Source organism: Eschscholzia californica, unplaced genomic scaffold (assembly GCF_041429995.1).
Source record: "Eschscholzia californica isolate CP2 unplaced genomic scaffold, dmEscCali1.0.p SCAF_2, whole genome shotgun sequence".
In the NCBI taxonomy this organism is placed as follows: domain Eukaryota; kingdom Viridiplantae; phylum Streptophyta; class Magnoliopsida; order Ranunculales; family Papaveraceae; genus Eschscholzia; species Eschscholzia californica.
In genome coordinates, this window is record NW_028238309.1 from 10,376,040 (window position 1) to 10,448,128 (window position 72,089).

Consider the following 72,089-nt stretch of genomic DNA (forward strand, 5'->3'; position numbering starts at 1 on the left):
ATTAACATCAGAGGTATATGAGTATTATAACATAATACTATAACATGATATTGTAATAGAGAATTACAATCGAAATCGAAAATAACTTAACAGAAAGTTATATAATGAATAAAGGACATAGGGCGATTAGTCGTTCTCCTTAAATCAATAGTCGCACTGTATTTTGAACCAACAATAATACAAATTGCCCCCTAATGTACAACTGTCTCATCGTTCTGATATGAAAGTTCTTCATGATAAAAAATCAAACAAACTCTTATAAGCAATATGAATTTCGTATTGACTCTTTTTCTCTAATACTAGTTACTTCGAAAAATTAGTAAAAGAGTCTGGGTTATGAATCAATTTACAGACGGGGAAGAACCACGGGTTAGACTTGTGAGACCCCAAAAAACATTCACCAAATACCAAGGTCGGCCCAAACATTTGGGAGACTCCAAACAACGTTAAAAATTGGGGACTATATAACGCTTAGAAAAAATAAAATTCTAAAAAGTGTTTAATTATGGATAGAATTGAACCCTTCATTTCTTACACATAACCTAAAGCCTTATCCATTAAGCTACAACTCAAGTTGTGTCATAAAACAGTTTAAAATATTATTATTGTTTTGACAATTGACATAGAAATCCAAAATATTAGGCCCTCCGTCATGTTGGGGTCCAAAATGGCCGCTTTGGTTGCTTTGGGTCCAGACCGCCCCTGCCAAACATACCTTCAAATCACTGACAGAAAGTCGTCGACCGACGACTTCTCCCTCCCATTCTCTCTCCCCCCCCCCATTCTCTCTCTCTCTCTCTTCTTTCCCTCTCCCTTTCTCCATCATTCTCTCTATAATTTTCGACGAACGGAATGGTCCCGCCGGAACCCTTTGTCTGATTTTCCAGACGAAGCAGTCTAGGTTTACCAAACGAGGGTTCGGCCCCTTCGCCGGAGCATAGAAGAGAGTATAAAGAAACAGAGAGAGACAGAGAGAAGAGAAAATATAGAGGGATGAAGAGAGATACGACGACCGGAGTTGTGTTGGAGGTGTCGTCGGAGTCGATGGTAGCGGAAAGGGAAGATGGATGAGAAGAATATAAAAAAACACATTAAAAATAAGTTGTGTTCGAAAAAAAAAACAAAAGTTTTAGGGGGGGTAGTGGAGCGGGACTTTCACAGACTTTCATAGACAAAATGTCCCGTAGACATTTCAAGACATTTCGGATGAGTTATTATAGACAACATGTGTTCATAGACATTTTCAAGACATTGAGAGTTTGTAGACAAAATGTCTTTATAGACATTTTAAGACATTTGATCCATAGACAAAATGTCCTGGGGACATTTTAAGATCTTGAGTCCATTGACAAAATGTGTAATGCATATTATATTTGTGCTAATCAAAAATATATTTTTCGACTTTTGTAGACATCTGTGAATATTTGTGGACATTGATGGACATTTGGTAGACATTTATTATTTTAATATTATTATTATTATTTAATCACATGAAATAATATATTAATACTAACATTTCAAAAATATATTTTTCGACTTTCGTAAACATCTGTGAATATTTGTGGACATTGATGGACATTTGGTAGATATTTATTATTTTAATATTATTATTATTTTTTAATTACATGAAATAATATATTTATACTAACATTTCAAAAATATATTTTTCGACTTTCGTAGACATCTGTAAATATTGTGGTAAATATTGTGGACATTGATGGACATTTGGTAGACATTTACTATTTTAATATTATTATTATTGTTTAATCACATGAAATAATATGTTTATACTAACATTTCAAAAATATATTTTTCGACTTTCGTAAACATCTGTGCATATTTGTGGACATTGATGGACATTTGGTAGACATTTATTATTTTAATATTATTATTGTTTAATCACATTTGGTAGACATTTATTATTTTAATATTATTATTGTTTTTTGATCACATGATGGACTTCAAATGTCTCTTGTTTTTTGAAAGACATTTTGGCTTCCAAATTTGTCCCAAATCCTTCACAAATTCATCAAACTATGAAGTCCACCAAAGTCTGGGACATATTTTGTCTACAATCGAATGCCTCGGACTTTCATAGACTCTCAAATGTCTGGATTTGAATGCCTCAGACTTTCGTGGACTCTCAAATGTCTGGATTTGAATGCCTCAGACTTTCGTGGACTCTCAAATGTCTGGATTTGAATGCCTCAGACTTTCGCGGACTCTCAATAGTCCGCGAAAGTCTTGCTCCACTACCCCCCCCCCCCCCCCCCCCTTATTTCCACCCAAAATATGGTATCCCAAAAAAATATACTTATTTCCAAATGGAGGTAGGTAGAGTGTACATCAAACATTTTCTATGTCAGTGTGGTAGGGTAATGAGTACCTTCCGGGTCATAGATGAAACTGAAGTTTGGAGTAAAAGTCAATGCACGTGAATAGTGAGAGAGAGAAAAGCAAGAGGAAAAGCTGAACCGACAACACGGGGAGATTTTGGGTGCAGTTACATTGTTGTTTGAACAGCTCAAATTAATTTAGGCATGTTCATGGCTGTATTTATGTGTCCTCTTTGAAATTTTGAAAAAGGAAACAAGAGGTCAATTTTATTTCATCTCTTTGTATCATTTCATTACGAAGACTAGGACCACAAAATTTTAAGTATTATGATCAAAATAGGAAACCAAGAGAGTTAACTAACATTCCGGAGATATTTTCGAAAAAAAAATGATACTTGGCCAGAAAAAAAACTTGACTACCCCGAAGTTGATGGATGACGTGATTGATTGATCGAGTGGGAGCAAGTATTAGAGAGAAAAGATACCCGGTCAATTCCATCCGACTGTGTCAGCCATCAAGTTGGGTCAACTAGCTTTTTCGAGTCAAGCACAACGATAGGTTATCATGACGAATGGGATATCTCCCTCATCGCCGATTGCACTCATTAGTGGTGGGATAAGTAAAGGGAATTTTAGGCTACTCCTCACCACTAATGTCCAATTAAAGATACTCTTTCACTTACAAAGATCTCTGGTTCAACTACTAGAAATCGTTATATTTCTGTTAGTTCTCACACGAGTTGAAAACAATGAGAATGCATGCCCCTCGAAACCCTCTTATCCATCCTCTTCTCTTTGATTTTTTTTTTCTCATTTTCATCTTCATCACGTCTCTCCTCTTCGTCTTGATCTTTACCATCGCCATTGTCACCAACCACCACCACCGTAGGGTCAAACTAGTGAGTTATTCCAGGGGTTAGAAAATCATTTTGTATTCTTAAGGGGCCAAAATAGCGAATTAGTCATATCGAGGGGGCCAACCAAGAAATTGACCAAAGAATAAACTTTGAATTCAAATCTTTTTTGAGATATTATTTGGACCATGTAAGGTCTTTTGATCCCTTTCCCCTTAAATTTTGCCACCATTAGAAATTTTGTATGAAAACTCAAATATTTGGCATTTTTTGAGCCTAACACGTGTATTTTTTTTTTCTTTCGGGTGACGTGGAGCACGTGTGGTTTTTTTTCAAGTCTATCAGTGGGTACTAGCTCTCGTCATCCAACTCAAAACCAATTGACAATGAGTGGAGATGACCTAGACCTTATATTCTTGGTTGGCTAGATACCCACTCTCCAATGTTGGGCTAAACTATACAATAGTACTTGTAGTTTTGTTGGTTTACAGCATATATAAAAATTTTAAAAACAAAAAAGAGGTTTTACCACAAAAACACTTGTCCATAAAAGTAGATTAACTACAATATCCTTCTACAATAAGAAAGTATTTAGTAGAAGTTTGTAGTTTAATTTCCAAATACCAAAGAATGATAGCACTAAAAAGTTACTAGAGATGTCCAAAAGATGAAAGATATTTTATAAGAAACACACAAACAACACATCACTCTAATTAGCAGCAATTATCTTGGTTGGATTTGTTATAATCAAAGAAAGACAGAAGGAAACCATTAACTAAGAAAATCTTAGAGAGACAGAGAGAGAGTGAAGAAAAGGAGTCTAGGCCTCAAATCATTTGCTCTAAGTAGTATTAATTTGCTCACTCATAATTATCGAGCGTCTCTCTCAGTATACCGTTTCAAAAAAAAAAATTTAAAAATTAAAATCGAAAAAGTTAACGTACCTCAAAAGTAACAGACTGAATCGAATCTTTCTTGACTAGAGTAGCCTTTACATTAGGAACTGAAGCATGAATCAAACAAGTTAAAGATTGCCATTGATTCATACTCAATGAGTCCCCCACAAACATTATTTTCTTCCCTCTCCATCTTTTCAAGAAATCCACCCCATTAAACCTAATTCAAAACCCAAACTATCATTTAGCATACAAATTTAGTTTTAGAGAAACAGAGAGAGTAGAGAGAGTAGTACCTTGGCAAATCACAAGAGTTAGGTTTCCACTTGTATTTGAGGTACAGTTTATCAGGCCTGCCATATTTTTGACAGTCAAATCCTGGATCTATGAAAGGACATTGTGATGAATCATAGAGTGGGTATGAAGAATCATAAACCCAACTTCCTCTAAAAAAATCACATCTACTCCTTACTACCCTTTTTTCATCAGTACCAGTACTACTATTACTACTACCCAAACTACTCAAATTTTGAAGTAACTGTTCACTTCTTACATGTTTTATTACAATTGAAAGTAGAGAGAGAAAGATTATTAGTACTTGGGATTGAAAACCCATCTTGGATTCTGATCCAAATTTTTTGAAAAAAGAATCTCTCAACTTTATATAAAAGCAAAACAGAGTTGAGTTGTTAAGAAAAGTATTCCTCCTCTGAATGTCTTTATATAGACATAGAGAGAGAGGAGAAGAATGGACAACCTCTAATTAGAGCCTCTAAAAAGAGCCCAGTGAAAAGCTTTTAGGCCAACCCATTTACCTAGTGTTGTTGTAGTCTTATAAGAGAGGTTGTTAATGGATTTTTAGGATTTTCCATTTCTAAGGTTTTTGTGAAGAGGTATAAACTTCTTTAGATATTGATCTAGGATGAAGCCGAGAAAGAGAGAGATGAGGTCGGTGGAGCCGAGAGAGAGAGAGAGGTTCGGTTAGTAACCGAGAAGGAGAGAGGGAGATCGAGTGATAGTGAGATAAAGATGGAGGTGATCAAGTACAAAGAAGTAGTTCAATTCAAATACACCAGAAGAGAACTTAACTCGCAGGCGGACAAGCTAGCAAAATGGGCAAGAAAGAAGAATAGAAGCAAAACGTGGAATAATATCCCTTGTATTTTAGTTGATAAATATTATAATAACGTTTATTCCAATTAATGTATGGAAAGTTCTACAAAAAAAAAAAAAGTACAAAGAAGTAGTTGGTTACAGTTAACAGTTCTTCTCTTTGTATTGATAACAATTGAAGTATACACGAGTGGTTTATATATATAGGAATACAATGAATATAGGGTTTCCTAATCTAGAGATATTGTTTCTATCCTTAAGATATACAACATAGAAATTTCCAATATGTACACAAGGCAGCCCACTCGGTTGGCCGAGTGGACTCCGGGCGGTATCCCCTAATACTCCCCCACAAGTTGGAGCACTAATCGAAGTAATGCCCAACTTGCCAATAATATTCTTGAACGAGTCAGCTCCTAAAGGTTTCGTGAAGATGTCGGCAAGCTGATTGTCAGAAGACGTGAAGCGGGTGGCAATGACATTATCTTTAATCTTCTCACGAACGATGTAGTAGTCTATTTTGATGTGTTTGGTGTGTTCATGGAAGACTGGATTGTCGGCGATGTAAAGAGACGCCCGATTGTCATAGTAAACTGTCATCGGGCTAGAATGGTCGATACCAAAGTCGAGTAAGAGATACTTGAGCCATTGTAGCTCACAAGCGAGAATAGCGAGAGCGCGATACTCTGCTTTGGCGGATTATTTGACAACCGTATGTTGCTTCTTGGATTTCCATGATAATGGACTAGAACCAAGAATTGTAAAATAGCCGGTGGTCGAACGACGAGTAGACGGGCATCCAGCCCAGTCAGAATCACAGTAACCCGTGATGTGGAGAGAGCTGTCAGCGGAGAGAAAAATTCTGTTGTTAAGGGAACCTTTAATATAAAAAACCACGCGATGAGCAGCATCTAAGTGAATTTGACTTGGAGTCTGCATGAATTGACTCAAATTATTGACTGCATAGGTGATATCGGGACGCGTAACAGTGAGGTAGATGAGTCGACCGATCAGTCGACGGTAGACGGAAGGATCTTTCAAAGGAACTCCATGAGTGGGACTAAGATGTAATTTCTGTTCCATAAGAAAGTATGAAGGACGAGAGGCGGTGAGTCTGGAATCTTTGATAATGTCAAGGGCATATTTGCGTTGACCAAGAAATATGCCTTTGGAGGATCTGGAAACCTCGATACCGAGGAAATATTGTAAGCGCCCAAAATCTTTTAGGGAGAAAGTATGGTCAAGGAAAGCCTTGAGTTGAGAGATGGCAACGTTGTTGTTACTTGTTATGATGATGTCGTCGACGTGTACGAGGACGAATATTTGAGTGGAAGTCGAAGAATACGTGAAAAAAGAATAATCACTCTTGGATCGAGAGAAGCCTTTATCTAAGAGGACTGAAGAAAACTTGGAGAACCACTGTCAGGATGCCTGTTTAAGGCCATAGAGTGGTTTTTTGAGACGACAAAATTTAGACTCCCCCTGAGTGGAGAAACCGGGAGGAAGTTTCATATAGAGTTATTCATTTAAATCACCTTGAAGGAAGGCGTTATTGACATCAAGTTGGTGGAGTGACCAACCTTTGATTGCCGCGATTGAGAGAAACACACGAACAGTTGCTAGCTTAGCTACCTGAGCAAATGTATCGGTATAGTCTAAGCCTTCAACTTGAGTATAGCCTTTAGCGACAAGGCGAGCTTTGAAATGCTCGATAGAGCCATCGGACTTGAATTTTACTTTGTAAACCCATTTGCATCCAATGGGGTGTTTTCCCGGGGGAAGGGGAACGTTAGACCATGTATTGTTAGCCTCCAAAGCCGAAATTTCTTTGGACATAACTTCCCGTCAATGAGGAGATTTCATAGCTTGAGTGAATGAAGTAGGTTCGACCGTGGAGATGACGGAAGAGAGAAAGATTTGATGAGATGTGGAGAATTGATTGATCGAAAAATAATTCTCGATCGGATATTTGATGTTGACGGAGGGAGCGGAACAAAAAAAGTCTTATTTTATAATGATCAATCAGATATTTGGTTTTATTGATCCATCCATTGTTGAATCACATCAATAAACGTTTATTGAACGACTCTATGACACTGGCGCATCCACTCATATGGCCTCTGATGCTTCTCTTCTCTCTAATATTGAAGATTTTCATGAATCTAAAAATGTGATGGTTGGAGATGGACACAAAATCTCAGCAACTCAAAAAGGTACATCTACTATCCCTCTTATTCAATTTACAGTAAAATTGAATGATGTTCTATGTGTTCCTCATTTAGCTAAGAATCTTATTTCTATGGCCAAAATTACTAAGGATAATGATTCTTCTGTTGAATTCTTCCCATGTGGTTATGAAATTAAGGGCCTAAACTCAAAGAACCTGCTCCTTAAAGGTAAAATTGAAGGCAACCTCTATCCTCTAAGACTCCTGGGTACTTCTGCATTTTCTTTTAACACAATAAAAGCTCCATCCTCTGATCATTGGCATTCAAGGCTAGGACATCCAAGTAATAAGATCAGCTCCTACTTGCAAGCCCAAGGCATCTATCCTTCTCAACATCACCAGCTTCAAACACTTGTACTTCCTGCATTCTTGCTAAAAGCAAAAAGCTGTTTTTTTTTCTAACTCAAGCAGAATCACAATTCATCAAGTTGAAATGGTGCACAGTGACATTTGGGGACCAGCACCTGTTGCTTCCAAGTTGGGCTATAGATACTCTATTTTGTTTGTAGATGACTACTCTAGGTTCAATTGGATCTATCCATTATCATCAAAGGATATGGCTATTAAATGTTTTAAGCATTTCAAAAACTTGAATGTAAAATTGTTCTCTACTTCGATTAAAATGTTTCAATTTGATGGTGCAAGGGAATTAACTATGGGTTCATTTAAAACCTTCCTTGATCAAAATGGCACAACTCTCCATATCTCTTGTCCCCCACACTCAAGAACAAAATGGCCTGGCAGAAATGAAACATAGGCACATCACTGAGATGGGTCTAGCTTTACTTTTTGAGGCTAACTTAACAAAGATATTCTGGTTTGAAGCATTTCTAACTGCCTCATATCTCATTAACAGACTACGAAGCAAACTAATAGGTATGTCTTCTCCTTTTGGATTACTATTTCACAAAGCTCCTGACTATTCTTTACTTAGAACATTTGGTTGTCTATGTTTTCCACACTATAGAGAGGATAAACTCTCACCCAAATCAAAACAATGTGTCTTCTTAGGTTATAATCAACTTCACAAGGGCTATAGGTGCTTAGAACATAGCTGTGGAAGAGTAAATATTTCTAGACATGTAATATTTGAAGAAAATGTGTTCCCATTCAAAGACCCATCACCTATTGAATCCATAGATGCCTCTCATCCTGCATCTTCTACTGTCTTTTTACCCATATCTGTTCCACTCTCTTCAAATACACCTATTCATCCATCTTCTCCTCCAACAAACTCTTCACCTATTGTGTCAAATTCATATGCACCTACCAGTGAACCATCTTCTACCTCTAACAGACCTTCTTCATCAAATAGACACACTTCAAGCTCTTCTAGTTTGCCTCTTCCTCCTCCCAGTCATCAAATGACTACTAGACTCAAGGCTGACATTACCAAACCAAAGTTATTTGATGACTTCATTGCAAATTTGGTAACTCAAGTACCAGAACAAAAAACAATCAAACATGTCATTGTTTCAGGCCATGCATGAAAGAAGAATTTTGTGCTCTTCAGAAAAACAATACTTGGACACTTGTTCCTTATGAAAATCACATGAATGTTCTTGGATGCAAGTGAGTTTTCAAAGTTAAGCAAAAACCAGATGATACTCTTGATAGATACAAGGCCAGGCTTGTAGTAAAAGGATCACTAAAAAGAGGGAGTGGATTTCAAAAACATTCAGTCCAGTAGTGAAAATTGCTACTGTAAGAACTGTACTCACTATAACTGCGACTTGTAAGTAGCATATCAGATAACTTGATGTATCAAATGCTTTCTTACATGGTGATCTGAATGAACAAATGTGCATGACCCAACCTCATGGATTTATTGATCAAACCCAACCTTCAGTTGTTTGTCTCCTACAAAAATCACTCTATGATCTCAAACAAGCTCCTAGGGCTTGGTTAGAGAAGTTCAACTCATACTTATTAAAAATTGTGTTTCAGAAAAGCATGGCAGAGATAACTCTATGTTTGTCTTACATAAACTCTACAGGTTCTTTTTTTCTTATTCTATATGTGGATGATATCATCCTTGCTGGTTCTACATCAGATTTAGTTATATCTCTTATTGATGATCTTAACCTACATTTTGCTATGAAGGATTTAGGATCTCTCAGTTATATTTTGGGAATTGAGGCTAAGTCTTTGGGTAAAGATAACTCTGTGTTTCTTACTCAATCTAAATATACAATTGATCTTCTTCAAAGAACAAATATGTTACAAAGCAAACCCATTTCAACTCCTGTGTCTTCAGAACCAAGGCTCTCTCAGCTTGATGGAACTCTCTTATCTGATCCTCAAGAGTATAGAAACACTGTTGGGGCTCTTCAGTATCTCACAAACACTAGACCATACATCACATATGCTGTGAATTATGTGTGTTAGTTTATGCAACATCCCATTGATCTTCATTGGAAGGCTGTTAAGAGAATACTTATATACTTAGGAGGTTCTTTGGGATCTGGAATCACCATAAAACCTGCTACATTACCACAACTTTCGAGCCTTGTTGCCTTCTAGGATGTTGATTGGGGTGGATGTCCTGACACAAGGAGGTCTATTACTGGGTTTTGTACTTTTCTTGGTTCAAATACAGTTTCATGACAATCGAGAAAACAATCCACTATTGCTAGAAGTTCAGCTGAAGCTGAGTACAGGGTTGTGACAGTGGTTGTGTCTGAGTTATTGTGGCTTTCTTATCTTATGAAAGAATTGGGCATTTCTGTTACTCAATTGCACTTGATCTCAGACAACCTTAGTGCTCATTCTTTGGCTCATAATCCTATGTTTCACTCTCGAACTAAGCACATTGCTCTTGATTATCATTTTATGAAAGAACTAGTTGCTAATAATTACATCTCTTCTTTGTCCCTTCCAAACATCAGCTGGCTGGCATTTTCACTAAAGGACTTGGCACTTCAGTTTCTTACTCTTAAGAGCAAGCTCATGCTTTAAGAAGAATCATCAACTTGAAGGGGGAATAATAGAGTATAAATATCAATTATGAATTATACAATTCTGCTATGAGAGTTAGTTAATTCTGTTTTGAGAGTTAGTTATGAAGTTGTTACTAAATTAGTTATAGTTAGTTGTAATTCTGTTAGACTCTCTCTCACTTTCTCTCTCTAAATGTATATATAAACTCATATGTAAAGAGATAAAATCAATACAATCTGTTATCTTATATCATCTATTTTCTTTCTTCTCTTTCGTTCTTTTTCCACTCATCCTTACTACCTTTGAGAACAAAATCAACGTGAATTTACTTAGGGGTAAGAATTTCATCCAACTGCCTGCTACCTGCTATGGGGGTCTGGGGTTCGAAATAACCTGTGGACGACCATGCCCGAAGGGGCATATTCCACCTGATCATATAGTAAATGGTGAGCGGGTTCAACTGAAAAGCTTATCTCTGCCCCGCCCAAGCCCGAGCCCAGGTTCTCATTAAAATACATGAAAGTTAGAAGCTTACCAATTGACGCAACACCTCTTATGGGATCGAGAATTGGAGTTCTTTGCTTTATAACCACAAGCCCTAGGAAGTTCTACTTTTTTTTTCCTAATGTGAGATTATTTTCTCGAACTTAAAAATAGGTTAAACCATATTGTCCAACATTACTCTTTCAGAACCGAGGAAGATGTTGCAAGTTCTTATAAAATGGTAGGAGGTTGGGACTTAGAAGGAAAGTGAAAATTACCAGCTGGATTATCTCGAGTGCCCAAATAACCAAACATGAAACACCTAATCTACTTGAACCACCCGAATCGAACCAAAACAAAAACTACCTGTGGGAGCCCATACCTGTCTGATTCCCACCCCTAGATTTACTAGACCAGGTGAAGCCAAAGATATGCCATCTATATACAATAACAAATTAAACACCACTAATGTACTGGGTGTAAAGAATATGGCCAAATGTATAACTTCCATCGACCAAAGGAATGTAATTTGACATCTACAAGGTCTTCGACTGGATAAACAATGGTAGTATCTTGAAATTAGGAGCAGGCACTATAAGAATCGAACAAATATGACTGAAACTTAATTATTTGCGCATAGTACCAGAAAACTTCAAGATTGAAGGGGAGAGAGAGAGAGACAGAGTCAAAACAGAAGAGTGAAAACTAAATTTAAGAAAGTATTTCGATCAACATGTGTTTCCAAGGGTTAAAGCATGCATTAGAGAAGATTAAATCACAACCATTCGATAAAAAAATGTATGGTGAGACGCTATTTGCCTTAAAATGCATGCGTTGGGAACAAATGTTGCCGAACGTAATAGAGTTGATGTTCATGACAGTGACCTGACACAAGGAAGGGTAACCGGGGAAAAAACTAATCAGTAATTGGTTTTTGACAGAAAAATAGAAAGAGGCGATCTCCCCTACAATAGGGGGTCGTGAAAAGAAGATCTTATTTTAGTGGCCAGTCAAAAACTACCATTTTTTGTGAAATAAGTCTCCCCTCAAAGCAAAGAAAAGGAACCGCCAACAACTTATAGCTCAGTTGGTAGTGTGTATGTACTCCAAAATCCTAGAGGTCCCACTGTCTGAGGTTTGATTCCCAGTTAAGAAGAATTCATGGTTTATTAAACTAGAGTTATTAAAAATAGAAATAATGATCAATGAGTCTAGAGACCAAAGATAATCTGAAATAGAAAATAAATCCACTCAAAGTAAATTACATGTCTATCCTCTCATTCTCTTTTACTGCCTAACCTATCCTAAGTTAAAAAAAAATAACCTAAAATAATATATACCATAATATTTAGAGATTCATTAAATGATTTCTTCAAAAATAAACTTTCCTTCCGGAAAAATAGTTGCCTTTACCGTTTAGCAGAATACTTTCTTTTATATTTCTATTAGAATTGGGCAAAAGCAAACAGAAGAGAGAGAGAGAGAGAGAGAGAGCATCGTCACTTTCTAATATATGAACTAGGTTTTGATTTCATTCATCATCGACGCCCAAATTAAACCGAGTGAAAAAGGTGAAAGCATCGAGTGGGAGAGAGAGAGAATCGATTGATGGTTTCATTCATCATCTACAATAGTGAATAGTAAGAAAAAACAAACGTTAAAATAAAATGTTAAAAATGTTGTTAGACTCGATAAGATTCTACCAGCATAAAATTATATTAGAATCAACCTATTGTAACAAATTCATATCAGATGGTAACAGAATCAAGAAAATGCTAGTAAAATACTAAAAATGTAAAAAAAACAATTTCACATAATATATTTTAATTACTAAAAAGTATTTGTTAACCTATTGTAACAAATTCATAAGATGCTAGCAAAATATTCTTGCTTTAAACTACTGTATTCAAATTTATTCAAACGATGCTAATAGAATGTAAAAGTTGCTATTAGAATCAATAAGATGCTAGCTAAATAGTATTTGCTTTTTAAACTACTTTATCAAATTCATTCATCAGATGCTAGTAGAATGTAAAATATGCTAGTAGAATCAGTAAGATGCTAGCAAAATAGTTTGCTTTTTAACCTCACAAAAGAATTTGTAGATGTTTAATTGGATCGAGGTAGAGATAAAAAGCAAATCACAAATTCATACTTTCTTGAAGTTCAAAGAACATAGAGTTACAAAGAGAGAAAATCATTTTTGGGAGAGAGCATCTCGTTTTAGGTAAATATTGGTTGAATTGGTGGGTTAATTTAGACAAATATCAGTTTTGGAAATAATATATTTTCTTGAATTCAAAGAACATATAGTTTCAGAAAGAGAAACTCGTGTTTGGGAGGGAGAGAACTAGTTTTAGGTAAATATCCATTGATTTGGTAGGTTACTTTCGAAAAATATAAGTTTTGGAAATAAAGATTAACATTAATTATCCACCATAAATATTTTTTCATAAAATTACTAAAAAGTATTTGTTAACCTATTGTAACAAATTCATAAGATGCTAACAAAATATTTTTGCTTTTTAAACTACTGTATTCAAATTTATTCAACCGATGCTAATAGAATGTAAAAATTGCTATTAGAATCAATAAGATGCTAGCTAAATAGTATTTGCTTTTTAAACTACTTTGTCCAATGCATTCATCAGATGCTAGTAGAATGTAAAATATGCTAGTAGAATCAGGTAAGATGCTAGCAAAATAGTTTGCTTTTTAACCTCACAAAAGAATTTGTAGATGTTTAATTGGATCGAGGTAGAGATAAAAAACAAATCACAAATTCATACTTTCTTGAAGTTCAAAGAACATAGAGTTACAGAGAGAGAAAATCATTTTTGAGAGAGAGCATCTCATCTTAGGTAAATATTCATTGAATTGGTAGGCTAATTTAGACAAATATCAGTTTTGGAAATAATATATTTTCTTGAATTCAAAGAACATATAGTTACAGAAAGAGAAACTCGTGTTTGGGGGAGAGAAACTAGTTTTAGGTAAATTTACATTGATTTGGTAGGTTACTTTAGAAAAATATAAGTTTTGGAAATAAGGATTAACATTAAATATCCACCATAAATATTCTTTCATAAAATTTATGGAAAGAATAATTGTATTAACTCAACCATTATAAACCTTTGGTTTACCAATGGTTAAAAAATATTTATGAAAGGGCAAAATTGAGAGAAAATTAAAGGATTGATGCATGGGGCCCACCAAATAGTGAATTTTTGGACTTATTTTACATTTTCGGTTTATTTTGGTTTTATTTTATTTATTGATTTAGGAGTGGATATATGACTAATTACCCCCCCTATTTTTGGATCTTAAACTCAAAAATCCATATCATAATGACAGTTACGAGTATATTCCATTATTTGATGTATCAAAGCCACCAATTAACCTTAGTCATGTTATTTCAAAAAAAAAGAAAGAAAAAAGAAACCAATCATCCAAAACATAAGGCCGCCAGTCTAAGAATGTCAGTTAGTCATATCTCAGTTCAGTTGCAAGAAAAATTCGTCAAGAAAGGGCTGTACATGTGTGCAATATTCTCCCAAAGAAATGTGCTCAGCCCCACAATTGCGAGTTATTAGGTTGATATTCCATCATGGCTGCCCAACACTACAGTAGTACAGTGTTATTTTCTACTTGGCCGCCTTATGGGACCAAATAATTGTTAGGTTTTTCAAGAATTATTTGCACCATCATTGATGGCGACTTGTACAGTATAGTGCATGTATGGAGATAAATAGTAGCATATGTATACATATCATAAGTATCTAATTATGCTGACAAATTTTATCTAATTGTGAATTTTGAGTGGTTTATCGACTTTCATATAAGCATTGTTAAGTTTGTGGTCATCCAACTCAAAATTAATTGGCAATGAGTGGAGATAACTTAGACTTTATATTCTTGGTTGCTAGATACTCATTCTCTCATGTGGGACTATTCTCACACGTCCCCTCACGTGTGACGTTCTTTGAGCCTAACACATGTATTTTTTTTTCTTTCGGGTGACGTGGATCACATGTGACTTTTAAGCCTATCACGTGTGGATCTAGATCTGATACCATGTTAAGTTTGTGGTCATGCAATTCAAAACCAATTGACGATGAGTGGAGAGGACCTGGACCTTATAAATGATCAAGTGACTCTATACGATCAAATAATTTATTTTAAAATTGTGTCCATCTGGGTTGTTGTAGTACTGGCCTAAATAAGTAAACCATCTTCCATTACTATGTGAGTTACTTTTTTTTTTGTTAACCTCTATGTGAGTTACTTTAGTATTACGAAAACAATGTCATTATTGGTCAATTTTTTCTCCTGAATTGGTCGACTGTCACTTGAAAGAAGCTAAAGTGATCAGTGTATTCTTGTTATTAGTGGGACCAAATTGGTAGTGTCCAATTCTAAGAGAGATACATGGTCTAGATAAAGATTAAACATCCTTTTTCAAAGGTTCACTATTTTCATGTCCCTTGGAAGTTTCTTAATCATGACAACCTGTAAGTGCCCTAATCATAATGAATATTGTTCAACGCTAATACGGGACTCTCTCGTACACTCTCTGGTGTATTCTTCGTTAGGACAAGAAGTATTTTAGTCTTTTTACAATATGAAAAGATGATGAAAAGATTAAAATAACTTTTGTCTTATTACCCACCTCAGCAAACGAAGAACACCAGGGAGTCAACTGAGAGGTACCTCTATCATGTTTGGTTACTATCACTTGAATGGATGTTTTGTAAATGTCTAAAATTTCAGTCTGTTGCTATTTAAGACCTCTATTGGCTCTTTACAAATCATGTAATTTTTGCCTTTTGTATTCTATCTAAAACAAATGGATCAAATTAAAAAGGAAAATTTGATCAAAACTCCCTAAATTATTTGAACTTCGGTTAAAAAGATCAGTTAATGTTTTTTAGTTTTCAACTCTCTGAGTACTTTTATGATTTGCAAACTTTGCAACAGCTTAGCAACGCTTTGCGATAGTTTTGGAGTGTCTTGCAACACCTTACAACAACTTTTCAACGCCTTGCAGCGCAACATCTTTGTAAAAAATATTGAGTTTTTAACCAAACAAAATATAAAAAATTTGCGAAAAAAAAAATATAAAATTTGATTTTTTTTTAATAAATTTTTTTTTACTAGTCTTTTTAACTAAAAAAAATTTATAAATTGGGTCTTGGGGCCAATTTTCTTAATTAAAAACATGTTTGTCCTTCATCTTTAAAGTCCACCAACACTACATTACAAGCGCCACCCAACCAAAACAATAGCCACCACAAACACTAGTAAAGCAAAATCAATATTTATTTCGTTTTTGCTATAGTTGATATTCAACTTCCTAACGGAGGAGATTGACATAAATGAGTCCGACTACCAAGAAGTCTTTGATCCAAGTAACAACATTTTGAGTGAAGACATGTTTTTAATTGTAATATGAATTTTTTGTTGTTATTTTATTTTTATCATTGACCCAGAATTTTGGCCCATAGATGCTCTTGGGATGAAGTAGAGGGTCGGATGAGATTAACCCTTTTACCTTTACGTTTAGTTAAACATACTTAGGTTTAATGCATTTAGTTTGTATAATAGTTTAAGTGAGTCCTACAAATGTTCACCAAGTGAAAAATCTTTAAGGTTTCCATTCAAATGTCTCTTGTGAATAATAATGCAACAAGAGTTGACTTTTAGAAACAATAAAGGAAGAGTTCGGTACTTGTCTAGGATTGGGTTGGAAGAGGATCAGCTCGAAAAGACTTTTCAGTATGTTATAACTTATATGATAAGTAGCTCTATGAAAAGCGGTATGGGAAAGTTAGACAGATGAACTGTGACAGTTTTAACTTACTGGCATGGACGCGTGGTTAGCTACTTGGCCAGAACAAGAACTTCCTCGTTACAAGCTTTAGGGTCAAACCGTCAAACTTACTAAGGTGTCGTTTGACAACCAAAAATATAAATACTTTTGTTTGTAGTAGAAGTACTTTTGTTTTAAAAAGTAAAAATATATCAAAAGTATATTTGATAAAAATGTTACTTATAAATAAAAAAGTCAAAAAATTAGTTTGGTAATCCAATTTACTTTTCTATTTTTCTTTTTACTCATGAAGATACTTGATTTTAATTGAATTTATTCATAATTTTCACGATTACTCTTGTTTAAGAAGTGGTGATGACACTGTTGTTGTTGTTGGTGGTGTTGATTATGGTGGTGGTAGCGGCAACGTTTCTTTAAAGGTATGGTTATGGGAGTTTGGTGGTAGTGGGTGTATGATGGAGGCGGTGGTGGAGGCACGAAGGTGGTGGTTAAGGTGTGGTGGTGGTGGAGGTGCAAGCAAGGGCGGAGCCACTAGCAGACTAACCCTGACTGCAACCAGCGGTAGTTTCGCTAATTTTTCAAAATGGTAGGGTCAGTTTAGTAAAAGAAGTCAGGTTTTTTTTTTCCTTTTTACATATCTTGGGTGAAAGAAAGAACTAGAGAGAGAAGAGTCGTGGGTGACTTTCAAGCCAAAATCGAGATCAAACCGTGAATTTGATCGAGGTCTTCATAACTTCATCAGTTTCTCATTCTCTGCTTCCCTAACATTATCATCTCTCTCTAATGGTTCTATAAATTGAACATTCAAGGTAAAATCTAGGGGTCTTCATCTTCTATTTTGTTAACAAAAACAAAAATCAAGGATTCAGACTTAGTTATCTACTATCTTGGTAAATAATATTTCTTTAAACATTATTATGTATATAATTTTGACCTAATAAATCTGTACTATTTATTGTTATACTTGTCTATTTAAATGTTTTTGTCTTATGGAACAAAATAAAATAGAAACAAATTTGATTTCCTGAATAGTAGGGAAGGAATTGGCAAAGCAAACTCCTACTAGAGGATTCCTTAATTCTTAAATTTGGGCAATTTTCATTTAGGGTTCACTCCATTAATGTGTATTGGATGCCCCCAATTTCAACCATTTTGAGTACTTGACAGTAATTCTTTTAAAAGTTCGTGATTTTGTCTATTTCTATTTTGTCACTCCTCAATGATCCTAAGTTTGCACAGCAAATCCAGTGAGTTCTTCTAAAATATCAGGTATTGTCAAGATAATAAGTTAGGTCTTCTCCAAAAATTAAATGTCCGCAGATCTTCCAAGTACCCAAGCGAAGGAAAAAACTCGACATACAATTCAACACCAAAAATTGTCTGCAAATGTTAGTTTCTACGATTATATATTTACCGTAAGAAGAAATTTGGTTTGAAAAAAATTTAGGCTAGTCCTGTATAGGTTCAAATCCTGGCTCCGCCTTTGGGTACAAGGATTGTTGTGGTGGTGGTGGAGGCGCAATGATTATTGAGGTGGTGGTGGAGGTGCAATGGTATAATGGAAGTTTAGTTTTGGTAGCGGAGCGAAATAGACAAAAGAAAAAAAAAATTCGTCACGTAAAGTTCATGCATGTGTTGAACATAAGTTAATTTAAAGTCAAATTTTAAAGTCAAGTAAAATTCTTAACTTTAAGAGCAGTCAAATTTTAACTTAAGTGAAGTCGGTAGTTTTTGCGTAACCAAAATAACTTTTTTACTTAAATACGCAAAAAAAACTAACTTATTTTAGTCTTGTCAAACAACACCTAAACTAGATTTGTTTTTAATTTATTTATGATTTTGATGATGAATGTTGGGACAGAGATGGCGGAGATAGTAGTTGGTGGTGATAAAAGTGGTAGGGGTGTTGGGCCTTGGAGGTATAGTGAAGAGGTATTGGTGGGCATTGACAGTGATAGTGATTGTGGTGATAGAGCAAAGGTAGACAATGGAATCCATAGATTAATATTCGTGTATATTTGAACTAGAGTAACTTAATTTTAAAGTAAAAAAGAAAATTTTCAACTTTAAAATAAAATCAAAATTTAAGATAAGTAAAGTCCGAAGTTTTTGCGGTACCTAGTTAACTCCGAAGTCCGAAGTCTGAAATAAGTACAAAAAATACTAAGTTTTGTGTTGTCAAAAGACACGTAACACAAATACGAATACTTACAAATTTAAAGTATCGACCTCTGCTCTTTTTTCTTCTGGAAAGAGAAAGCAATGGACACTAGATCTTTCGATAATTGTAGAATAACAATTGACAAGAGATTGATACAAAGATTCGAGTGATTATCAAGCCCCTTAGAATGGAAAACAATGGTTATTTAGGGGTTCATACATTGGTATTTATATATAAAACAATTATGGTTTTTACAACATGTAGAAGAAGAGAGTTCTCATCAAAAAAAAAATGTAGAAGAAGAGAGAGAGAGACGAATGGTTTGATAGAAGAGGTGCAATCTTGCCCCTTCATCTCTTCTTAATCCAATCTCATTCATCCATCTTGAGTAACATACTTGGTAAGCAAAACTTATCTTCTTCTAGAGTTCTAGATAGAAATCTTCAAGATATTCCCATGTGGCTAAGTTATGGCCATAGTTTTTTCTAATACATTTTCACTCCAACAAGATGAATCACAATTTTCTTGATAAAATATTAAAAATGAAATAATATAACAACCGAATTTTGTTAATTTAAGGGTGGAAATTGGGCCGGACTCAGAAACCTATGGGTACCTCAAGTTCAGACTCGAACGTTCCGCTAGAAAATTTCATAAAAAAAAAAAAAACAAAGTTTCTTTTGTTTGTGTTTCAATAATATACTATTTCCATGAAAATAAAGTCAGTGACTGCTAACTATCATAAAAGTGTTAAATGACTATGGAACAAAATAGCTTGAAAGGTGAATTGGGGAGAAGCCATAAACATGGATACAATAGTGAGAGAAGTGATAGACATTTAGGTTGCTCGGTTCCTTCACCAACAAACCACTAACAACTCCACTTTGGATCTTCTCATCATAAATTTTTATGTCATTTTCTCAAGCAATGGACCATTTCCCATTGGTAGGAAGATGGGTTTTTGTTAGTTGTCTAATTTTGAAGTCTTTCTTTCAATGATTTTTGCACACCACAACTTTCAATGAACTACCCTACTTTTTTTTTTCCTTTTTTCTTTTTCCTTTTTCTCTTTAGACTAAACACCAAACCACCTTTTTACAAACTCTTCAAAATGAATAAATGCTATAAGTAGTATGAACATATTCCAATTAATTAATTAATACTAGCTTAAATTTTTTTGTTGCAAGAGCGAAGAATATCTTAACTAACTAGTCAAACAAATATAAAGCTAGGTCACGTTTGGCGTGTATGAGAAGATTGTGATTAGTACCATGATTGCAGTCCTATAGTCGCATTTCATTTTTGCGCCAAATATGGCCCGAGTGCATTTAACAATGTTGCACAAGGGTTCATTGCCTTGTGTCTTCGCACTCTTCTAAAATTCCAATAAGGTTAAGTCAAAATTGAGGAGATTTCAAAACCAATTTGGGACTTTGGAGAAAAAAAAGGAGGCGACAAAGAAAGAAAGACTATAATTGTTGAACTAATTTGATTGTTGGAATCCCGCTCTCTTTTGGGTTTTGCTGGGACATACTTGGTTATGTAGTTATGTAATGGTACATAATTTTTAATGTTATTTTGTGTTTTAAATGTTGAATCTATTTAATATTTTAATTTACTAATTTACTCCCTTTTATAACTATCTAAGTTGATATTATTCGATTTTTCTTGCCAACAGAATTGTGAGCTTGCAAATACCCCCACAAACTAACGGATTATGTGAGCAATTCTTTAAACTTTTTCAAGCTTGCCCTTTATATGTTTTTTTCTATGGAAGAGACCCCTGCCTAAATTTATTCAAATAAAGTTAAGCTTGCAGTATGGTTCTGCTAAGAAAGTAACAGACTAACAGTGTTGGGTGGTGTTTCATGACAACCCCATTGTTCATAAATATTGAGCTCCAATGCATGGGAGGCTAGAGTACGAGAAACTTTTTTGTTTTGCGCGAGTTGTATCAAAATTCAACCCTCTTCAACTTTTCATTTTCATTCACGATCTTTGATATTATATTCCTGATTCTCCACGGTATGTGGCCATTATTATTGCAAACCCGAATAACGGTGATCGCGTCTCCCTCAATGAATCACTTCGTCAAGATTTAATTTGATTGTTAGTCTCACACCCAAAAGAACTGCACCTTATGTAATAATCAGATTTTCAGTAATATAGTATTCTGAAATCGCTGTCAAGAACTCTTCATTAGTGTTTCTGATTATAACACTCTGGAGGTGGAGGTAACCAGGTAGAGACTTGATGGTGATCTTGGTTTTGGATCCCTTATATGGTTTATTATACTTTAATAATCTTATTATATAGAATTTGCATCACATTTCCATGATTTCCTTGGATTTTTAAATTTTCGATATGGACCAAAATGTTTACACTGAACATCTCTATTTTCACACCGACGAAAATAATGAACAAAACCCGATTTTCATTCATTGATTTAAACAAAAAATACTCATGATCTCGAGATAAGAGAAGGTGATGACAATATCGCCGCAAAAGTGAAATTATTAAAGAATTTTTTGATGAAAGGCCCAAATTTTGGGTCCAAATACAAAAAAAAAAACCAACAAGGATTATTATCTCACCCAAAACCCAATAATCAAATAATAACTCATATCAAACCCAAATACACATCCCTATGCTCCATCTCTCCCCAACTTGTATCTCTAAGACCTAATGGTTTCTTCTAATCCCTCTTTTGCCCTCCTATATATATCCAACTACTCCCTCCCTTTACAAACCAAAATTTTCTCTCTCCAAAATATCTATCTTTCTCCATAATCTGGGTTTCTTTCTCTCTCTACCTCACCGTCCAACACCAAACCCTCTTTTCTCTCTTCTCTCTCCAACCTCACCGGCCATCTCTTCAATCTATTCCACCTTCATTCATCATCTTCTTCTCTGTAGACTCTATACTTTGCTCCTTCATTCATCATCTTCTTCTCTGTAGACTCTATACTTTGCTCCTTCGTTCATCATCTCCTTCTCTGTTTACTATAGAAGCTGAACCCCAAACGTGAAAAGTTCCACCTTCATTCATCATCTTCAATCTATTCCACCTTCATTCATTCATCATCTTCTTCTGGGTGAAAAAACCGAGCCCGAGAGAGATAACCTTTTTCACGTTTTCGTGGTTCAGTCATCAGCGTCAGTCATCAGCTTCTTCTCTAAAACCAGGTAACTTTTTATTATTTGTCCATCCTTCTTTTGTGATGATTAGTTTCTGGTTTGTGCCCAATGTTTATGATTTGTCCGTACAGTTTAGGATTTTTTCTCTCAACTTCTGTTTTTATACTTTCATTGTTCAGATTTTGAAAACATTTTGTTAAATGTTAACCTAACTTTATAATGTGTTAACATATTAGTTGCAATGCTATATAATGATCACTGTGATCATCATTTTATGAAATGATCAGACATTGCAGTGTGGACCATATGATTTTATCACATATTTCTTGTTTGTACGTTCATTTTTTGATGTGTCCGTACAGTTTATTGATTATTTTCTCTAAAGCTTTCCTGTTTTTGTAACAAAACTTTACAGTTTGTGTTATTGTGTACATTTGTACAACATTGTGTCAAATGTTAACAGTACTGTATTATGTGTTAATAAATTTTGTTAAATGTCACCATTTTCCCAGTTAATTTGCAATTTCACAGAAACGCAAACATTTTTTACCAAGGTAAAACATTATTCCAGTTTTTAGGACAGTGCAAGGAATGTGTGAACATTGACCCAAATGCTACAACATTTCCAATTTTATTTTAACATTTGTCAACCTGTTAAGACATTTGATGATACTTTCATAACATTTTATTCAATTTTGCAGTATGGAAACTGAAAGGTCACTTTCTACATCTCAAAATAATGACAAGAAGTTAGTATGTGACTCATGGGGCGACGTATTTACGGAGATTGGGCAAATATTTCTCGGTGGTGTCAAAGCTTTTCGACACGCTCTTGGTCGATATACCATTGCAACCAAACAACTACAAATATATCAAGAATGAACCAGGTCGTGTGACTGCCGTTTGTTCCAAACCCGGATGTAATTGGAGAGTCCACGCGGTTGCACCATTGGGATGTAAATTTGTGTTTCTGTTGAAAGAGTACGAATCGAAACACGATTGTCTCGATGTTGTTCTCAAACCTGCGGATCCCAAGTTGTCTAGTAAACTTGTTGGCAGCCTAATGGATGAAGACATCAGAAAACACCCAAATTGGAGTACGGCTGAAGTTAAAGAAAAGTTTCAAGACGATTACGGTGTTGAGTTGAGCTATTACTTTTCTTACGGTGGTAAGAAGGTAGCCATGGACAAAGTATTTGGGCAGGAGGGTGATTCCGATGCAAAGTTGAAGTGGTACGTAGATGCTTTGGCGACTACTAATCCCAATAGCATAATTGATTTGCAAATCGAACCCACTACCAACAGATTTGTCCGAGTTTTTATTGCCCTTCACGCATCTATCCTTGGGTTTCAACACTGTCGCCCTGTGATCTATATTGCGGTTACCAAGGACGGAAACGACGGTATGTTTTTATTTTCACATCTTACGTTAACATTCTAATGTTCCTGCTAACACTTGACAAAATGTTATGAGCATTATCTATAATGACGCGACAGACAGTGAGATGCTGCATCATTTGTTGATGTCATTCCTCATTCCCAAGTATGTGTGGACATTTCAGAAAATGCTTATGCAATATTGTTTTATGCATCAACAGAACTAATTTTGTATTTCTTTTTTTTTGCTAGGTCTTTTCCCCATTGCTTACGCAGTTGTGGACATTGAGAATGATCTTAATTGGGATTGGTTTCTGCAAAATTTGAAATTAGTGGTGGATCCGATAAAACGTTACACCTTTATTTCGGATAGACATGCTGGAATTCTAAAAGGCGTGAAGAATGTTTTTCCCACCGCTCATCACTCATTCTGTGCTTGGCACTTACGATGAAATCTGAACTTGAGAATACGTAACGGGGCGCGCCAATCACGTTATTTTCAGAGTCTTGTGTTTACGGCGGCACGGGCATTACCCTTGAGCGAGTATCACGCAACCATTGAACAAATGGTTGAGATGGGTGGAACCAATGTGGAGAGGTTTTTCAATCCCTTAATCCGGAATCATGGGCAGATTCTTTTTTCCCAGGGGATAGGTATTTTGTTTTTACTCTTTTTCAGTTGAAATGTTTAAACACCATTAACTTTGTTACCGACACACTTTAAGTTTACTCTGTTATTTTTTGACATTTAATCATATCTTCTGTTATGGAAGGGCATTCTGTTTAGTGTTCCGTCATTCTTCTACATGTTACCACATTTAGTGAACTGTTGTAACACGACACGATTTATTATAAGCATTCCATTAAATGTTGTGTCATTTATAATAATGTTTTCTTACAGGTATGGCGCCATCACTTCTCAACTGTCTGAGAGCTTCAACAACATGGTAAAGAAAGCCCGCGTCCTCCCTATTACAGCATTGTTGGATGCAATAAGACAGAAGATTATGAACAAGATGAGAAAGCATAGAGACGCCGCTATTGGATGGAATACATTTCTTTGCCCATCCATTAACTTGGAACAGCAAGCGAAATACAAAGTTGCGGAGACTTGGAGATACGTTGAGGCAGCCCCACTTATTTATGAAGTATATTCGACTCCACGTCATTCCGTAAATCTTGGTACTCTCACATGCTCTTGTCGGCGTCGGCAAGTAGATTCGCTTCCGTGTCAACATGCAATGTTATGCATCAACAAGACTCGTGGTGATAGTACATGTTTTTATGATCCAGTCTGGACGGTGGAGGCTTACAGAAACACATACCAACATTGTGTTTACCCCGTTCCAAATTTTGACGAACCCTATACTTTTGATCCATTAACCAAGACTCTTCCTCCACTAGTGAAAAGGGCATCCGGCAGACCACGTACAACACGGTTGCAGAGTTCCGGAGATGTTACGAGGAGAAAAAGAATATGTTGCAGGTGCAACCAACCCGCTTATCACAACAGTGCGACTTGTCGAGCCCAACTGTAGGACTTATTTTACAAAATGCTTTAATATTCAACGATATGTTTCAACATGTAAAAGACTGTCTCGTCATTGTGTTGAATGTATTAGTAAAATCTTTTGGTCTTAGTAAATCGACTTAAATGTCTTTAGTACATTTTTTTCTTTTTTTTCTAGTGAATTAATCCTAACATTCTACAAACAGGAAATTGGGCTGGAGACCCAATTTTTTGTTTTTTTTTGTCAAAAAGACAAGTTATCTTTTTTTCCTTCTAGGCACCATGAAAAGTTTGGAAATAGGTTTGAAGGACAATTCTAAAAATCCCTTAATTTTGTATACCTGAATTGACCTTTGTATAAAGGAAAATTTTAGAAACACCCTCAGATTTTCCAAAAACCCTCACATTTTATATAATCTTACTTCTTAGTTACTTATTTTGTTAGGGTTTGATTTTGCGAAGCTTTGCAAACTAGTTTGCAAACTGATTTGCAAACTGGTTTGCACTACTTTGCAAATTGGTTTGCAATCTGGTTTGCCTTGCAGAGCTTTGCAAACTGATTTGCAAACTGATTTGCAAACTGATTTGCAAACTGGTTTGCAATCTGGTTTGCCTTGCAAAGCTTTGCAAACTGGTTTCCAATCTGGTTTGCCTTGCAAAGCTTTGCAAACTGATTTGCAAACTGGTTTGCAAACTGGTTTGCACTAGTTTGCAATCTGGTTTGCCTTGCAAACTAGTTTGCACTGCTTTGCAAATTGGTTTGCAAACTGGTTTGCAAACTAGTTTGCAATAAGGTCAGTTTTGTCTTTTCCCTATATTAGATAATTTACAAAAATGCCACAGGGAGCTGTAGCCCATAAAAAATTGTCCAATCCTTTTTAACCAAAGGCCAAAGTTTTTAGGGAGTTTTGGCCAAATTTCCCTTCTACAAAATGTTCAGTCAATGAATCCTTACATGTCTAGATATTATTTACAATGTCTCAACATTATGAAGTTTTTTTAGTACATTTTCATTAATGAAGGAACATTATTACATATTTTCCAAGACATTTGTCAATATCTTCCAACATTAAAAGGAATGTTCTAACATTTCTGTGTATGTTCTTCCCTGAAACAAACTCTTTGTCGTCAATGCATGTCACATATGTTCTTGAAGAAAAATAATAATATATTCAAATTTACTTCATATTGTTTGCACATAAATATCCCATTCAAAATCATTGTAAGTTGTTAACATCCCAAAATAATTTACAAACCATATTTGTTTGTAATCTAATCAAGAATGAAGTCGTTTCGGGTTTAGTGATATAAACATAACCCGTTACCTGAACAACTACTTCATTTTTTATTAAAAGATCTTTTACAAAAAAAGTATATGTCGGGCCAACCACACTTTCAAGCTCGGGCCATCCTCCAAGATATCGTATTCTCCTTCAATATGTTGTGGGTGAGCTTAGCCCTCTTCCTTTGTGTCAGGGAAACCCAATCTGGGTTTTGTGTACGCTCTTTGGGTCCTGTTGTCATGCAGTCTTCCACCAGCTCTTCAATTTTCATAATTACAAAGAGACCGCAATCCGGGCTGTTCACGCCACAAAGGAAATGTTAAAGCATAACAAATAATGTTTCCACAGTCAACGACAACACTGAAACATAATGTGAAATGAGACTACATTACTATTAATTACGTGTCTTTTTGTCAAAAGTATGAAAACATTAATGGTTTTTGAAATAACATTCCGAGGAATGTTGGAACAATTTCAAACTAATTAAAGCATTCATCATAATGCTGGAACAAATAAAGAGTGAAAACACTTACTTTTCTCCCTGTGTAGGGAATTCTGACTCCCCAAGAACATCTGCATATTTTTGTTGGGTTCCAAACATTGTGAATCCCACCTCTTCCATTACATCCTCCACATATGCCGCGTACTCCCTGGCATTTTCGAAACACTCCTTGGCCATCTTCTTATCAAATGACATCGAATCATAATGGGTCCACCGATGGAGAAATACATTATATATCAAGAGTGTCCAGTGCCCCCCCCCCTTGCGGTGTCTCCCGTTGTTGGTTGGCAGATTGGTGCACACACAAATAACATTTCCGGTTTCCCAGCATTATTACTCAACGTACGATTGAGCATTTGTTCGATGGAAGCTTGGTTTACCTCAGACTTTATCATTGTCTGTACCACAAACTCATAGTTATCAAAATGTTCACTCATATAAAAGATGATGATAGGAAAACATCCTAATCACTTAACTTACATAGATTTCGGATGGCAAGCATAGCACACTCTTTTCTTTCAATTTCTGGTGATTAGTGACGAAGGAACTCGCCCAGTTAATTATTTGTGAATCGCATTCGAGATTCATCATTAACATATCGAGCTGCTTCCCACATATGTCGTTAATCCCGTCACTAAACCAGACCTTCGTACTGCAAAATTAGGAACAAACAGTGTCACCTTTTCTAATGTTAGGACATTTCAAGGAATTCTGGGACATTACAGTAAGCGAATAAAAATGATGCAACACAAACAGTAATGTTCAAACATTAGTGTCAGTGCAGCAACATTACAGTAACCTACTCGTACCTTTTGTCACTATTCCTGAGGAATTCTTCCAACAGACCCTTTTCTTGTTCCTTCACATTCTTCCAGACTGGGCTCTTTCTCCAGTTTCCAAGCTTCTGACCTTTCTCCTCTTCTGACCTTCCGGCTCCCAACTCTACAATGTCTTCTACATTAATTGTTTTTTTTTCTCGAGTTGCTTTGCTTTCTCGGTCATAGCTCGGGTTCGTGGCTGAGTTTTAACCCTCTTAACCAAAGAGTTTTGTTTGTTTTTCTCTTTCTTTTCAACAACTTCAGCCATTTCAACCTTTGGCTTATCTACAAAATCGTCTTCAGAAGAACTTTCATTCTCCACGATCTCATAGTTTTCATATTCTTTGGCCACCTCACAAACCTCTGAAAAGGAAGCTGAAGGCCAAGTCAGCTGAAAGTCAACTTCTTCCATCTCATTTTCACCTACATTCAAAAAACTTGGAAATTGCTTTTCACCTGTTCCCACCACCACACGTTTAACTAGTCAACATTTGATAGAAAAGCAAATCTTAACATAAATGATTCTCCAATTCTGGAGCAATATATATAAACGTTATCACAGATTTTCTACTACGTATTTATGTGGAGAAGAACACTTACTTGTTTGTTTCTTATTTATTACTTAGCCGACCAGTCTATTGTCGTTCGTGGTAAAAGACAGTCTTCAATTGTCGTGGTAAAAGACATCGTGGGAGTACGATAGAACTCTTTTACTTACCGTTTATCAAAAAACGTGTAACGATGGCGGAACAATTTATGTTCATACCAATCATCTGACAAGTAAGTAAGAATTTCAGAGAAGATAGAATGATTCCACACAAGTTAATACGTTGGTTAAAAAAATAAACTAGAAATAAAACCAAATTAAATCTAAAAAAACAATATTCATTTCTTTTATAAATGTAGACTGACTTAAAAACATTATGTTAAATGTTGAAGCATTCTGGTATTTGCTTCAACATTCCCAACTTCTTTTCAAGCAAAGACAATAATGTCAACAGAAGTAAAAAATTGCGTGAGCATTTACTCACTTGTCCCAGCTACTTGGCTCTCTGTCTGCTCCTGTTTTTGCACATCTCCTTAAGATTGACCCTTTACAAACTCATCAGAAATTGCCTTCTTACCCTTGTTGTCTATTTCCGCTTCTCCAGTTTGGGCTTCGGCATTACTTTCTTATTCGTTGCGGGCTTCTACATTTACTTGTTCGGGATTTTTTTGTGCTACTTCCTGCTCCACTACATTATCTCCACCATCTCCACTGTCTACCTCTTGGCGAACCTCCACCTCCTGTCCACCTTGTACGTCCTGCCCACCCTCCACCTTCTCTCCAACAATCACCTCCTCTCGACGAATCACCTCCTCTCGAACATCCACATCCCCTCCGACACCAAAATCAAATTCCAAAACATCATTCTTCTCTTCTCTCTCTTTCTTCATCCTCTCCAATTCCTCTCTTAATACATCTCTATCTCTTAACCAACTCATTCTCTTCTCTCAACCTCTCATTATCCTCCTTCAATTTTTCAACTTCCTCATCATTCATCTCCACCACCACCCTCTCAGTGAACTTTAACAAATCTTCCTCTTCAACAGTCTCCGGCACCAACTCCACCTTCACCTACAAGGATGGATACACATGGTTATTATCTCAATACTTGCCAAAATATGCATACATTTAATTAAATGTGTAAACATTCATGGGAATGCTCTAACATTTCAAACAATGTCACTCAGATATCAATTATGTTAGAACATTTATTCAAATCACAGAGACATTATAGTAAATGTTAAAACACATTACCTGCTCCTCTGAAATGCTATCCAGTTCTGCTTCCAGTCCTGTAAGGAAGAATGGCTCGATCATCCATCGAGCTATTCTAGGACTTACCCCTACTTCTTCTACCAGGTCCTCATGGATCCTGGTATGCATGCAGTACCAGTACTGCAAACAAATTAAACACAAATAGGTCAGAAGTGTTTTTCTGTATCATCACAAGGAATGAAAAAACATATTATAAGATTCCCAAATATTGTGCAAAATGTTTCAGCATTGTATAAGTCCCCCAAAATAATGATGAAACATATTAACGAATGTCAAATCAAACTAATTTGACTTTTATCATTATAAGAAATTATGAAATATTTAAGTGCATGATCAGGAATACTTACGGGCAGCAGAGTCAGGCAGCCTGAAGCTTTGGCCGGGTCTTCCGAGTGCTTGATGATTCTCCCATCATGTAGGAGTGAATAGCTCTCGACCATGAAACTCCATTTATCATTCTCTCCGTTTGGAGATTGTGATAAAAACTCCCGACCACCGAGGAGCTGGCCGCTGAAGCAAACAGGAAGGTTGTTGCCATGTACATGATCTAGAGTTTCAAGAACTCAATGGCAGGAGCCTTTGTTCTGGCAGCCACACTCAGTGCCCTTTCGATGCTGGGGCCCCCAAACGATGCAGACTTTCCCTCTACAATACAGTCTCTGAAATACTTGCTCAGAAACTGGTCCTTCGCCAGATCTATGGTGACATTGTTTGGGAATGTTTCATAAACCTGTCCTTCCATGGGGACTCCCAACAGCAAAGCAACATCTCCGGGAGTGAACTCAATCATCTTCCCACCGATGTTGAAGGCTTTGCTCTGTTTGTCGAAGCAGTTGACCAGATCATATATGGCTTTGTTAGGCTTCTCCATCACATTCTCTTTTCGGAAAGTCCCACTGGTCACTGCCTTAAAGAAGGCCCCGAATGGGGAAGCAAGCAACATCTTCTTTTGCTCGTCAGTAATGTCCATCATTGATTCCCGGGCCACCTTAAAAAGTGCTTTTAAATTACATTTGTAATTTAAAGCAATTTTCTTCTTTTGCTCCCTTGCCTCTGTTGGTTGAGCCTCCACCGTCGGCTCTCTCGTTTTCGATGTATAAGCTCGATGCTTCACACAAACAGTAAGCCTAACAAATATGCCAAACCATTATAAGAAATGTGAGAGCACAAACATTAATTAGAGGACATTGTCACAGATGTGTATACAATAACATACCTTAGCCTGTTTAGGACTAGCTACTTTCTTGCCTTTTTTACTAGGCCCAGCAGTTGATGGCTCTTCACTAGCCCTCTTTCTAGGGCTTGCCCTTACTAGAGTCTGTTGTCTTTTTTCAGGACAATCTCCTTTTTTGTTCCAGCTTTAACCATCTTTTTAATCTGCAAAATTTGTTATGTTTTGTATTAGACACCCACATGTTTCAAACAAACACAAAATGTATGTACACAACCAAAATGTCTAAACATATACTAATTTCTTTTACACAACCATGAATGTTAAAACAAACCATTCATTTCATCAACAAAGACAAACACCCATAAATCCAAAACAAAGTACTAAATTCCTCCACAGAAACCTAGCTTTCGTATCACACCCCTAAATGTTAAAACAAACCTAACCTAGAAACTTGATGAAGATTCATAAACACCCAAATGACCTTTCTGTGAAGATGCATGCTTCCGAAATCACAAACAACTATCAAAATGTCTAAACATAATCCTACATATCTTTAACACAACCCAGAATGTTAAAACAAATCATTCACTTCATCAACAAAGACAGACCCCCAAAAATTCGAAAACAAAGTACTAAATGTCTCCACAGAAGACTAACTTTCGGATCACAACCCTAAATGTTAAAACAAACCTAACCTAGAAGCTTGATGAAGAACAATAAACACCCAAATGCTTCCGAAATCACAAAACAACAACCAAAATGTTTTATCACAAACTGTAGAGCAACTTAACCCTAAACCTTTTTTTGAAAACAACCCAAAATGTTTTATCACAAACTCAAGATCAGAGTACTGAACTTGAAATAATAAACCCTAATTGTTTGAAAACACCCCCAAATTTTCGAACACCCCTAAAACTGTACCAACAACCCTAAAATATTACCAACAAACAAAGATCTGAAAGAAGAAACCCCAAAAATGTTCTAACAATCCAAATAATTTACCAACAACAGAGAGAGGATCAAGATTTAGAGGAAGAACAGAGACGTACCTGTGTTTGAAAGAGAGAGAAATAGAGAGAGAAGCACCAGATTTGTTGAAAGAGAGCGAAATAGAGAGAGAAATGAGTAGATCAAGTTACTTAAATAGCTTTGATAGAGAGAGAATCGCCTGTAACGTTTCGATTCTAGGGGTTAATGGCCGAAATGGTTTCGGTTGAAAAAGAGATAGAGAGAGAGACGGAGACCGAGAGAGAAAGAGAGAGGCTGGCATGTGGGCTCGGGTCAAATCAAGTCAGGGAGAGAAAGAGAGAGGCTGGTTGTTGGCGGGAAAAGAGTGAGGGACATAAGAGGTAACCATTGCTTTTGGAGGGATAGACAGGTAATATCACATTTTGGGTTTTTTTGAGATATTATTCCCTATTGAATTGGATTTCCTATTTGGGCTCATTTTTTGGGCCTTAGATTTATCCTCTCATTATTAAAGAAGACTAAAAATTTATTACACATGGAGAATGTGAAAAATTGCCCAAATATGCATGGTGAAAACTATTTTCTAGGCTGGACACTGCCCACCAGGCCCACCAAACATCATAGCAATATCATAATCCTTGTCAACATAACCAAGATATCTAAGTAAATAGCAATTAGGGTTTGGATCTTGGACCAATTTTACCCTAGAATCATCAAAGTTTTGAAGTTGTCCATCCTTATCAATAACCTTCATGTTCTTCATGTAGCATGTCTTACTATAATCTGATTCAGGAAAATTTCCATTTCCCATGGGTGGGGTTGGTTTGCCAGTACCTGCCCCTGCCACTGCTCCATATCTTACCACTGTTGCTGGTTTAGATAGATGACTGAATAGGTTACTTGGCCAATACCCTATACTTTGATCTTCTATGCTTAGCCACCAATTTCCATGTTCATTTTCCTGTAATTTAATCATTTGATCATCACCCAGGACAAAAAATGGTATCCTTTAACAAGTAAAAATAATTTACTAACAATATAACTTGAAGAGCCAAGTCATTTTGTTAAAAAAAGAAGGGGTAAATCTTATTATAAGTATGCATCACGACTACTTAGTGTAGTTGTTGGATACTCACTCCGTAGCACAAAAGGTCCAGGTGATTCTCATTGAAACTGAAATCTATAAGTTATAGATCTTGGAACAAAAATTCAATAGGGTCCGAGCCATCTCCCAGTGTACCGTAGTGAAAATCAAACATTACCACGGTAAATATAAAAAATACTCTATAACAGTATAAAAGATTGTTTTCATAAGATCTCGACTTTGGGACATCTTAAAAACTCTTTGGGGCATCTAATATCTTGGATAGAAAAATCATGGATGCGATTGTTTAAAGTGATCAAAGAATTTACCCTTGCTAATGAAAATTTGATTAGGCGTTGTTCTCCTCCATATACTGAAGTAGGCGAAATGATACTACCGAGAGTCAATGTGTCGTGAATTTGTACAAAACCTGAACAAAGCATGTTGAAGCAACCGGTGTTTCCATACCCATCTGCAGTCCAATAACCAAATACTCGGGTGTGGGTGTCCCCACCTGATATGCTAGGGTATACCTGAAGTTTTCAATTTTTTATCGAAATAAAAATTAATAATGTTCAACAAAAAAAAATAAAAAAAAAAATAAAAATTAATAATCAAAGAGCCAATGAAATTTATTTAATTTACGGTTTAAAATTTACTAAAGAATGACGACTTACTGTCCATCCAAATTCGATACTGTTTAGCTCCTTAGATGGACCATTTTGAACCCAGATTTGTGCACCAGAAAATTGATCGGACTGTAATTTTGGATTTGGTACAGACATGACTGCTTGCCCTCCGTTATATGTGTTTGCATCCAATGGTTCTATTGATACAACCTGTAATGGTGAGGAAAATAGCAGAAAATAATTTCCATGCCGATTAGTAATATCACTTGGAAAAAAAGCAACAAAGTTTTTCAAACACAAGGACATCTGTCTTGGATTTTATTCTTTATCTAACAAAAGAAAACATTTAGAAAATCCATTTATATCAAAAACCACCATCAATCTTCACTCTGTCTTCGGAAAATAACATGAAATTTTCGAAAATAAAACTCCAAAAATTAGAATTTTAAAAAAAATATAAAAGGTCAGTGTGAGAATAGTCTCACATGGGAGAATGGGTATCTAGCAACCAAGAATATAAGGTCCAGGTCCTCTCCACTCATTGCCAATTGGTTTTGAGTTGGATGACCACAAATTTAACATGTATCAGAACTAGGCCCACACGTGCTCCACGTCGTCCAAAAAATTACACATATTAGGCTCAAAGAATGCCACAACGTGAAGGGGCGTGTGAGAATAGTCCCACAAGAGAGTTGGAAAAAAAAAAAAGAATACTTACATGGAGAGCAACTGCAGGAGGATATTGGGATGATGGGTATGATTTGATTTTTCTCAAGGGATGCTGCCAATTTGTTAGGTCTTCTTTTGTAGTTCTTCGAATTGGTACTGTTCCTTGTGGGCACTTTTCATTTGGAATTTCAAATGAAACTTCATTTCTAGATGCATTATTTATTTTATTAGTCGACTCTTCTTGAGCTAGTACCGGCTTCATCTAATATTTCACGAAACAATAAGATTAAAAAAAAAGTTAAATTATATTTTCAGAAGTGCTATATGCACAAATTTTTTGACTTAATTTGTGATTTAATTACCAAACTTCAGTGTAAATAAAAGAGTTTAAAGTTTGACTACGATCTAATCATTCGTTTACCTGAATGACTCAGCATGTCACAAATAAAGTCAAGATCTTTTGTATACTTAGCAGTTTCCTTATATTTTTAGATTATCTAACGACTTTCGTGTTGCTTTTTTCTTGAAATCAACTCGCTAGATTCGGAAAGAAAAACAAATTTGAAATCTAACTCGAGTCAACTGGAATAACGAGTTAGGTTTAAAACCCGATTTGGAGAAAAAACAAACATTACCTTGAAGTTAACTCTTTCTTATTGAATTGAATAACGAACAATCAAAAATAAGAGTAAAGTTTTCCTTTTTTCCCTCGCGGGATTGCAATTCTAGCGAAAACTATGAAATAGGAAAAAAATCGATAAATAAATTGCAGAATAATTCACAGTACCTGAATCTTGTGATCTTTCAACAACGGGTGGTCAAAAGCTGGTTGTTTGTGGATGTCAATACAATCGATAATGTCGCCGCTTTCAGTCTGTAAAATTGTATATATAAAGATAAACAAAAAAGTTAATTACCTATGAAATATGTTTTCAACCATACAAAAGATGGAGAGCAATTAGCTGCCCCTAAATAATAGGGGCGGCTATAGACTTCTATTTTTCATATTCAAAATATCTATTAAAGGCCCACTAACAGAGGTATAACAATTTGTGTCTCCCCCTTCACAATTTCAAGAAACTAGGTAAATTAGAAACTTTAAAAGCCCCCATTTATGAGTTATATAAAGAAATTTTAGAGGGAAAACTTCTAAAAAGTCATAAATTCACGAAGAAAACTCAAACCACGAAGATTTTTCTTGACATCCATAGTGTATACTCTCAGATAAGACTTGAACGAGCGGATTTTTCAAAAAAAAAAATCTTTTTGTGGATGATCCATCCGATCAAGGATTTCTTTTCGAATATGACAAACTATATGATACATATATAACATTAATGTTATAAAATATTATCAAAATGTAACAAAACAAAGAATATGGTTTTAAAGGATATGTAAATACCCTAACCCCATTATGAATAACAATATCAAACCAAAACAACATACTTACATGAACAAGTAAACTAGAATTAATCTTACTTGAATGGTCTTAATGGGAGGCTTATTAAGGATCTTGAGTTGTCTCTCCACCTCCATGTCTTCTTCACTAACTATAGTCCTAGTTCCTTCAGCTATGTGGTGGTTCTGGTTGCCCAAAAGGATAACAAAAACCATGACAAACAATACAGAACCCATATTATATTTTAGATGCCAACTTCTTACAAAAGAGAATGGAATTACCTTCTCAGTAATGCCCATTTATATTTAAAAAAAATATCGTCCATGGGTCGATAATAATGGTTTCTTGGTATGTGTCTTAAAGGATAGATATTGGGACAAAATTTAGTTCCATTTTTAGCTTAGAAAAATTGAAATATAGCAGAATCTTTACTTGTTAAAAGTGAAATAATTACAAAGTGTCTTATTGATCAATAGATCAAGAGTTAATGGGATTATCTTAGAAGAAAAATATAATGGAAATTAAAGGAAAATCACACTTTTGAAAAATTAAATCACATAAAAAGATTTTGTTGATAAATTAAGTACTAAATTATTGTAAACTGAAAGAGTTTCTAACTTAGAGTATCTCCATTGCAAAACTCCAAAAAATCTCTACTCATCCTATGTGTCAAGTTCTGATTCTCACTCCTAGGTGGCTATAATAGAGATCCTCAACTTTTTTGGGCTTTTGGTATAGGAAGAGCACTATTTAGTAAAGGAAGTGCATAAGAAAGGTCAATTTACGTATTTGTTATTCCTTTACAAAATTAGTTTAAGGATGGCGTTATAAGGATCATTTAATAAATAGTGCCAAAATAGGACTTAGATAAAAATTAATAATAAATATAATGTTTTATTCACTTGTGGTTTCTCTCACATAAACAATCAAAACCCCAATATCGTCACTAGGGGTGGGAATCGGTCCAGACGAGCGGGAAACAGACACTAAGTCAACCGGTCCGGGCGGAACAGGAACAAGCCCTAAGTGTCCACTCGGTCATCCGGACAAAAAACGGGCGGACATTTCAGATTTTCTCCAACAAAGTGCCTGTCCGTGACCGTTTTGATAGTCGGGCAAACCGGGTACCGGTCAGCCCGTCACCGGTCACTAATGAACAAATAAATAAATTTTTATTCGAAATTAGAACTGTTTAGTAGCTAAATACAACTTTCTAAACTCCCACTTTACAATAACAAAAAATAAATGAATACAAAATTAAAAGATAATCATTTAGATTTTTCATAGATTAAGATCGGTTCTATTCTTCTTCTCATGGATACGATCGGTGTATTGTGAATTCTTGGATTACTGATGAGATATTGAGATTTTTGAGGAGAGAGATTGGAGAAGTAGAGAAGCGAAGACAAGATTAAGAAAAGTGAAGGGTTATATATTCTTAGTCTTGAAATCTAACAGTTGTAGCTAACTCTATAAATCTAAAGGCTTAAAATTAATTATATATGGGGCGGGTATAACGGGTAGGATAAACGGGCGAGTGTGGATGCGTCTGGTCGGGCGGACAATATAAGCGAGCGGGCTCGGTCGGTCACTGGGTAAGGACCTATGCCTGTGTCCGTCCGCTTAAGCTCTTTTGATCGGGCCAGTACGGATCGATTCGGGCATCGGACGGTCACAGACCCTTCGGACTCGGACGGTCGTGGGCGGGTTCCGAGATTCCGGGCCAAAATCTCATCCCTAATCGTCACTACTATCAACATCACCATTAGTATTAAAAAACTTGCAAAGTTTACCATCACTATAATCTTAGTTTCGAGCTATTAATGATGCCTCAAGATCTCATGGATGAGGAACCACCGTTGATGAAGGAGGCAACCTACATCAAGAAAGAAGATTCTTTTGACTTAAACGTAGATATCGACTTAAACGAAACCCTCGACTTAAACAAGGACATAAACTTAAACGAAGTTATCGACTTAAACAAAGACATTTATAATGAAGATAATATGTATCGGGTAAAGAAATATCATTTTTTTCGTCTTCCTCTATGGTTGAACAAACGTTTTAGGGTTTTAGGTCGTTTTTTTCATAAAGAATTTTCAGTTGGATCGACTGGAAAAGACAACAAATTTCGGTAGGGTCGGGTGAAAAAGACAACAAATTTCGGTCTTAACGGCTGAAAAGGATGAAAAGTTTCGATTGGGTTGATTGAAAAAAATAATAAATTTCGGCCGGTCCAACTGAAAATAGTAACAAATTTCGGCTGAGATGGCTGAAATTAGTCTGTTTTTTCAACCGCTCTTGCCGAATTTTTTTAAAATTTTCAGTTGGAATTCATGAATTTTTATTTATGCTAAGCGAAATTTCTTTTATGTAAATGTCGCTTATATATTTTTCGAGTTACATCCTTGTTTGTTATTCGTTGCAATATTGATACTTGAAATCTTCAAAAATTACTTTAATTAGTGTTAAAACCCTAAAAATCTATGGAGAAATCAAACAATAACAAGAATTACAAACTCTCTATGCAGATCAGTGTTGTGTTTGTCATTTAGGGTTTAGGTTTCTATCTCTATATCTCTTTTTTTTAAAGAATCAAACAAATTTAGGGTTTTTCTCCTTTTCAGGATGTTTATCTTTTTTCTCTCTCTTTGATTTGATCGAAGGTTTTAGGTCGAACAGAATTCCCTATTCTCTCTCGAAGGTTTTTAGTCCAACAGGAGGATACTTTCTTCCCTCTCTTTTGGTCCAAAATAGTTTGATGGGAGGGACCAAAGTATAAATTTGGGATATTTAAAAAAATGTTTATCCCTCTCTATTCTAAAAAGAGTGCTCTCCCTATCTAATATGATTCGTTTGGGGCTTCAAATTCATAAGGATTCGGTGAACACGTCTCTTCTTGCCTACTCTGATGCAGACTGGGCTGGTAGTCCAGACACTAGACGTTCTACAACAGTTTATTCTATATTCTTGGGTTCTAATTTAATTGCATGGAGTGCGAAGAAGCAACCTACGATATCTTGCTCCAACACTGAGGCTGAATATAGAGTTGTTGCTACTACGACAGCGGATCTTACTTGGGTAGGATTTGTGTTGAAGGAACTTGGTATTCATCTATCTGAACCTGCCAAGATATTTTGTGACAACAAAAGCACCATCTTTACGACTGCTAATCCTGTCTTCCATGGGCGCTCTAAGCATATTGCATTAGATTACCACTTTGTCAGGGAAAAGGTGGTCGATGGGTCACTTCTTATTAAGTTTGTTCCTTCTCAATCTCAACTTGCAGATATCTTAACGAAGAGTCTCTCCTCTTGGCGTTTCTTGGAGTTATGTCCCAAATTGAATCTACGTTCGACCACTCCGTTCAATTTGAGGGAGAGTAATAACGGTGAGCCCGATGACCCCACGGAATTGGTGGAGTCGGGTTAACTTGATCCTCCAGTCTCAAGATTATGTCAAATATTCCCTTCCTTGTTTATATTTATTCCTTCTATATTTTCACCTATTAAATATGTAAACTAAATCTCTATCTTGTAAACAAACTCAATATAAATATATGTGAAGGGTTTGACAGTAGAACCACCCCAAAGTTTTATCATTCTTATTGTTCTTTATTGGTTTCTATCACAGGCCGCATCCGCGTCAACACACCCCACGCGAATAGAAATTTCTACGGGTGCCTTTAGATACTCTCTAAATGTATTTGGATATAAAGTTTGTGAATGTTTTCAAAGATGTATGACGATTGACTACCCTATTTTTTTGAAGGAAGAGAAATTCATTAATTAAAACTTTGAGGTACAAAGGTCTGTTCACTACCTATAGTTTCCATGTTGTACCACTCGCCAGCCAGAGAATTCTTCCTAGTGATCTTGGCCAGTCTATCTGCCATTACATTCACCTTTCTATTTACATGACAAAAGGTTAAATTAACAAAGCTAGTACACTTAGTTTTTATAAGTTGTAACGCTCCTTCACTAGTCCAGTGTGCTTTGTTCTTCTTTCCGTTGAGCTTGTCTATAATATTTTTAGAATCACCTTCTACTATAAGCTGCTTATATCCTAATGCATTGACCCATAAAATAGCTTCGTGTGCAGCCAATGCTTCCCCCTCATCTACAGACCGACATCGGATTAGGATTGATTTTCCTGCAATGCAAACACCCAAAGGATTGTGAATTATCAGACCAATAGCTGCTTCTTCTACTGAACTTTTGAAGGACACATCAAAGTTACACTTCACAAAGTCTTGTGGAGGTGGTATCCATATTGCTTCTGGAGCTGGATTTGATTGCTGACTTGGAAGTTTATGTTTAGCAATAGTATTTGTTAATTGTATAATTCGATCAAGCAATTCGCTTTGCTGCGGTTGTTTTCCTTGAAACACCTTTTCACACCTTGCTTTCCAGATGTACCATAATCTAATACTTATCATAGCTGACAATGGAAAAGGTGTATTAGAAGTGGCTTCATCCAGCTTTGCAATCTCAACAAATAGTTGTTGAAAGGTATCATGAGGGAGGAGATCAAGCCGGATACTTTTGGGAAGAGAATATATTGTAAGAAATTCTCCAACCCTATTTTATTCCAATCAATCCTAAATTGTGATTACAATCTTGTATTTATACTAGTGATGAAGAAGAAGAAAGAAAAGATCTGTTATAACAGAATTAGTTATAATAACAGATTTAGTTTTAACAAACTAAAACAGTTTAGTAACTAATCTTATTGTTTACTATTTCAGCTGACTCGTGAGTGCTTTCAGACAGATGTTGATTTGCTGACTTGTGGCTGTCTTCAGACATGGACTGACTTTGACCAAGAGGACCACGACCAGGGTTTGACTATTAGTCAAGATGTATTGACTGGTCCACATATAAAAGGATGAGTTAGAAAAACCTAACTCATTTCTCTCTTTACGAAACCCTAGCCTCTCTTCTGTTCGAACCTTTCCTTCTCTTCTGTTCGAAACCCTAGCATCTTCTTCATGTAATAGCTTCTGTTAACAGCCCCCCTCAAACTCATGGTGAAGATGAAAGATGATCCATGAGTTTGCTTCGTAGTCGAGCAAAAACTTCGAGTGATAATCCTTTTGTAAAGATATCTGCGAGCTGATCTGTTGTGGAAACATGAAGAACTTGAACCGATCCATCAGCTACCAGATCTCGAACATAATGAAAGTCAACCTCAATATGTTTGGTGCGAGCATGGAAAATGGGATTCGAAGCGAGGTATTTTGCACTTATGTTGTCACAGAACAACTGAAAAGGCTTTTGTAATGAACACTTGAGTTCATTCATCAGGTATGAAATCCAAACCAATTCTGTGGCTGTGGTAGATAAAGATTTATACTCTGCTTCTGTAGATGATTTCGCGACAGTTGCCTGTTTCTTAGAACTCCATGATATTAGGTTAGACCCAAGAAAAACACAGAACCCACCTGTAGACTTTCGAGAGTCTGGACATCCAGCCCAGTCTGAGTCTGAATAAGCATTGAGTTGAGTAATATTACCAGGAGATAATCTAATACCAGACCCCACAGACCCTTTTAAGTATCTCAAAATCTTTTTGACTAGAACCAGATGAGAAGAAGTGGATTTATGCATAAACTGAGCTGTGTAGTTTACTGCATATGAAATATCTGGTCTTGTTAAGGTTAGGTACTGAAGGGCTCCAACTAAGCTCCTATACTCAGTAGGACTAGATAACTCATCACCATCTGAAATTGAGAGTCTTTGACCACTAGAAACAGGTAGCTTAGATGGTTTTGAATCTAGTAAAGATGCCTTTTGAAGAAGTTGTAAAGTATATTTTGTTGGGTTAATAATATCCCTGGTTTAGCAGACCCTTGAGAGACCTCAATTCCCAAAAAATAAGCCAGAGGTCCTAAGTCCTTCATCTTGAATGAACCACTAAGATCATTGATTAACTTGTTGATGAGAGGCAGTGAGCTGCCTGTGAGTATAATGTCATCAACATACAATAACAGTACTAGCATCTCTGAATCTTTATGAAGTATGAACATGGAATGATCTGTTTTACTCTTATTAAAGCCATAATGATAGAGAAAGGTGGCAAATCTATTGAACCATGCCCTAGGAGCCTGTTTAAGTCCATATAAGGCTTTATGAAGGTGACAAACATAAGATTCTTTATCTGGTTGTACAAAACCAGGAGGCTGAACCATAAACACTACCTCATCCAAAATTCCATGAAGGAATGCATTTGACACATCTAACTGTTTTATATGCCATGATTTTGTTACTGCCAAAGTGAGAATCAATCTTATAGTAGTAGCCTTGACAACAGGACTAAATGTCTCTGAGAAATCCACACCCTCTTGTTGATGGAATCCTTTTGCAACTAATCTTGCTTTGTATCTTTCAATAGTACCATCACTTTTCTGTTTGAGCTTGTATACCCATTTGCAGCCTAATACATTCATTGAACTTTGATATGGAACTAATGACCAAGTCTTATTTTCCTGCAATGCCAAGTATTCTTCTTGCATAGCCTGACACCATTCTTTCTGTTTTGCTGCCTCTTTATATGTGGTTGGTTCAGTAGGTAGTTTTAGAATGGAGAGATAGGCTACATTGAGGGTGTGAGATGATGAGTAGTGAGCCACAAAGTCAGTGGGTAGGTTTTTTTGCTTGATAATACCATTTCTACCTCTAGTTATTATGTGCTCAGTTTGTGGTTGAACTTGAGAGATAGCTGGTGTACTAACAGTATTGTTAGGTGTCCCTATCTCATGAGCAGACAACTCCCTTGAGTTTGAATTAACTGGTGAGCTAGTACTAGGACTAGATGTACCTAATTCAGGCTGTAAGGACTGAGTAGTGATAAGAGAGGGCAGAGGTAATGAAATGAAAGGCTCCGAACTCTGATCACAACTAGACTTGTTCTTATGGATGTTGGTGTATGGAAAACTACCTTCATCAAAAGTAACATGTCTAGAAATGTATAGTCTTTTGGTGGTAGGATCAAAGCACCTATAACCCTTGTGCTCATTGCTATACCCTAAAAAGACACATTTAACACTCTTAGGACTGAGCTTATCTTTTCTAAGCTCACCTAAATGAGGATAACAAGCACACCCAAAGATTCTCAAGTTGGAATAATCAGGAAGAACATGAAACAATACTTCAAATGGTGACATACCTTGAAGAGTTGGTGTAGGTAGTCTGTTTATGATATAGACAGCAGTGTTGAATGCATCAAACCAAAGAGATTTAGGTAAAGAGCAATGGAAGGACAGAGTATTTCCTAACTCTGTTATGTGTCTATGTTTTCTTTCTGCCTTCCCATTTTGTTGGGGAGTGTATGGGCAAGAGCTTCTAAAGATAATACCATTAGAGTCTAAGAAAGATCTGAAATCCCCTTTCTGTAATTCAGGGGCTCCATCAGATTGAAAATAAACAATCTTTACCTTGAGTAGATTCTCATTTGTGGATTTGAAGTGTTGAAAACACTTGATACTGTCAGACCTTAACTTCATAGCATAAATCCAACTATACTTGTTAAAATCATCCAAGAATAAGATATAATATCTAGCACCATTTGGAGTAGTAATAGGAGAAGGCCCCCATATATCACAATGAACTAAATGAAGAGGTGTATTAGTGCTGGTATGAGATGTATCAAAAGGTAAGCATTTACTCTTTCCTAGTTCACATGAGTTACAAAATGACTTGTCGCTATTTGTAGATAGCTGAATTTTGTTTTCTTTATGAAGTTGTTTCACAATACCATGATGAGAATGGCCTAATCTAGCATGCCAGGTATCAAAGGTTGTAGCAGTTTGAGTCATATGTGCTTCTATTGATTTATGTGAAATCACATTCTGTTTTACCTCTATAGGATATAGACTGTTTTTAACTGGCCCTTCAGCTAGGATCTTTTTGGACCAAATATCCTTAATACTATATCCCCAAGGCATAAACTCTACTGAAACAGAATTGTCTTTAGTGAATTTTGAGATGGATAATAGGTTTCTTTTGAGATTAGGTACACATAGAACTTTATTGAGATCAAAAACACAATTAGAAGTTGATAATTTTGATGTACCTGTACTTGCAATTGGTAAAAATTTACCACTTCCCACCATAACTGCTTCAGTTCCTTGATAAAGTTGAGGAGATAATATATTTTCAGAAGTATGAGTCATATGACTACTAGCTCCTGTGTCAGCTAGCCAAAACTGTTCTTTGATAACAGTAGTATTGGACAGATTACTAGTTGTATAGCATGTTTCAGTTGATATTTCCATGTCTATATCAAAATTTTCACAATCATGAAACTCATCTGCATTCTCATCAGAAACTATAGCTGTATGACACTCTTGGAACTCATCATCTTCATCACTGAAAATATGATTTTGAACTGCTGCATTGTTACATTCTAGCAATGATTCTTCCTCATATGGATAGGACTTAGAATCATGTTGCATATTTTCAGCATCTTGAGTTACTTGTTGAATATCTTCAGTATGATATCCATTTTGAGATTTATGTTGCCTATACCTAAAATAGCATACTCCAGCAGCATGACCCCATCTCTTACAGATCCCACATGGTACTGTAGAGAAATCAAAGTCTTCTGCTTTTTGATTTCTATATTGATTATTTGAAGTATTTAGAACAGTACCTTCTTTCTTAATAAGAGCTTGATTTTTATAGAAAGTAGGAGAAGGTTTTGATTTATGCCCTTGTTTATATCCTGATCTATTAACATAATAGACTTCATGAGCAGAATCTTTAGTAGATAACCATTGCTCATGCTGACCAAGCCTTGATTTAAGTTGAGCTAAAGAGAGAGATTCATTATTAGCCCTTAAGGCTATAACAAATTGGTCATATTCTGAAGATAGACCATGGATAGCAATTCTAACTAGCTCAGACTCAGTTACTCTATCATGAACAGACAAAAGTGAATCAGAAATAAGCTTGATTTCTCTAAGATATTCAGCTATAGATAGGCATCACCTTTTTTAATGTTTTGAAGTTTTCTTCTAAGTTGATCTTTCCTTGATTCCAAACCTTCATTGTTGGTGAGATCAAGGTAATTCCATATCTCTTGAGCAGATTGAAGACCATAAATGTCAAAATAGATTGACTTTGACAGTGTACTTTTGAGATAAGACTTGACAAAACTTTCCTTTGTCCTCCATTGCTGATAATCTGGATTTATCTATTCAACTCCATGAATAACTTTCAATTGAGGTGGTTCTTCAATGGAACCATTAACAAAACCTATGAGTTCATAGGTATTAAGCATTGTCTCGACTTGGTCTCTCCACATAAGATAGTTGGAATCATCCAACTTTTCAGTAATAAAGCTGGTTACTGCTAAAATTGGAGGAAGATTGCTTTGAGTTGCGGAAGCCATGAAAAGGCCTGAAAAAACAGTAAGTTTTCTGTGATAATCACTGAGATTTTGATGATTTTTGTGTTGTAGTAAAGAATTTTAACTTGAAATGTTTGATTTTACGAGATGTTTGATCTTAATGTTGAGATTGTTGTTGAGTTTGGGAGAAAACTTGATGAAGATCTAGCCTGGAAGCTGATACCATGTAAGAAATTCTCCAACCCTATTTTATTCCAAGCAATCCTAAATTGTGATTACAATCTTGTATTTATACTAGTGATGAAGAAGAAGAAAGAAAAGATCTGTTATTATAACAGAATTAGTTATAATAACAGATTTAGTTTTAACAAACTAAAACAGTTTAGTAACTAATCTTATTGTTTACTATTTCAGCTGACTCGTGAGTGCTTTCAGACAGATGTTGATTTGCTGACTTGTGGCTGCCTTCAGACATGGACTGACTTTGACCAAGAGGATCACGACCAGGGTTTGACTATTAGTCAAGATGTATTGACTGGTCCACATATAAAAGGATGAGTTAGAAAACCCTAACTCATTTCTCTCTTTACGAAACCCTAGCCTCTCTTCTGTTCGAACCTTTCCTTCTCTTCTGTTCGAAACTCTAGCATCTTCTTCATGTAATAGCTTCTGTTAACATATATAATCGATCTAGTGAAAGGACAATCACACACTAAGTATTGCCAGGTCTTTGCGGTTGTGTTACATAATGGGCAATTCATATCCTGAAGGCACAAGTATTTCTCTACCACAGGACTAAGAGGAAGGATATTCAAAGTTAATTTCTAAAGAAATATTTTGATTCTAGGAGTCACTTCTAAAGACCAAATCTTTTTCCAGTAGCTCATGTCATGCAGCTCAATCGATTGACTTCTCGTTAAATACTTATACATTGAAGAAACTGTATATTCTCCTTGTGTTAGGCTCCATCGTTGTTGATCTATTTTGCCAGGATACAACGGTATTGCTAAGATATTCATTACTGTTTCATTAGAGACAATTTAGTTGAGGGAACCAAGTGGAGGAAGCCGATTGACTTCCCTATATTACATGGGATTCTCTAGTACTCTAATAGGTATGAGTGCGTACAAGGCCAATCTCCAACAATTATCATGGTTTTATCTCTTGCAGTGCTCTTACATAATATTTGTATGGGTATCACGTGCCCTAGCAGCTCCTCATAATCTCCTCATCTCATACCACTGTGACAAACTAACAACCTTCTCCTCTTATCCAAAAGAGAATCCTTTTCTTTTAGAGTATAGAAGAGAGTGATGTATGGTGTTTCTGTTAAAAGATCAATGATTCCTTTCCCTCTGACCATTTCTTCATTTCTTTCTTATTTTTATGTTTTTGGGGGAACTCAAATTCCAGTACAAAATCAAAAGTTAAAACAAAATAGACTTTGCATGTATGTATGTATACATAATTTTTTTTTTTTTTGGAGAGAGAAAGTCAGGACAAAAGGACAGCCTAACCATGATGGAAGTTCTCTCTCTCATCATCCACTCCCATTCCCATGTGAGACCAGCTTTATCCACCAATCTAGCTAGCTAGCTAGTAGAATGGGAATACCCTCTCTCTCTCTCTCTCTCTCTATATATATCCATCTCTATTGTTTATCTCTCTAAAGATTGGCATGTGATGCACATGATCAGTCTTTTTATGTGAGCCTAGTAGTACAACTAAATATGCCCCACAATTATATGCTGTAAAGAAAAAACCAAAGACACCCACAAGATGATAGACAACAAGGAATGATCTACTACCATCTGTCATCTAAATGTATACTAACATATGATGCATATTGGAATCCAAGGTCATTTAAGATTCTAGTTTTTTGAATGATTCCAAATTCTTGAGTTCATAGTTATGTGGATCTTGTCATCAACCCCCCAAAGTATCTTAAAACTACACTCAACTGTAAACATGGGATTTGTTTTGTTTTTGCAAAACCCAACCACTTGAACAATATGGACCAAGTGTTCCACACTTAACAAATGACGGCTGCTTTTACATAGTAATAATAATAACAAGTAATAATAATAACAAATAATAATAATAATTGTGATCCAAAAAGTTTGAGTTTCCTCTAATTTACCTAGGCAGAAATGTTTAAATAAAAATTTCCTTTTTATTTGGTAAGAGAACTCCCTACAATGGTCAAAATTAGTTATTTAGTTCAATAGAATTTTTTTTTTTGGAAGACGACTACGATCTACGTACGTCGTGATATTTGGCATTTGATACACCATAGATGTGATAAACTCGATAACTACGCACTGAAACATTAACAACATCGGGCATATAGCTCAACAAAGACAATGGCCTGAAGCCCAACAACTTTATTAATACTTACATAATCCAATTCAATTAGCCAAAGATTCCAATTTATTTCCCTTCTCTTTCATCTTCTCATTACGATCAAATACTCCGTCACAAGACTTTGAAATTATATTCTTGGTTGTTAAAGTCCTCATTGTCAGTAAGAGATTATTCTCACACATCCTGTCACGCGTGACATTCTTTTAACTTAACACATATTTTGCGGGTGACGTAGAGTTGGAACGTTTAAACACGTGAGGTCTTAGTTCTCATATCGTGTTAAGTTTGTAATATTCCAACTCAAAATCAATTGACAATTAGTGGATATGACCTAAACATTATGGTATTGGTTGTTTGATTACTCATTTTTAATGTGAGACTATTATCACAATTTTGTTCTCTCTACATCATCATCTTCTTCTCTACCTCATTTCTTTATTTTTTATCATTGTGGGTCTACTTTAATGTGGTGTTTTGATTTTTCTTTTAAGACAACATAAATATTTGGGTTGTTGTTGTTAACAATCCTCTTGTCACCAATGATTTTGATGAAATTAAAGGAAGTAAATAGGACAAATGATTTAGGCAAGGAATAATCACCACCAGATGTTAGTTTCAATTTTGTAAAATATGATAGAAGAATATCTGCATCTGTTTTTGGATGAGAGAGAGGGAGAAAATAGACATGAAGAATGATTGAAGATAAAACTTTTTGTACAAGAAACTTACAAAGAATAGAAACTAGTAAAACTTATTGCACAAGAAAAAAGAATTACCAAGAAGAAGAATTTAATAATTTTCATTGACTTCTAAAATAGAAGGTTCCATTTGTTAAATTTGTGGTCATCCCACTCAAAATTAATTAGCAATGAGTAGAGAAGGCTTAAATATTACATTCTCAATTGTTTGATCGTATTTTTTTCATGTGTGACTATTCTCACGCGCCCCCTTACGTGTGTTGTTTTTTAGCCTAACATGTGTGGTTTTTTTTCTTTACGAGTGACGTGGAACACGTGTGACTTTTAAGCCTATCACGTGTGGGCCTAGCTCTGATACCATGTTAAGTTTGTGGCCATCTAACTCAAAACCAATTGGCAATGAGTGGAGAAGACCTATACTTTATATTCTTGGTTGCTAATTACCCATTCTCCCATGTGGGACTATTCTCACACTAACACATTTTTTTTCAAGTCACGAAGAGCACGTGTGCCTTTTAAACCTATCACACGCCTAGTTCCTTAACATGTAAAGTTTGTGGTCATCCAACTCAAAACCAATTGGAAAAGAGTGGAGAGGACTTAGACACTATATTCTTAATTGCTACATCATCATTTTCCCACGTGGGGTTGTTCTCACACCCTTATGCGAGATTTCCCTTACCGATGATGGCTAGGATTACGGTGTTGGCTATGCCGAACTTGGGTTTATTGGTCGAGAGAACCGAGAGGGTCAAACCGAGGTAGTCTCGGTTTGTTGATGCCGCCATTCCAAAATTTTGTTTCCAACTTTTGTTATCTTTTAATAAAAGTAATTGAAATCTCATTACATTAATCTAAAAAGAGGTACATTACTTACTTTGGATTCTAGTTATTGCAAAATCCGTTTACAGTGGTGGGTAAGCTTATGGATTGCCTCGTCACCAAATCGATTACAGTAAACAAACTAAACAATTCCGAGTTCTTATGCCCGATTGATGATGTCTTGACCAAGCAAACAGACCTCCTAGTGGGGCCGTTCAGGCTTAGTATGACCATTTGTGCATCTCCAATTATATTCATCGGCGAGAATTTGTTTGTAAGAGTCACACTTAGGGCGAGAATTTGTTTGTAAGGGTCACACTTAGAACGCTTGGGTTTCACTCTCCTCTGTTGTTGCTACGTTTACTTGTTTTCATGCTCTTTCCAGAAATTTTTCGTGCTTATCTCGTGCAATAACCCGACAAGAGCCCATCCAAGTTGTGGATGCCCATTAACATTGATCCTGATACATGGTGCAGGTGTCTCATCCAGATGAGGGAGTTAAGTACTATCTAGGATGAATGAGTTGGGCGATTTGAAACCAAGGAAAATGAGGTCACATCCCTTGAGGTACTTGAGACGATGAGTTCCAGATAGAGTGGAGTTCGTTTAAATAAATAGGTAAGGCGAGAGAGGGCACCCAAGCCGAGTACTTGACTCCCAGAAAAAATGGACGGACTTATTCAAAATAGCCGACTAACCTGTTTTTACATATAAGATACAGGTTTAAGTAGGGCAACACGACCCCGTCTATGACCAATTTCTTTTTACCTTTTGGTATTGAGCAGGCTCAGTTCTGTCGACTGTATACTTGTTCTAAGATGTCGTGGCATACCCAAACTAGGCCACAGAACTAGGAAGAGAAGGAAAAAGTGAATCAAACGACTGACTGATGAAATTATTTTTCATGAAAGCAACATAGTTTAAATAATAAAAAGAAAAAGCTAGTCGTTAGAATATTTTTGAAATTGAGATACATCATTTGTCCAATAATATATTAGTTAAAAACAAAACAAAATAGTTCTTTACCAGTAGAAACATATTATATCGGAAATATATTTATTATGAGATTAATAATGTTTAGATCACCTCCTATGTTTTTTATTCATGTAATCATGTTGATCATTTTATGTTACTAAACAACTTAATTAACTTTCCAATAACTCGTCCCGTAATGTCTCATGAAGTTAACAACTAAAACAAATGTTATATAACAAGAAAAATTAAATACATTCTGGACAGAATTTTTATGTGGTTTGTTGTTATTCATGCTTCTGATGACACTGAACCGCGAATCACGATAAACTATATAAAATCTATGTTCAGGATTTGTCTAATTTTTTTACTCTAGTTTTACTCAACAATTAAACAATTTAAATTTTCAATTGAAGTAAAGTCAATACACAAGAGACGAATTCGCCTTTTTTTTTCGTAGCAAGCGGATCGACCCATGATTCATCTTGGGCAATCACAAATGATGAAATATGATAACCTATGGAGAACTTGAAGGTGCCCTAAAAATGTTCACACTGTTCCATGTGTCTTCTATTGCCTTACATAAATGCAAGTTGCAACTCATGAACCTTGTTGTGCTCTCCCCCTCTCTCTCTCTCTCGTATTGTTTTGTTATGTGGTTGGGAAATATACTACTAGGGAATAGGAATATTATTTGTAGAGAGAGAGAGAGAGAGAGAGAGAGAGGAGTATATGATTATTGTGTCGGAATTAGCTTTCTAATGTATATTATTATCAAATTATCCGTACTCTGGACAGTCTGAGATTCCTCACTTCCAGACATTCTTAAGTTCCCCCCTCTCTCCTCTCTCTCGCTCTCTATCTTCCCCCACATGCTCTTTCTCTCTCTATCTATCCAACTTATTGGAACTTGGGCTGGTCAGTATTCTATAATATTTGATTGGTTGATTTGTTTTTAAAATCTGAGATTAATTATAGGATTCTACGTAAGTCTGGGAGGAGGAATGAGTATATTTGTTACAGAGATTAGTATAAGATTATACTCAAGTGTATTATAGGTGTATTTTGCACGTGTAAACCGTGTACCAGTGATCTTTTAGGGTGTTGCTATAGGCGCCCCTCTTTTTTTTTTTCACTCTTGCCTCTCCCTTTCTCTTCGCGCAATTGCGCCTAACGGAGAGTGCCAAGAGAGTGGTGGGCGCAAAAAGTATGATAACCCCGTCACATTATCTTATTTCTAACTGATTCAAACTATAAAGTAAGGTTTTATTAGTACTAACATTGACATTTTTGGATAGTTATTCTTAGTAATGATCCCACGACTTCATAGACTTAAGAGGGGTGTCCTACCGCTGCACTAAATAGTGACGAACTGTATTTTATTACTTGCTTCTATATTAATGGATCTTGGTAGTTGTTAGAAGGACCATCTATCTATTTTGACACTTCATCCAAGGGGATATAATTTTGTTAGCTTAGATGTAAGAATATAAGATAATATGTTTAATTGTACAAGGGAATAAGATTATAATTTCATAAACAAGTAATGAACAAGATTCTTCCTCATTAATGGAGGATTGTGTTTTATTATATGGAACACTGGAACTTTCCCAAGAAGATGATGTCCTTAAGAAGTATGAAAAAAAATTATTTCATAATTCATTGGTAATTCCATTTTTTCTCCATCCATCTAATCTGAACAATCTCAGACATTATAATTATAAATTAATATACCACTTACCTTCATGACCTTATAAAATTCTGATCAATAGGGAACATTGAGCTATCACTTTAAAAATTGGGTTATTTTATTATACATTAAAGTCATAAATGAATTACAAATCACTCGCACGTCGGTCACACAATAAATGAAGAAAAACATTTCCACATCCATAGAACTACTATTAACAACTAATAATGGAGGTCGTGGTTGGTTATGAAATTAAATTCCCATATCATGATATCAACAAATATTCCCTTATTAGTTTCTCTGTGTATCTTTATTTGTGAAATGTTGTCAAGTGATTATATTTTGCTTCTGTCGTTTTTCTTAATCTCAATCTGAGAATGATTTAAGGTTTATGTGGAACAAATTCAGAGAAAGATATGGAAGCTAACCGACGAAAGAACAATCTATTGACATTAGACGAATTACCAGGGGTGGCCCTGGGCCAAAGCGAACAAAGCGTCGCTTCGGGCCACCGGCTTTTAGGGGCCACCAAGACATTAATTTCTGTAAGAAATATATAAGAAGTCCAACTCTCTAACAAAATTATAAGGGCCCCATTTAAAAAACGTTAAGTAAAAAGGGCCACCAAATTTGATGATCTTTAAATAGATGGTGGGGCCAACAATTTGTTTGATTTATGTGAAAGTAGAGTAGAAAGTGTTGATTCAAAAACTGGTGGATACAAGTTATGATTACGAGAAGCTTATCCGATTTAAAAAATGTTAAGTAAAAAAGGCCACCAAGACATTAGGTTTCAAGCTCCACAATTAGGAGAAGCTTTAGAAGAATTGGTGGAGACAAGTGATGATTCAAAAACAGTTTATGATGCCAAAAATATATTAAAACAAGACTTTGAAAATTTTGAATTCCTTTTGAGCATAATTATTTGGCATAATATATTGTTTGCGGTAAACTCTATTAGCAAAACACTTCAAGCTGAAGATATGGATATTGATGTTGCATTAGAGAAATTGAATGGACTCATTCGTTCTCTTGAAGATTATATAGAATTGAGATTTGAAGAAGGCATGGTTGAAGCTAAAGAGATTGCCATTAAAATGGGAGTTGAAACAACATTTTGAGAAAAACGTATTATTCAAAGAAAGACACAGTTTGACGAGAATGCGTGTGAAGATCCATCAATGTCACTTGAAGAAGCATTTAGAGTTAATTATTACATATACATATTAGATCAGACTTTTTCTTCATTTAAGAGCATATTCGAGCAAACTAGAAATACAAAGAAATATTTAGTTTTCTGTTTGAGTTAAAAAAGTTAAACTCCCAAGATGATGGTAATTTGAGATATTCATGTGTTCGCTTTGAAACCTTTTTCAAGCATAATGAGTCATATATCATAGACGGACTAGACTTAGTTTCTGAACTGAAAATGTTGAAGCGTCTTTTACCAAATGAGATCAAAAGACCAACTGAAGTACTAGATTTTTTGAAAGATATGAAAGGTTGTTAACCAAACACAGGAGTTTCTTATAGAATTTTGTAAAAGATACCAGTTATTGTTGCTTCTGCAGAAAGAAGTTTTTCTACGTTGAAGTTGATTAAGTCTTATATTCGATCTACTATGTCAGAAGAAAGGTTAAACTGGTTAGCTATTATATCTATTGAGAATGATATAGCTGACAGCCTTGATTATTAGTGACTTTGCATCGAAAAATTTAAGAAGAACAAAATTTCAGTGATTGTAATTATCAAAAAAATTATTTTGTTATATAAATATGATGAAAATATTTTGCGGTACTTAACGTTTTCATGTAAATACATTTAGACGTTTTACAATTTGGTAGAAAGGGCCACATTTTTAGACCTCGCTTTGGGCCACCGAAAAGTCAAGGCCGCCCCTGCGAATTACGCCCAATAAGTATGGAAGTTCCATAGTGTTTCGCCTCCGGGATACAACGCTATAGTTTACCTTTTAAGGTAAGCCAACGGTATCTCATCGAAAAAAAAAGGTAAGCCAACGGTGAACATGGTCGAACTTCAGACAACTATATATTATGAACTGTTAGGAAAAATAACCTAATTAACTTGTTCAGGAATATGAAGATAAACGATGTGAAAGTAAAAATAGAGACACCAAGATTATTTAACGTGGCAAAAACCCCTCCAAATTAGAAGGTAAAAAACCACGGGACCGAGTCCAGAAATCTTCCACTATAATGATAATAATGGGTTACACAACTCTTCACCAAACCTATGGTGGATAAACTGAACAAAGAAACAAAGAAATAAAATCTCTTACTCCTTAGGATTTGAACAAATCCTAGATTCCTAAAGGTTGAAGAAGATAACCACAAACTAAATTGCTTCACAAGATTAATAATCTTCTTTTCTTCAAACCAATATTCTGCTCTTTCAATCTCTCTTGAAAGAACCACTTCAAAAATCTCTCTTTCTCTGACTTCTCTTTGTTCTGGAAGTTGTTGTGAATAATCTCTTCCCTTTCATTCCCTTTTATAATAATAAATAGGGAGGTTTACCAAAAAAAATAGGAATTCCTTTTTAGGCTTGAAAAAAATAGAAACTTCTATTTTTCTCCCCAAACAAGGAATAAGGGAAATCATATTCCAACTAGGAGTCCTTTAATTATAAGGAGGGACCCCAACAAACTCCCCCTCCCGACTTATGAAGAGGGACCTACCATCCCCAAACCTGCAACACTGCTACATAGCTCATGTTTGCCTTTGGGTAATGGTTTTGTCATCATATCTGAACCATTGTCGTCAGTATGGATTTTCTCGATCTTCAACACCTTTTCTTCAAGAACATCTTGGATCCACTGGTATCTCACATTTATATGCTTGGACTTAGAATGGAAACTAGAATTCTTACTGAGGTGGATGGCACTTTGACTGTCACAATGAATAACATAATTATCTTGTTTCATACCAAGTTCTTCTAACAGTCTCTTCATCCATAACATCTCCTTGCAACATTCTGTAATGACAATATATTCTGCCTCTGTAGTAGATAAAGCTACACACTTTTGTAATTTAGATTGCCATGACACTGCTCCCCCTGAAAATGTAAATAAGTAGCCTGATGTGGACCTTTTAGAGTCTACATCTCCTGCCATGTCTGCATCTGTGTAACCGACTAATACTGGCTTATCATTACCAAAACATATACGAGCTTTAGACGTACCTCTAAGATACTTTAGAATCCACTTCACTGCTAACCAATGCTCTTTGCCTGGATTAGCAAGAAATCTGCTTACTACTCCAACTGCAAATGCAATGTCCGGTCTTGTACACACCATTGCATACATCAAGCTTCCTACAGCTGAAGCATAAGGAATTTTCTCCATTTCTTCTTTCTCACTTCTAGTTGATGCACACTGATCACGAGTCAACTTGAAGTGACTGGCTAATGGACAACTCACTGGTTTTGTCTTGTCCATATTGAACCTTTCTAGAACCTTCTCAATGTATCTTTCTTGTGATAGCCAAAGTTTTCCAGCTTTCCCTATCACGAGAGATATGCATGCCAAGAATTTGTTTTGCTGGACCCAAGTCTTTCATATCGAAATACTTGTTTAGTTCCTTCTTTAACCTGCTAATTTTATTAGCATCCTGACCAACAATCAACATATCATCAACATAAAGTAGAAGTATAATCAAATCTCCATCAGGAAATTTATGAACGAAAACACAATGATCTGAAGTCGTCTTGTGATACCCTTGATCCTTCATGAATGATTCAAACTTTTTGTACCACTGTCTTGGTGCTTGTTTCAGCCCATATAAACTCTTCTCTAACTTACAAACCAAGTGTTCCTTACCTTTAACTTCAAACCCTGTTGGTTGTTCCATATACACATCTTCCTCCAAGTCACCATGAAGGAAAGCGGTCTTGACATCTAGTTGTTCAATTTCTAGGTTCATACTTGCAGCCAATCCCAATACTAACCGTATAGAGGACATCTTCACCACCGGAGAGAAAATCTCATCAAAATCAATACCCTTCTTCTGCCCAAATCCTTTCACCACTAGGCGTGCCTTATACTGTGGTTGTGAATTTCTTTCTTCGGTCTTGATTTTGAAAACCCACTTATTTTTAAGAATTTTCTTATTCTTAGGTTTTTCAACCAACTTAAAAGTGTTGTTTTTATGCAATGATTCAATTTCATCTTGCATAGCTTTCAACCACTCCTTATTGTGTTCATCATCGAGGGCTTCTTCATAACACTGTGGTTCTCCACTATCTGTAACCATCACATACTCGTGTGGAGGATACTTGGTAGATGGTGCTCTCTCTCTAGTCGATCTTCTCAATTCAACTGGTGGTTCATGGTGAACTTCCGTTTCTTGCTCAACATCATCACCCATAGGAACATCTTCATGAGCTTCATCTTCATGATTTTGTTCTTCACCTGCATTATCATGCATAACCTTAGAAGAGATATGTGGATCTAGATCAATGAGATCATTACTATGATTCTCATGCTTCTCAACTTTCCCGAAGTCCTCAATAGTTTGATTTTCAAGAAAGACCACATCTCTACTTCTAATAATCTTCTTATCGACTGGATCCCATAACCTGTATTCGAATTTCTCATCTGCATACCCTAAAAAGATGCATTGCTTGGCTTTATCATCAAGCTTTGCTCTTTGATCTTTAGGTATATGCACAAAAGCCCTGCAACCAAACACCCTTAAGTGTTCATAACTGACTTCTTTCCCAGCCCACACTCTCTCAGCTACATCTCCATCTAATGGTGCTGAAGGTGATAAATTAATCAGATAACATGCAGTACGCATTGCTTCACCCCAGAAACTTTTAGGCAACTTAGCTTCTGAGAGCATACATCTGATCCTCTCTACAATAGTGCGATTCATGCGTTCTGCTACACCATTTTGTTGTGGAGTTTTGGGAACTGTCTGTTCATGTCGAATACCATGGGTTTTGCAATACTCTTCAAACGACCCGATGTATTCTCCTCCATTGTCAGTGCGAATGCACTTCAATGATTTTCCTGTCTCCCGTTCTACCATGTTGTGGAAATTCTTGAAAACTGCAAGTACCTGATCTTTGGTCTTTATGGCATATGCCCAAACTTTCCTGGAAGCATCATCTATAAAAGTAACGAAATACAAAGCACCACCAAGTGTTTTGACCTTTAAAGGTCCACAAACGTCAGAATAAACAAGCTCTAAAACACTGGATTTTCTTTCAGATGCATTCCTTTGAAAGGAAACTCTGTGTTGCTTTCCTACTAAACAATGAGAGCAAGTGTTTAAATTTATACCTTTTACGTTCGGTAAGTCTTGTCGTTTAGCAAGGATTTGAAGTCCTTTCTCGCTCATGTGCCCGAGTGTTCTATGCCAAAGATCAGTGGAAGAATCTTTTTCAACTGCATTCAATTCTCCTTTACACAGTTTTACTTGAGTCCTGTATAAAGTACAACACTTCTTCCCCCTTGCTATCACCATTGACCCTTTTGTGAGCTTCCACTTTCCATCACCAAAGTGACTGTGGTACCCTTCATCATCTAATACTCCGGTAGAGATTAGGTTATATCGAAGATCTGGTATATGCCTCACATTCTTAAGAATCAATGTACTCCCTGTGCTCGTCTCAATTTTCACTTCTCCAATTCCTACGATTTTTGAGAAACCTATGTTTCCCATCCTGACTTTGCCAAGGTCACCAGTTCTGTAAGAATTAAAGAAATCCTTACATGGAATAGCATGATACGAAGCACCTGAGTCAACCAACCATGTTGTTTCTGGTTCTGACTCAGCCATACTTAAGCAAGTGTCTCCACAACCTGAGAGTAAGATAATGTCATCACCTGAGGCAACTGCCGCAACATTATCTTGTTTTTCATCATCCTTTTTATTTTCCTTCTTTGGTTTCCTGCAATCACTCTTGTAATGACCCATTTTTCCACAACCAAAACATCTAACTTCTTTCTTTGATTTTGATCTCCCCCTTGACTTATCACGGTTATGAGGTTTTCTACTTTTACCTCTCCCCCGTCTTTCTGTAACAAGTGCCTCTGAATGAGACTCGTCTGACAATGATTTCCTTCTTGTTTCTTCATTCAACAAACTACCTGTTACGTGATTCATACGCATTATGCCATCAGGAGCAGAATTGCTAAGAGACACCACCAATGTCTCCCAACTATCTGGTAAAGAATTTAGAAGAAGTAAGGCCTGCAACTCATCATCCAAAACTAACTTCATTGCAGAAAGCTGATTTACTAGACTTTTCATCTCATTCAAGTGTTGAGCAATTGAGGTTCCTTCTTTATATTGTAATTTTCCTAGCTTTCTGAACAAGTAAGCCTTTTTGGCAGCTGTCTTTTGATCATACAATTCTTCTAATTTCCTCCATAGACTAAAAGCGGAAGTCTCCGTCGATACATGATGAAAAACACTGGGTTCTACCCATTGTCGAATAAATCCAACAACCTTACGATCTAATACCTTCCAGTCTTCTTCATCTATCTTCATCGATTTTGTACCGTGATTTTCAATGGGTGCAGCTAGGTCTTTGCAGTATAACAAATCTTCCATTTTTGCTTTCCACATCAAGTAGTTTTCTCCATTTAAACTAATCATTCGATTAGTATTCACTTCCATATTTCTGAACAATAAATCCAACCTTAGCTCTGGTACCACTTGTTAGGAAAAATAACCTAATTAACTTGTTCAGGAATATGAAGATAAACGATGTGAAAGTAAAAATAGAGACACCAAGATTATTTAACGTGGCAAAAACCCCTCCAAACTAGAAGGTAAAAAACCACGGGACCGAGTCCAGAAATCTTCCACTATAATGAAAATAATGGGTTACACAACTCTTCACCAAACCTATGGTGGATAAACTGAACAAAGAAACAAAGAAATAAAATCTCTTACTCCTTAGGATTTGAACAAATCCTAGATTCCTAAAGGTTGAAGAAGATAACCACAAACTAAATTGCTTCACAAGATTAATAATCTTCTTTTCTTCAAACCAATATTCTGCTCTTTCAATCTCTCTTGAAAGAACCACTTCAGAAATCTCTCTTTCTCTGACTTCTCTTTGTTCTGGAAGTTGTTGTGAATAATCTCTTCCCTTTCATTCCCTTTTATAATAATAAATAGGGAGGTTTACCAAAAGAAATAGGAATTCCTTTTTAGGCTTGAAAAAATAGAAACTTCTATTTTTTCCCCAAACAAGGAATAAGGGAAATCCTATTCCAACTAGGAGTCCTTTAATTATAAGGAGGGACCCCAACATGAACTTCATAATGATTCTCTCACGACTAAACCTTGTGGACAAAATCTTTATGGAAAGTTTTCTTTAATTTTAAGGTTATGCACCGTTTGACCTCGTAGTTTGTGACCAGCTTCCCGTGTAGCCCCCTAGTAAAAATTGATGTATGTTAGAATGATTATGTGTTGTATTACAAACAAAATTGAAATTTAGATTAGGGTAATCATTGTGGCAAGTCTCGATATAAGAATGAGAAGAAAAGATACCTTAAACAGTTCTTCGTAAATTCTGTTTGAGACCAAGATTACAATGACTGTACATGTCATAAAAGAATACAATGGATATAAGATGGAATGATGTTGTTACAAATTAGTGCATCCTGTTTCTTAAATTTGACTTAGTCAGAATTTTTTTTATATTTCAAGAGTCTTTTCTATTTGCAAATATTCGTTGTGCTGGTCTATTTAGTCTGTTGGTTAATGGAGAAATAGAGGAGTCAAATCACTTAGTGGAGTAAAAATAAGAATTCATTCAACCCATTTTGAACTATAAATAAGTGTCCTGTAATACTACTCGATCAATCATTGATACAAGAGTTTTATTTGTATTCTTCTTATCTTCTGTATATAGAGTTAAGATCTATCGTATTTCAGTTCTTACTGTATTGTTACATCATGAAGAACGCAATAAAAATGGAGTATTAAGGCATCTGCAGATTTTGCAAACTCCATTTGCAGTAGGCAAACCCAGATTGCATATTTTACAAACTCCGTTTGCTAAATGCAAACTTAGTTTGCAAATTTCACAAACTCGGTTTGCAAATCAGGAACAGAAAAGAGAAAAAGTTTCTCCTTCTTCAAATGACAAAGCTTCTTCTTTATGACATAATATGAATAGAAAGTGAAAAGAAATTGAAGTCTCGTCCAAATCGAACAAACCGACTCTTCATCCATAATGAAACAAAAATAATAATAAAATCAAATTTGTTCTACTTCTTCTTCATCATCCATAACCAACTCTTCGATGAAGTTGCGGTTTTATTGTTTTCGATGAAGTTTCACAAATTGAGTTGGTCAAATCGAACTGTCGGGCACTTATGGGGGTCAAAACAGTGAGTTGGTCCTAAATTGGGGGCTAAAACAGAATTAACCCAAAGAAATAACAGGTAAACCCATTACCACCGAAAGTGAGAAAAGGGAGCAAATTCTAAAAACAATGCAGTTAGAAAGCCTGATAAAGTAAACGGTAAAACTAATACCCCTTCAAAAGCTCTTGAAGAAGTATGTTATCGTTGTGGTATGAAAGGTCTCTGGTCTTGTACTTGTCGCACTGCAAAACAATTTGTTGACCTATATCAAGCATCTCTGAAGTCTGAAGTTATAAAATGAATTTTATGAGTTTGATCCACTATTATGTATTGGAGATTATCTACTCGAAGGAGTCAATCTATCTAATCATATATTTGATTTTACTAACTAATATTTTAACTTGTCTAACGATGACTTGTTTATTTAGTTTTGGCATTGTAAATTATTTGCTTTCTTTATGCAATAGTTATCAATATTATATTATGTTCTTATATTCTTTATTTATATGAAAAGATATGAATTCCAAAAGAGTCATATCAAATAAAGATAACTGTCTGGCAGACAGTAGAACCACAAATATGATACTTTGAAAGACAAAATATTTCTCGACCTTAAAATTATTTGAGGCAAATGTGATTACTATTGCAGGGTCATCAAGCCTTATAGAAGGCTCCAGAAGAGCTATTATATTATTACCTCGTGGTACTAAACTAATTACTGACAATGCTTTGTACTCGACCATATCCTTGAAGAATCTGTTGAACTTCAAAGATATACGTCAAAATGGGTATCACGTCGAAACTGGGTCAGAAGATAATAAGAAATATCTATATCACCACAAGTATACCATGTCGAATGCGTGTTCTAAAAAGACTAGAAGCTCTTTCTTTACATCTTACACAGATTGAAACAGTTAAATCGCCAAAAACTTGATGGGCCTAAAAGGTTACCCTAAAAGGTCGCCACCCGCAAGTATACGGGCGTCAAGTAATAACCCGGTAAGACCGGGATCGATCCACGAAGATAGGAAGGTAATAAGAATATCGAGAAAGTCTAGCCCACCGGTCTAGGTGTCAACCACTAACTCAGACTAAAATGAAAAGATGATAATTGGGGTTTTGATTGGTTTATAATAAATAAACAAATAAAACGATCTAATCTAAAAGTGAGAGGTGAGAGAGATTCGGGAAAAAGGGTCGAGCAAGAATAAAGTGAGGGGGATACTTCGATCCACAAAATCGATAGTGACTAGTACTAATGATCTATAAGCATGAAAAGTTAGTTAACTTCACCCATTTACTTGGATTGGTCAACGAACTCTTGGTTTAACGCAGATTCCAGTCCATGAACGGTCTAAAAATCCGGAAGATTTTAACATTAAAAGCAATAAAACTCTTGTCACATCAAAACATGTATCGCGAGTATCCGAATACAAAAGCTAGCTAGACATGGTGAAACACATGATAAACGAGAAAAACATTAAAAATAAGACGTGAGTTAAGGTGAAAATCCCCCCTTTTTCGTTGATGACGCGAGGCTAAGATCGACGGGAATAAATCATTCACTAAGTGCTGCTGATCTCCCCTTAGCAGAATGTAGGTGTCCTCTTAACAGTGCAAAAGTTAGTTCCCCGTAACAGAGCTTGACTTCCCCTTAACAGAATGTCATCTTCTTCTTCATAAACAAAGAACCACCATGAAAGCTAGGATCAAGGTTTCTCTCTCTAAAAGTTCAGCACCAAAACACTAGGAAACAACCAAACTAATAAGACAATGAAATTTCGAGTTAAATCCTTCAATTTCCGGCAACAAAGATGGTTGAAACGACCCTAAATAACTCCGGCCAGGAGAAGAAGTTCCGGCCAAAAGGCAGCTCGAGTCCGAGCTACTGTGCTGTCCCGTGCTGTTGATGATGTCCCGTGAAGAACCCGAGCCGATTCGTGCTATGCCGAGCACCTCCAACGTTCCTGTCCCGAGCTGAAGATGATATCCCGTGAAGACCTTCTCGGTTGTAGAGCTCGAGCTTGCTGTTGGTCGCCTCTTGCTGATGTTCGTGCTTGATGTACCGAGCTGATCAAAACCCTAGAAGCTGCTGTCGTCCCTTCTCGTGCCGGCCAATATGTCGCAGTCAACCAAAAGTTGCACGATCCAAGTACTTTTGAGATTTGACATGATTGACTATGACTCCCAAGCTCTACCATGATGAGTAAAATAATACAAACCTCTCAGAGACACCCTCCACAGAACCAGAAGCTTCTGATAGATAGAGATTTTACTTGCACTGCTTGTTCACTAGAAAAGTTTATTACTCACCCATCCCTGACAAAAGTTCATATTGAATCTCCAAATTTTTTGAAAAGGATTCAAGGTGATATATGTGACCCTAAACACCCGAAGTGAGGACCATGAAAAGGATTCATATTAATAGATGCATCAACTAGATGGTCTCCTGTAAAATATACTCTCGATCGACATTTGCAGAGTTACTTGCTCAGATAATTCAGTTACAAGCTCACTTTCCTGATTACCCGATTAAGTCGTTTCGTCTATATGGAGCAGAAGAATTTACATTAAGTACTTTTGATACCTATTGTCTTTCAGTTGGAATTAATGTTGTATCATGTAGCTCATGTTCATAATCAGAATGGTATAGCAGAATCATTCATAAAACATATCCAACTGAATGCGAGACCAATGTTGATGAGGACTGAATTACTTGTTACTGTATGGAGACTTGTGGTCCTCCATGTTGGAACCTTGATTCGGTAACGTCTTACCTTAAATATTCAATACTAGGCAATATGTTCAAGGGCAACACCATTCTGCCACTTCTTTCACGGTACAATTAGATGTAAATGTTGTAGTGTTTGAGAAATGATAAGTATAAAAAGAATTATTTAATTAAAGATAGTTTTTTGTAGAGTTAATTCTTATTTGCCCCCTACACTGTGACCAGCTTTCTTTATGGCCTTTTTTTTTCCTAAATTCAAATATGACCCCCTTTTCTTAACTCTGTTAGTTAACTTTAATGTTTAACATTTTTGTTACCAAAATTACCCTTCTTATAAATGATTATATAAATTCAAAATTGACCCCCTTTTTTTTGAAAATCAAAGTTCATTTAATTGGCCCCCTTTTAGATATGGGCTCATTCCCACATAACTCTCAACTTAAAATTAATTTAGGGCCCAAAATGAAAATATATCTTAAACATTTTAAAAGCACAACTTCATCTCTTTCTCCCTCTTGCCAACTCAATACTCTCGCCACATCATCATCTTCTCCGATAAAAGTCGCCAGCCGGCAAAATTTTTCCGGCGACCATGAAATAAAAAAAACATCAATATCTTCTTCTTCCTTTTCATCTTCTTTTTCTCTCTTTTCTCTTCTCTTTTTTTCTCTCTCTCTTTTCCTTCTTTTCTCCCTCTTCTCTCTTTCTATACTCTCCCTGACTAGGTCCGGCGAAGGGTTTCCCTTCGCCGGAGCAACCAGACCATGAAGGTCTGGTTTCAAAACGAAACCAGACCGAGATCTGGTTTGACCAGACCGAGATCTAATAAAACTACCAGATCTCGGTCTGTTCAAACCAGACTGAAATCTGGTTATTTGAAACCAGATCTCGGTCTGGTTGCTCCAGCGAAGGGTTTCCCTTCGCCTGAGCTAGTTAGAGAGCGAGAGAGTATTGAAAGAGAGAAGAGAGGGAGAAAAGAAAGAAAAGAGAGACAGAGAGAAAAGAAGAGAAGAGAAGAGGAGAGAGAGAAGAAGATGAAAAAGAAAAAAAAGATGAAAAGGAAAAAAGAAGATATTGATGTTTTTTTTATGGTCGCCAGAAAATTTACCGGCCGACGACTTTACTGGAGGAGATGATGATGTGGCGAGAGTATTGAGTTGGCAAGATGGATGTAATGACATGGAAGAGAGAGATAGAGAGGGAGAAAGAGATGTGGTGGTGCTTTTAAAATGTTTAAGATGCATTTTCATTTTGGACCCTAAATTATATGCTTGTTTAGTTTATCATATATCTATTTTCTTAGCATATCTTTATACCTCCACGGCTCCACCTCTTCTTTAAATTACGTTGCATGTAAACACGTAGAAATACATAGATCAAGAGTAATTATACCAACGATTTACAATACTTTTCCTTTTAAAAGTAAAATAAATATTTATAAAATGACATTTATAATTCTATAAATTTTCTTTGTTGGTTCCAAAACCATTAATTATTTCAGAATTTTATTTACATTAAAACTATTTTTTCTCTCTCCTAATAATCATCTCACTAATAAATGCTAACTTCTATATATTTCTTCTTATGAGAGTAAAACTAATAGCCCCCCCCCCCCCCCCCCCCCTAAAATGATTTGGGAACTTCTATGAATTTTGTATGTTAGTTTCCAATTTCAGCTTTTTTTAACTGATAACATGTTTTAATTTTTTTAGTTCCATTTGTTCATGTCTGTCAATGTTTTTTTCTCCTATTGTTTGGAAAAATGATTTACTTCCTCTTTGTATTGATCGGTCCCAAACTCATTAACATTCTGTGATAAGATAAACATAATTCCCTCTGTCTAAAGGCACAGGTTATAGTTAGTGTAATATGTATATGTATGTATATATATATATATATGAAGTACGACAAATGAAATAGTACATATCAGACATTTAGAACCAAATCCATGGGAACCAAATAACCCTAGTGACCTACTACCAAGTTCTAAATTTAACGTCCTTGAATGTTTAGAGCATCTCTGATGCAACACTCAAACTCTTTGAAATCCATCTCCATGCAAAACTCAACATGAATCTCTAAAATGTTGTGTCAAGATTTATTTTAGAGATCCTTAAGAGGGCACTCTAAATTTAGATTGTCCTCTTGAGGATCTTTAAGTGCCACATAAGCAAATTAATTAATTTTATATCAAATATAGGTTTGTAGAACTTCTCTTGAGTGTTGCAATGAGAAGGTTTTCCAATAGAGTATCTCTAAGAGCATCTCCAATGCAAAACTCTAAAAAATCTTTATTCATCCTATGTGTCAAGTTTCAATTGAGATTTTCACTCCGATATGATGAAAGTAGAGATCCTCAATTTTTTTTTGTCTCCAATGCAAAACTATAAACTTATCTTAGTTACTTATGTGTCATAGTTATTTTTGTAAATGCCTTTTCCAAGCACGATCAGGCTTCAGGGTAGCTTTTAAATAATTAGTTGTTTAGAAAATATAGAAGACTCGATTTCTATTGGTTGAAAATCTAATATTGATGAGTTGGTCAATTAGAGATATCTCAAGAAGACACTCTAGAAATAGAGTGCCCTCTTGAGATATCTCTATTCCACCCTCGACACGTCATATTAGAGATCCAAATGGAGTGTTGCATTGGAGATAGTTTTTAAGAAAAAACTCTAAAAAACATACGTGGCACTTAGAGTTTCTAAGATTGAGAGCATCTCCAATGCAAAACTCACAAAAATCTTTATTCATCCTATGTGTCAAGTTCCAATTGAGATTCTCACTCCTAGGTGGCCTTAATAGAGATCCTCAATTTTTTTTGTCTCCAATGCAAAACTCTAAACTTATCTTATTTAATTATGTGGCATAGATATTTTTGTTAATAAATAATTAGTTATTTTAGAAAATATAGAAGACACGATTTCTATTGGTTGAAAATCAATTATTGATGAGTTGGACAATTAGAGATATCTCAAGAGGACACTCTAGAAATAGAGTGTCCTCTGAGTGTCCTCTTGAGATATCTCTATTCCACCCTCGACACGTCATCTTAGAGATCCAAATAGAGTGTTGCATTGGAGAGGAGTTTTAAGAAAAAACTCTAAAAATCTTAGGTGGCACTCAGAGTTTCTAAGATTGAGTGTTGCATTGGAGATACTCTAAATGGCCAAATAGTAAAGAAACCATTTAAAGATCCACTTTTCACATTTGACACACATAACTTTTAGAGTGTTTATTTAGTCCTGCATTGGAGATGCTCTTAAGGGCATCTCCAATGCAACACTCAATCTTAAAAACTCTGACTGCCACATAGGGTTTCTAAAGTTTTTATTTAAAAATTCTCTCCAATGCAAAACTCAATTAGGATCTCCAAAATGACTTGGCGGTAGTTGAATGGAGATATCTCAAAAGGACATATATCTAATATTTTTTACAAAAAATAAATAAACAAACCTAAACCTAATTACTGACTGAACATCCTTCGACGCAGGGCCGTGTTTGAGGTGAGGGAGGGCGTCCGCCCTGGGTCCCCACCAAACATGGGCCCATTCTCAAATTTCGTGTATTAAATATTATTAATACTAAAGTTACATATACTTATAACTTGTGCGGCTTAACGAGGCAAGACTGTCCTTGCGCACCAATGGTCACGGGTTCGACTTCAATGAAGATCACTATTTTTATCTTTTTTGGGTGGCTCTATATGCACCCTTACTTATTGTTGTTGGCACCCTTAAGAATTCCACAAGTTCTTGTTGTATTAATGAGGTTTCAAATATCGTAGGGTTTCATGGTTTTAGAGACAATTCAACCTTGTTTTTTTATACTAGTACAAATGAAACTAGACTCCGTAAGCATGAATATCGCTCTTATTTCTAAATTTTTTGTACCGAAATATTTAAATGATTTTGATTTATACCGAAATAATTTTCACAACATTATCAAGTTTTATGTTAGTCTATTATGACATGAAATCTTAGTTCTACATGTATCGATTATCATCTCTAACAGTTATTATATTTTCTTTGATCATCTAATTGTCTAAATACTTAGTTTGTAAACTTCTTGTATATCAAAGAAACTCTACAAGAAAATTATTTGAAGGGATCATTAGAAACTTCATACTACGAGTTTGGTCACATGAATAATTTAATGTCATCTATATTATTGAATAATTTTTGATATCTATTTATTGATATGTTAAATACATTTTCAACTTTCCGTTAACGTACTAGAGGGCCTCCCATAAAGTTTGACCCCGGACCCTTAGATTCTCAACCACGGATCTGCTTCGACGTTCCAACGAAGAAAATTCCTTCATCGTCTTCTTCACTGTTTTGATCTCACATTTTCTTTATTGTTATCTCAATAAGCAACTCAGACCCTTCATCCAATAAATCAAACCCATTATTAATTCCTCTTTCCCCTCTCATTCAAATACCTTCAAGTATTAATCCCCCATTCCCCTCTTCACTAAATCCTCCACCAAATCACTCCCATTCAGTTTACCATATCTGATGTAGAAACGCAGCGGAATTAAAGATATAAAATAACTAACTAAGAACAATGAAATTAAAGATCAAATAACTCTAAATAATAAACTTTATTAAAACTTCAATGGGGTTTTTCTCTCAAATCTGAGTCTAATAGACAAACTAGATATCCCTTTTATAGGGTTTTGGACTTTCCTAGATAGACTTGAATAAGAATTCCTAAATAATTAAATACTGCAACTTGCCTAAATAACTGGACTAACTCTGGACCTTTCCAATTATTGGAAATATTAAAATAGCATAATTCCTAAACCAAATTAATTAATAAATATACTAAAATAAGAACTTTCTAAGTCTTCTCTCTTTGGCCAATTGGACCATGACCGGGTCCGGTCATGGAATTAGTCTCCATGCCGGGTGCCCCTGCATCAGCATCCTCTTCCCCCAAGAGGTTCGTCCCGAACCGTTTGTGAAGAGAATGTAGTTCCTCCGATCCATCTTCAATTGGTAACAATGTCACAATCTTCTTCTTCCATGGAAATTCATAAACATTCAAACGACCACGGTAAGTGGCATCAACATCAGATTGCCATGGACGTCCTAAGATGATGTGGCATAAATCCATATCTGTAACATCACAATTAACTGCAGACACATAAGAAGAACCAATAGAAAGATTAATGGTACACATATGATCAACTTTTGTAGTAGTACCGGACTGAATCCAAGCAGTTTTGTATGGTGAAGATTTAATCACCGTAGGAATACCCAAGAAATTGACTAGTTTAGTAGAAATTAAATTCTCTACACAACCATTGTCAATCACAATAGTACAAACTTTATTCAGTACTGTTCCCCGTGTAACGAACAAATTCTTTCGTTGAGACAAATTCCTCTTGAAAGGTGTGAAAAGAACTCGTCGAGTTAATAACATAACCCTATCACCATTGTCGGGACTAGTGTCAACTCGTTCAAATTGATCCTCATCTGTATCCGAATCAGCTTTCTTTTCTACCAAAGTAGCCTTACCGCGAGAGGGGCAAGCATTAGAATAGTGGCCTGTTTCAAAACAACGATAACACTTAACTGGTGGAGGCTTTTTATATGGATTTTCTGGTAGTGATTTAGTACCGTCTTCCGCCTGCTTTGATTGATCTAAGTCATCTGGTAGAGTTCTGACAGTTTGATTTCTTGTACTATGCCCTCGGAAAATTGAACGGGAATCAGATTCAAAAGACCGAGCTACACTAATACATTCAGAAACCGAATTAAAAGCTCTCAAATTAACCAAATCTTTAATATCATTACGAAGTCCATCCTTGAATTTTTCTACTTTCATTGACTCAGAATCTGGGAGATTGAGTCTAGTAATAAGTCGTTGGAAGTCCGAAGCATATTCCTCAACGGAACGTCTTCCTTGGCGACAACGTAAATAATCAACACATAGTTGGTTCTCATAATCCGGAGGGAGGAAACGGGAGATCATTAATGGTTTCAATTCTAACCATGAAGAAATAGGAGGGAGGTGTAATAAACGTCGATTCTCAGATTCCTGTTTCCACCAAGTAAGAGCAGTTTTAGATAAATAACCAGTTACACAACGTACCTGTTCAGGGCCTTCAACTTGCATAACATCAAAAAAAATCTCAAGTCTAGACACATAATCCAAGAAGTCTTCAATATTAATCGAACCATCATACGAAGGCACTTCCATTCGAATACGGTATGAAGAATTAGTGTTTGAACGTTCGGTGTCGGAAATAGGAGTGTAATTCTCACGATCGGTTTGAGTGTAATGGCCTACCAAAGGATGTCGTTGAGGTGTGTTTGTAGGACGGTTTGAAGGAGGAGTAGAGTCGCGGGTTTGGGACTGGGAATGGGTTAGGTTATGTTCTCGGTTTCGGTTGAGGGAAAGGGATTGGTCTCGGTTACGAAGGTGTGTGGTGGTGTCGGGTTGGTCATGGTGGATGGGAAACTCGGTTTCTAGTGGGCGGCGGTGAAGTGAAGGTTGTAGAACCGGGTCCATAACCGATGTGGTTGTTCGTATCTCGGAATGGGGATTTGGGTGGTTGTGATGTTGTTGGTAAATTGGGTTGGTTTCGGTTTGGTTGGTAGTGAAAGGAGGGAATCGGGTATATGGGTATGGGTTACGTGTGTCTTGATAGGTCGTGATTGTGCTTAAAGGTGTAATCGGTTGGGTTTGGCCGGTTATGTTTCGGTTGATGATTTGGTGGTTGGGTTGGAGGTGATGGTCGGCCGAGAAGTGGCTCTCGGGTGGTGGTCGGTTTTGAGTTGTTGTTGGTTCGGTGAAAGAGAATGATGGTGGGGTTGACGTGTGTGTATAATGGGGGTATGGGGTTGTTGGAAAAGTCGAGTTTGGGGAATAGGGGTTGATGAACGGTGGTGTGATAATTGGTGGGGGGTGGCTAATGGTGTGACCAAATAGTGGTGTTGTCGGCTCGGGTGGGAAACCTAGAGAGGGAACACGTGTGGTGGTGGTGGTGCCCGATAGTTGTGTGGGAGTGTGATGTGTGATAGTGGTAGGAGGTGGAGATTGGTTTTTACACATACCTTCAAGTTGCTTGGAGATGATGGTGATTGATTCATTGAGTTGATCGAACCTTTTATCGATATTGTTGAATTTTTCTGTTGTTTCCTTCTTGTACTCATTGAACCCTTCTTCTAATTTTCTTCCTGCAGATAACCCTTCTTTGATGTTGTCCCATTCAGAAGAGAAAGTTGGTGATTTCTCCTTAGTTGGTGTAGTGGTAGTAGTATTAACCATGATGATAAGAGTGATTAAGAAAAAAAAATTATGGCTCTGATACCACTTGATGTAGAAACGCAGCGGAATTAAAGATATAAAATAACTAACTAAGAACAATGAAATTAAAGATCAAATAACTCTAAATAATAAACTTTATTAAAACTTCAATGGGGTTTTTCTCTCAAATCTGAGTCTAATAGACAAACTAGATATCCCTTTTATAGGGTTTTGGACTTTCCTAGATAGACTTGAATAAGAATTCCTAAATAATTAAATACTGCAACTTGCCTAAATAACTGGACTAACTCTGGACCTTTCCAATTATTGGAAATATTAAAATAGCATAATTCCTAAACCAAATTAATTAATAAATATACTAAAATAAGAACTTTCTAAGTCTTCTCTCTTTGGACAATTGGACCATGACCGGGTCCGGTCATGGAATTAGTCTCCATGCCGGGTGCCCCTGCATCAATATCACCATTTCCCCCTTCCCCTTTTATTGAAATCATTTTCTCCGGTTTAACAAGTAACTTTTTTTTTTACCACAAATCCTCATATGTATTTCATTGATTTCTTCAAAATTCTGATCTTCCTCACCACCAACCCAGTACCACCCACCACCTCCAAGGGAGGCATAATTTTCTAATTGTAGATAACATGACGAACAACTCATTTGTTTACCAAATTGTGGATCATGATCTTGAAGACATTATTTCATTTGAAGGAACATTAAAATGCAATCAAAGGAATCATATTCAAACTGAATGAAGAAGAAAATGAATTGTGACTTTTGGAATTACAACTACAATATAAACTATAATGTGTTATAGTTTCTGTTTTTTCTAAAAAAAATCTGAAATAATAAAAGAGTACTATGAACAAGAAAATCTTAGCTATCTTTCTCCATTTTCCTTTTGTTTTCTTCTTTCTCAAACTAATCAAATAAGAAATTAAACCCTATCCCACAAGACCATTCGGTTGCTATTTGGGGGGACTACGACCTCCGAACTTTCGGTAAGAGGGAGAAGTGTTAATTTTAACAAGATTCGGTTCTAGTTTTTGTAATTTTAATTAAAATAAAAAATATCACAAAAAGAACTTTTTAAGTTCTAGAGTGTTGTTGTGGAGAAGTCTTTCAAATATAAGATCTCAATCTTGCCAAATAGAAAAGGAAAACATTAGAGATTCACTTTTTCTTTTCTTTTTTGAGAATAAACTTACCATTAACATAATAGGATTACAATAATCAATCCTTAAACAACAAATAACTCGATAATAAAGTAAGAAGGACTAAATTGTAAAGGAGGTAACCATAGGTGATCGAAGTAGTATTTCAATAATTTAATGGGAATGGATTGAAGCAGCCAAGTTGTGTGTCGCACTATTGCATGCTCCAAGAGCAAGTCCAATGGTAGTCTGTCTTAGGCTGAAAAAAACATTTTTTCACTCAAAATTTTTGGCCTCAGCTCAGCCTCAGAAATTCAGCTCCAGCCTCAGCCTCCCTGGAGGCCGAAAATTTGAATTTCTTTTTTTCTAACCATCCAACCACCATATTAAATATCTCATATTTCTCTATAAATACATCTCCCATTTTTCTACAAACTCATCAAACTTCATCTTCTTCTTTCTCAACAAACTTCATCTTCTTCTTTCTCTACAAACTTCATCTTCTTTTTCTCTACCATGGATCCTTTGAATCCCATGAATTCCAATTTTACTTTATTAAACTTGATGCTTGAAGAAGATGAATGGGCTCGACAAAGAGATGACGATGATCGTAGAATGTTAGAAGAAATGGAAAATAACGTTACACGAAAACGTTTGCGTCATGATGGTTCTGTTTTGGGTCGCCAAACGATAAATTGTAATAGACAACTCGGTCATGAAAACATTATGAGAGATTATTTCAATGAAACTCGAACTTATGACGACACAATGTTTCGCTCACGCTACAGGATGAATCGTGGTTTATTTTTTGCTTATTCTCAATGCTGTTGGGGAATACAAAACCAAATTTATTGAAAGAGTTGATGTAGTGGGGCAAAAAGGGATTGTCACCTCATCAAAAAATAACAGTTGTAATGAGGATGCTTGCATATGGATGTGCGGCCGACTCACACGACGAATATTGTCGGATTGGTAAGTCTACCGTCATTGAATCTTTAAGAGAATTTCTAATAGGAGTCATCCATGTCTTCGACCCTAGATACTTGAGAGACCCAAATGAGTTAGATATATCTAGACTCCTAGCACTTAGTGAATCGCAAAGATTTCCTGAAATGTTACGGAGTATTGATTGTATGCATTGGGAATGGAGTAAATGCCCCGCCTCATGACACGGATCCTACACTGGCCATGTCAAAACCCCAATATCATCCTAGAAGCAGTTGCATCGTCAGACCTCCATATATGGCATGCATTTTTGGGATGCCTAGATCCTGCAATGACATTAATGTTCTTGAACGTTCACCGGTTTTTGATAAACTATTAAGGGATGAGAGCCCCCCAGTTAATTATGTAGTTAATAGCACACAACATGATATGGGTTATTATCTTACTGATGGGATATACCCTCCATGGAGTACTTTAGTTAAAACTATTGCTAATCCATATAGTCCAAAAGAAACA

The 72,089-nt window shown here is 35.9% G+C and overlaps 3 protein-coding genes across 3 annotated transcripts in view; all 3 read right to left on the reverse strand.

Moving 5' to 3' along the window:
* Positions 1-5,145, reverse strand: part of LOC147556127 (protein trichome birefringence-like 39) — a 7,854-nt gene extending 2,709 nt beyond the window's left edge. The window contains exons 1-2 of the mRNA XM_086663878.1: positions 4,383-5,145; positions 4,135-4,306 (exon numbers count right to left, since the gene is read on the reverse strand). Coding sequence (XP_086520004.1) covers positions 4,135-4,306; positions 4,383-4,702 — 492 coding nt within the window. The 5' untranslated portion in view covers positions 4,703-5,145. The remainder of the gene's footprint in view (positions 1-4,134; positions 4,307-4,382) is intronic.
* Positions 5,146-31,941: 26,796 nt separating this feature from the next.
* On the reverse strand, positions 31,942-35,503 carry LOC147556128 (protein neprosin-like). Its single transcript, XM_086663521.1, has 6 exons — positions 35,295-35,503; positions 34,603-34,689; positions 33,865-34,077; positions 33,195-33,356; positions 32,847-33,050; positions 31,942-32,394 (listed from the first exon to the last, which is right to left on the reverse strand). Exons 1-6 carry the CDS (start codon positions 35,448-35,450, stop codon positions 32,017-32,019), a joined length of 1,200 nt encoding a protein of 399 aa, XP_086519647.1. The 5' UTR covers positions 35,451-35,503; the 3' UTR covers positions 31,942-32,016.
* A 3,495-nt stretch (positions 35,504-38,998) lies between these two features.
* LOC147556129 (uncharacterized) lies at positions 38,999-39,652 on the reverse strand. The gene has a single exon (XM_086658583.1). The coding sequence runs from the start codon at positions 39,650-39,652 to the stop codon at positions 38,999-39,001; it is 654 nt and encodes a 217-aa protein (XP_086514709.1).
* Positions 39,653-72,089: the final 32,437 nt, after the last annotated feature.

Bases quoted from the DNA above. Each gene is read 5' to 3' on its own strand.
- LOC147556129 (XM_086658583.1), bottom strand. From the start codon at position 39,652: ATGATAAGTATTAGATTATGGTACATCTGGAAAGCAAGGTGTGAAAAG.
- LOC147556128 (XM_086663521.1), bottom strand. From the start codon at position 35,450: ATGGGTTCTGTATTGTTTGTCATGGTTTTTGTTATCCTTTTGGGCAAC. The intron at 34,690-35,294 runs GTAAGATTAATT...ACAATTTTACAG, and splicing joins CTCCCATTAAGACCATTCAA to ACTGAAAGCGGCGACATTAT. The intron at 34,078-34,602 runs GTACTGTGAATT...GTGAAATATTAG, and splicing joins TGAAAGATCACAAGATTCAG to ATGAAGCCGGTACTAGCTCA.